This window comes from Notothenia rossii (assembly GCF_949606895.1).
Source record: "Notothenia rossii genome assembly, chromosome: 6".
Lineage (NCBI taxonomy): Eukaryota > Metazoa > Chordata > Actinopteri > Perciformes > Nototheniidae > Notothenia > Notothenia rossii.
The window spans coordinates 78,218,408-78,279,355 of record NC_136909.1 but is presented as its reverse complement, the minus strand read 5'-3'; the positions used below and the strand labels follow the sequence as shown (position 1 = coordinate 78,279,355).

General features: G+C 40.4%; 6 protein-coding genes across 11 annotated transcripts in view; 4 read left to right on the top strand and 2 right to left on the bottom strand.

Moving 5' to 3' along the window:
• The first annotated feature begins 435 nt into the window (after positions 1–435).
• On the top strand, positions 436–4,091 carry dnajc9 (DnaJ (Hsp40) homolog, subfamily C, member 9). The gene is made up of 5 exons (XM_079687986.1): positions 436–806; positions 2,665–2,805; positions 3,148–3,402; positions 3,553–3,639; positions 3,722–4,091. The coding sequence occupies exons 1-5, from the start codon at positions 633–635 to the stop codon at positions 3,827–3,829; spliced, it is 765 nt and encodes a 254-aa protein (XP_079544112.1). The 5' UTR covers positions 436–632; the 3' UTR covers positions 3,830–4,091.
• Positions 4,092–5,417: 1,326 nt separating this feature from the next.
• fam149b1 (family with sequence similarity 149 member B1) lies at positions 5,418–15,777 on the bottom strand. Of its 5 annotated transcripts, none has more exons than XM_079687980.1 (16): positions 15,275–15,777; positions 14,408–14,524; positions 13,698–13,842; positions 11,643–11,791; positions 11,383–11,526; positions 10,817–10,966; positions 10,559–10,740; positions 10,325–10,467; positions 9,296–9,364; positions 8,741–8,853; positions 8,242–8,466; positions 7,327–7,405; positions 7,023–7,148; positions 6,722–6,812; positions 5,863–6,000; positions 5,418–5,781 (listed from the first exon to the last, which is right to left on the bottom strand). In XM_079687980.1, the coding sequence occupies exons 1-16, from the start codon at positions 15,319–15,321 to the stop codon at positions 5,699–5,701; spliced, it is 2,001 nt and encodes a 666-aa protein (XP_079544106.1). In that variant the 5' UTR covers positions 15,322–15,777; the 3' UTR covers positions 5,418–5,698. The 5 variants fall into 5 exon arrangements, with proteins under 5 accessions (XP_079544106.1, XP_079544104.1, XP_079544105.1 ...); XM_079687978.1 differs by having other exon boundaries at positions 7,327–7,453; positions 15,275–15,776; XM_079687979.1 differs by having other exon boundaries at positions 6,731–6,812; positions 7,327–7,453; positions 15,275–15,774.
• A 110-nt stretch (positions 15,778–15,887) lies between these two features.
• Positions 15,888–26,427, top strand: ecd (ecdysoneless homolog). Its single transcript, XM_079687984.1, has 14 exons — positions 15,888–16,243; positions 16,371–16,600; positions 16,687–16,804; positions 16,942–17,029; positions 17,288–17,466; positions 17,860–18,052; positions 18,241–18,369; positions 18,495–18,620; positions 18,769–18,854; positions 18,967–19,070; positions 19,590–19,848; positions 20,095–20,162; positions 20,240–20,451; positions 25,427–26,427. The coding sequence occupies exons 2-14, from the start codon at positions 16,396–16,398 to the stop codon at positions 25,661–25,663; spliced, it is 2,004 nt and encodes a 667-aa protein (XP_079544110.1). The 5' UTR covers positions 15,888–16,243; positions 16,371–16,395; the 3' UTR covers positions 25,664–26,427.
• Positions 25,801–31,530, bottom strand: LOC307043496 (solute carrier family 35 member D3). The gene is made up of 4 exons (XM_079687985.1): positions 31,358–31,530; positions 29,991–30,192; positions 28,489–28,789; positions 25,801–28,415 (listed from the first exon to the last, which is right to left on the bottom strand). Exons 1-4 carry the CDS (start codon positions 31,387–31,389, stop codon positions 28,009–28,011), a joined length of 942 nt encoding a protein of 313 aa, XP_079544111.1. The 5' UTR covers positions 31,390–31,530; the 3' UTR covers positions 25,801–28,008.
• Positions 31,531–31,822: 292 nt separating this feature from the next.
• LOC307044653 (uncharacterized protein) lies at positions 31,823–49,087 on the top strand (the record flags this gene model as incomplete). Its single annotated transcript, XM_079689964.1, has 3 exons — positions 31,823–31,980; positions 45,079–45,249; positions 46,181–49,087. The coding sequence occupies 3 exons, from the start codon at positions 31,823–31,825 to the stop codon at positions 48,645–48,647; spliced, it is 2,796 nt and encodes a 931-aa protein (XP_079546090.1). The 3' UTR covers positions 48,648–49,087.
• A 7,682-nt stretch (positions 49,088–56,769) lies between these two features.
• The window catches only part of p4ha1b (prolyl 4-hydroxylase, alpha polypeptide I b), a 15,665-nt gene continuing 11,486 nt past the window's right edge, over positions 56,770–60,948 (top strand). Inside the window, exons 1-3 of one of the 2 annotated variants that reach the window (XR_013809297.1) lie at positions 56,770–57,024; positions 60,451–60,533; positions 60,706–60,802. Coding sequence is in view for 1 of the 2 variants with exons in the window: in XM_079687505.1 (XP_079543631.1) it covers positions 57,011–57,024; positions 60,451–60,533; positions 60,706–60,802 (194 nt within the window). In the remaining variant the exon portion in view is untranslated. The remainder of the gene's footprint in view (positions 57,025–60,450; positions 60,534–60,705; positions 60,803–60,948) is intronic. The other variant, XM_079687505.1, reaches the window with a different exon arrangement.

The following is a 60,948-nucleotide window of genomic DNA, read 5'->3' as shown; positions in this document are numbered from 1 at the left end:
ATCACAATAATTTAGAATTATTGATACTTCAAGTACATAATGTCAGTATGTCAGTAAATAGTCATGAGTGTAAATATATATTCAATTTAATTCAAATTAATTAATAATCAATATTGATGTTGTAGTGTCTACTCTAGAGGCTTGTATTCATGTCAGGTTTTGTTAAACTTGTTGACACCTGATAAATGGCAGATCATATTAATTTGTATATCTATTTATTTATACAAATAAATACTATCTTCAAGAACGTAAATCATTTTTTCCCAAAAGCCTACCTTCATCTGTTGTAAAGTCTCATCTCTTTCATATTTGAAGGAAAATCTGTGATACTGAATCCTTATTACATAGTCTGACGAGTCTGATCATGGGAACCAGAGCCATATAATAGATAATAATTCTCTCTATATGGCGCTGATGGGAACCAATGAGATGACGTCTGTGGTCGTTACGTAAGCACGTCGCTGTGCGTACGGCTGAATGTGACAGGCCAGCGCGCCAAATTGATATGCAAACAAAGGGAAGGCAGAAGAAAATACGACTCGTTTAACATAGAAATAAACTGTAAAACATCGTAGAGACCCTTTTAGAGTATATACTTTACCGGATTAACGTTCTCAGACCAAGCTGTCAGGATGGGTTTGCTCGAGCGGTGCGAGGAGCTGTTCAAGTCCTCCAACCTGTACGAGGTGCTGGGCATCAACAAGGAGGCAAGCGAGAAGGAGATTCGCAGGAGCTACTACAAAGTGTCGCTGAAAGTCCACCCGGACCGGGCTCCTGAAGACCCGCTGGCCACGGAGAAATTTCAGGTTAACTCTCCTGGATGTTGGCTATCAGCCACTATGAACACATGTTAGCGTCACTAGCGAGCTAACAGCTAATTTAACTTACTTTAGCTTCAATTACTAACTCCCTTTATGTACAATAACTAGCTTGATGCCGATCATAATATATAGACTTAGTCATGCGTTTGTGCTATTTGTAGAGAAGCATGGAGGTTTTGGAGATCGTATTCCGACTGATACATTGATTAAGTACGTTTTTGTAAGAGCTTTGGTTTACTTGTAGCTAGGTGCAAAATAGACTAGTCATGTATGGCTGTATATTATGAAGGACCTTCCGGTTTTCCAGCTGTCTACTCTTCGGTAAAAACACCACAATGGTCCTAAATCTGATTTCAACAATCGTTACATGACTGGATAGCGAATTGGATCAAATACTACATGTAATTTTACATCACAATCTCTTATAATATGCTGTAAAGTGTGGTATAACTTTTTCAAAACGCAGTTTAAAAGCTGTATGCATGAACAAAAATTCCAGTTAGAATTGCCTGTCTCATTAAATACATTTGTAATAACACTGGCAACAAATTGTATAAATAATTAAGCAAGAATACAAATTGTAAAATTAAAGTCACTTGGATAGAAAAAAAGATACCCAGTAGTTGATACCCAACCAATGATTAGGAACTTATGCAACAAATGAATAGGCACCTTATTAAAGCAAGAGTAAAAAGTTATGGTTTCTTTAAAAAATAAATTCCCTCAGATCCTCAAGCAGACTGTTCCAGGGACAAAGGGCCATAATGGCTAAACATACAACCTTAGAAATGAAAGAAATGTCTTCCACTGTATTACAGCTAAATCTTTATATTTGTAAAGGTCCCCTATTATACTGTTTTTCATTAATATATTATAGGTCTCAGTTATATACAAAACATGTCTCTGAAGTGTTTGGCTCGAAATACCAAACTGATCATTGCAGCATCCCATAATCCCCTCTGTTTCAAAAGTGCTGATTCTCTGTCTGTTACTTTAGATGAAAATAAGGAGCCACTCCCCACGCCCCTCTGAGAAATATTTGGTTACAACGAACACAATGGTGCTCTAGGACAGGGGTTCCCAAAGTGGGGGTCGCGAGATGATTACAAAATAAAAATGGAAAATTAAAAAATATATATATATTAAAAAAAATAGATTAATTATTTGTATAATTTGTAAAAAAAAAAATAGATTATTAATAATAACGTTTGCATAGACATTTTCAGGGGCGGACTAGCCATCTGTATAATTCCCCCGCAACGAGGCTCCCCCTTTGACAATCCACTAGCGCAGTGTTTCTCAAACTTTTTCATACCAATGACCACTTAACCAGTGGACCCCCCCCCCCGTCGACAGGGGGTCTCTGGCACTGTTATTTTGGGGGTTGCGGGCTGAAAAGTTTGGGAACCCCTGCTCTAGGAGGAGATTCAGGATATAAGGGGGGGGGGGGGCGCTACCTTGGTTGGTGATTGGCTAATGGTTACACAAGCCAAAAAACCGTTATGACATCATAAAGTGGCCAAAATCTGATCAGCTCATTTTCACACAGGTTTTTATATAAATGGATCAGGACAAAAAGTGTGCAAATCTTTTTTCCTGAAACTTTCAGAATCTCTTTACACAGAGGGGACACATGTTGATGTAGAAAGGACATGAAAAAGTGCATTTTGCATAATAGGTTTAACTTTGCCTTGTTGTATTGTCATATATACTAAACCTTACATATGGCTTTTTAAAGCTGATAATATCAATAGTTCACTTCAACCTCCCCATCCTATTTTATATTACTTGTAAAATCTATAGTACAGTGTTGTGTGTATGATCAAGGCTCATCTGACTGCAGGTGTTGGGGAAGCTGTACGCCGTGCTGAGCGATACGGAGCAGAGAGCTGTTTACGATGAGCAGGGGGTGGTCGATGAAGAGTCTGACGCCCTGAGTGAAGACCGCTGCTGGGGAGATTACTGGAGACTGCTCTTCCCCAAGGTACGGCATCACAGCTGGTGTTTTCTTTATTGGTATTAAAGTGACTTAATAATGAGTCACACACATTGCTTTGTGTTATACATGTTATGTGAGATCCGGAGTGATTCACGTCTATTACAGGAGTTTTATTTTAGTTGATAAACAGAAGGTGGGGATGTGTCACTGCACCTTCCATGGAACAACAAATTAAAAACCTACAACGTCATTGTACCCAGGGATAATGGTGGAATATTGCACACTTAATATGTTCTGCTAGTTTATTTTTAGCAGCTTTGCACATAATATAAATGTGTTGCCTTGTGAAGCAACCTGTCTTATGTGTTGTTTCTCTCCATCTCCTAGATTACCGTACAGGACATCCTCGAGTTTGAGAATAAATACAAGGGCTCTGATGAGGAGCGGAAGGATGTGATCCAGCTGTATGTGCAGCACCAGGGAAACATGGACGTCATCATAGCCTCGGCCATGTGCTGCTCTCAGGAGGATGAGCCCCGGCTCTGCGGCATCATCCAGGCGGCCATCGATAGCGAAGAAGTCCAATCGTTTCCAGCATTCACGAAGGAGAGTGATAAGAAGAAGAAGGCTCGTAGGAAGAGGGTGAGAAATGTGTTGGCGGTAGAGCCACTAAATCCTCACAGCTCATATTCTATTAATGTCTAGATTTGTTTAGTTAGTGTTGCAAACGGGAAGATGCTACCACATTTCCACTTATGACGTAAACTCAGTTTATTGCAATTGACCTTCCAGGCTAATAAAGAGCGACAGGAAGCAGAAGAAATGCAGAAAGAGATGGGCCTCGGCGATGAGGATGACAGTCTTGTGATGATGCTTAAGGTAATAGTTGCATGTATGAAATAGTTTTTTGCGGGTTGATTTTCTTTCTTTTAATAACCATCTTTTCATTATTTCTTTCCAGCAAAAACAGAAGTCCAGAGAGCAGAATTTCAACAGTTTCCTGTCTGACCTTGAAGCAAAACACTGCAAAAAAAGTGGGCCCCAAAAAGGAAAGAAATCAAAAAAGTGAAAAGCAGGCAGCTGTGGTTATTGGAGAAAGTATTAAGATAAAAAGCAGCACTCTAAAAGACACCCTTTTATATTAATAAATCATGTCTGATTGGCTGCAGTTGAGCGGTTCCCGTCTTGTCCTTTATCTAGCCTTTTTCTGTTGTAATTCAAATTTAAAGTAACCCTTATCAAAATGTAAATGCAACCTTAATTTCTTGTCATGTTTGTCTTTTATTGTTAAAGTCTTCATAAAACACAAATAAATTCATATTTTATATACATCGTTTGTACAGTTTTTTTTATTTGTGTATAAAATAGAATCAAAGAAAATGCATCCAAGAAAAGTTTTGATTTTCAAGTTTTGTCACTCGTGTTGCATGGCTGTCCGATACATTATTTTAATAACTAATGAAGGGGAGACTAACCTTTGTGCAGTAACCCTGACGATACCTGTCAAAGCGTCTCTTTGCTCAGGTGATGAAATGTACTTTAGACACACTGCAGTACAGACATGAATGAATCCTTTAGTTATTTACATAGTTCCTTATACCTGCCTCTTGTATTCCTACATTATATTGATGTGTAGTAGGTAGGGCTGCTCGATTATGGCAAAAATCATTATCTCGATTATTTGGGTCAATAATTGATATCACGATTATGCATTACATGTCACATGTTAGACGCTTTTATCCAAAGCCACTTACATACTCAATACTGTGGACAATCCCCACAGGAGCAATTTGGGGTGAAGTGTCTTGCCCGGGGACACAACGACATGTGACCCCCTGATCCGAAAACCAACGCACCACCCACTGCACCACACGCCTCATTATCCATTTACTTTGAAAACATCGATTTATTGGGAAAAAATTGAACAGTATATCGTTTTATTTTGATTACGTTGGTCGTAATCGTTGCAAGCCGAAATCGTAATTACGATTAAAATACGATTCATTGAGCAGCCCTAGTAGTAGGTAAAGCATGTGACCTGCAGAGATGTTCAACCACCCAAATCCCTCTTCTGATTTATGATGAAACCGCTTCAATGGAGGGAAAGGCAAAAAAAAGTCAAGATGGCATTTCTTTTTTGTGTACGCAAGTTTTTTTTTTTTGCACAAGGCGGTTGAAAATGTTGTCCTTATAAAAGATACAGTACTAAACTCTGATGTTGCATCAGAGAGAGAAAAAGTGCTTTTTAATTTGTATCCTAGAATCTAGAATCTCTAGAGTGCCACGCGTCCTAAAACCCGGAAGTAAGTTAGCATTTTACCACTTCCGGTTCCTTAGACAAAAACCAATGCAATTTCTCCATAGGATTTTGGAAAATAGCTCGAAATGAGGTCTGTGGTTAACCAAATTGAAGAGACAGATCACGTTTTGTTCAGCCGGATAATATCCACATGTCTACCCTACTTTTATAATTTTCTAATCATAAATCTAATCAATAGATTTATATCCTATGGAGAAATTGCATTGGTTTTTGTCGAAGGAACCGGAAGGAGTTTACGTCCGGGTTTTAGGACGCGTCACTGTGGCACTCTATATCCCTGTCTGCGTGAATGTGTTATTCCCTGCATAGTCATTTACCAGTAAAACAACACACCATGGAGGATTATTAACTTATCATTCACATTTAAATAAATATATACACATTCAGATCACACATACAAATATCCACGCATACGCCTCATACTGTACAATACGATGTTACTGTGTGTTTGGCAGCCACATAAGCTGATTCCTGAAATACAAAAATAGGCCTCTTAACAAAAACTTAATCAAGCAGCATTATGTGAAATAAAAATTCTGCTACTTCTGTAAAAAAAAAAAAGTTTAGTGGTCACAGAGTTTTGAGTAAAGGTCCATGGCTGAAGGGTCTGGAGGCGAACTACAAACCGGGTCTGCTGGCTCGGGATGAGACGCCCCCCCTGGTGTAAGACCGAGACGGGACGGACACAGGCATCAGAGGCGCTGCGGGGTAGAGGAAGGGAAAAATCTCAAGTTAAGAAAGATACTGAACTCTGGAAGGTTCCTCTGCTTTAATCTACCGACCTGGGACGGGGGCTTGTGGGTCTGGCTCCTCTTCGTCTTTGATGGGCAAGTGCCCCAAGGGGTGGTGGGAAAACGAGTCCAAGAAAGATGAGCTGCTGATGCCAAGACTGACGCCGGTCACGCCGATTCCAAGTGAGTCTGGTGGAATGAATGAATAATTGAATGCATAAGTTATCAATTGATTTAATCCAAAATACATATTTCTTACTACATAGGCACTGGCCATGTACAGTTAAAGTACAGGCAGAGCATTAAGAGTGACAAAACAGGTTGATGGAAGATCCAACTATTCATTATAAAACGGAGAAGTCAAATCAAGCAATCTGATTGGTTCTTAGCCGTGATATAAGGAGCGTATATCACGGGTAGAATTGTAGTTACTTTTCACAAGTCATGTATCCCTCCGCGTCTGAGAAAAGCTACAACTGTTACAGCTGTTACGAAACTAACTAACTAACAAAGCTTCGCGTTGGGCCGAGCCACGCCCCTTAGCTGTGATATAATGACCATATACCACGGCCTGTAGTGAGCTATTGCTTAAGTATAAGTGAAACTAGGGGATAAACATTCAAAATATGGATAAATAGTTGAAATGTTAAGCTATGGATAACAGTTGACACATTTAGCTTAAAGTAGTGCATACATAGTTGCAATAGGCTAAAAGCATTATAGATAAACACTTGAAGCTGATCGCTAGAATACAATTTTAACATGAACATTAGTTGTGGTGGCGGATAGTCAGATAAAAAGGGTTGGGAGCCACTGTAGCATACAACATTCACATTATTTTTTACCAGGAGCATTTTCTTGTTCTTATATACATATATACATATATATATATATGTACTATTCAAGTTACATTTCTGACCTGTGGCCACAGAAGCTCTGCCTGTCCGCCCCTGCCCGATATTGTCCAATACTGTGAAGGAACGCCGGTATGGAGTATCCGACTGAAAAAAAAGACATGGGTTAAAACTTAAAAGCACTATCTTTGATACTCAAAACACTAAAAATGACCCTTCTTTTGACAACCAAATACAGAACATAAATGTATTAAACACCCTCCTTCATAGGACACAATAAAAAAATGTTTCACTCTATAGAAAGAAACTAAATCATAGAGCATGGGCGTATGTTTTGCTAGAAAAAGAGCCTCTCACCCTGTAAGTGTGAGTGGTGTTGGGGCGAGAGAAGACGTCCAGCAGGTGGTGACGATCCCTCGGTATTGAACTGCCAGCTTCGTCATTTATAGCACTGTGGGCGCGGCTGGCTAGGCCTTTCTGACGCTGGTCAAATAAAGGATAAATATAGAGTCTTTAAAAAGTTGGTCACATATGGTGCACTGCTTTTGATAGATGCTACAATACGCTTGTTTTGCTGGTCGATTTATTCGAACCTAATCTGTGTTTCCATTCAGCGATTTAACACATTTTTCTTTGTGAGTGTAGGTGTTTCTGTCCTCACCTGTGCATGTTTGGACTGCTGCCCTGAGTGAGAAGACTCAGGCTCTCCAGTGCTGATGGGGGGAAGAAGTGTGTTCCTGCTGAGAGGGGTAAGCAGCGGGGAGGTCAGGCGGTCGCTGGCTGTGGGTCTGTGGACCAATGAAACACACTTAAAGACAATAACAATGGACAGATTGTTCTTCGCTGCATCTATGACACAAACATGTACTTCTTTGTGAAAAGGCCGTAGGAGTTGTTCATATTCACAGCTTAGGTGTCAGTATGAATGCTAAGTTAGAACTTTACTTGTTGTGATAGTGTTGATAGATAAAGAACACATGTGATTTTATAAATATAGATAATGTTTGTTCTTTAGTGCTGTAATGAATTATTTTGCCACAGTGCTGCAACATGTTGAACTCCCCCAGTTACAGATGCTACAGAAACAGAAATATGATACAAAAAGGAATAGTTTAGTATTTTGGAAATTCACTAATTTACGTTAGATGAGAAGATGCTACTTTCATACTTGTACAATTGAGTGTACTAGTAGGGGGGAATGTGATAAATGTGCTCACTGAGTTAACATTAGGTATTTAGGTAGGGTAGTTGCTGAATTTTGCAGAAGCAGTGACATTCTGTGTGAAAGGAAAAGTATGTGGCACAGTTAACACAAAAACACTTTCAGGTTCATAACAAGTTCAGCTGTGAAGTTAGCATCACACATAAAACTTCTGTCAGCCTATCTGCTTCCATCTACCTCCCTCCTATCCCATTATTCTCCTGCACAGAGCCATAAGGCTCAAGTTAAAAGGGAGTCTGTTTTCAAAGTAATCTGCCTCTGCACCCCTTCAGTTACCGTAGAGGAGAAAGAGACTCGAAAGCTAGATAGGAGTTTGGGTGGGGCTGGCGGGGTTCCCATGATGCCTCTACTCACAGTCGTGTCCCGCGGATGACCTCATCCATGGATCCCGCCGCGCACGACTGACTCAGGCTGGGAACCAGTGGCAGGAGGGTTCGGGGGGGAGGGTTTCTGCGCCGGGCAGACTGTGCCGGGCGGGAGAGCGAGGACGAGCTCTGCTCCAAGGCCCGGCGGAGGCGAGGTTTGCTGGAGGGGACCACGCTGGAGCCCGGTCTGTGAGGGGCCCGCTCCTCTGGCTCCCTGTGGGGGGGGAGGAGATACATCATGCTGCCAACTCACTGTGTAATCTTTCCAAACAACATGTTCAGAACAGGGACAAAAACATGGCTCAAGTGAGGCTATGTCCTTCTATTATGTGTATCGATCGACTATAAGACATAAATGCCACATTCAATTTCCAAATAAATATTAAAAGGTAGTATGAATTTAAAAATGTGAGAAGAATGTGTCATTGATTTTAGAAATAAATGTACATTTCGGTATCATTGATTAAAAGGGTAAAATGTGTGCATACTGGTTTCTCTCCAGCACACTGAGGTTCCTCTGCTGCAGTGGGATGCTGTGGATCACGATGAGGTCATTCAGGTTGTGCTGGGTCGCTGCTGCTGCTACCGCCACCCTCCCAGTCTGTGGAAACAGTGTGGGGGAGAGAGGGTGGCAGGACAGGGATAAAAGGAAAAAGTAAAGGAATCATTTAGAGAGAGGTAAGGACATCATATAGAAGAAAATGCAGGTCAAATACACTTCTTTTTTTTAAGCCAGTGGCTACATGGTTAGTTTTTTTTTTTATGTTCAATACAACATATTGTCAAAGAAAAGGTTATTTATCATGCAGTGATGTCAGGAGGGCCCCATATCTGCTAACAACCACAAATAACATTCACAACACCAAAAAAAAGCAATATCTAGCAAAACAAATATTCCAACACTCTCCTTGTGGAAGGAAATAAAAAACTTATGTTGCAGTTAATCAAGATAAACGGTGGTTAATCAACAGGCACAAGCACATTTCATCTAGAGATACAAATAACGAGCCACCAATCTGGCTGGAAGTGAGGGTGTTACATACAGCGGAGGGCCTTTTCTGCTTTTTGGATTTTCGTCTGGACATGTGCTTTGAGCCCCTTGACTTTGTGTTCTTAAAAAGGGAAAAAGTTGTGACCGAAGGAAGACAGTGGATATAGAAGGAACAAAGGTAGAAGAGTGGATACATAAAGACAGGAAGAAAAAGGAAAGGTGTATGACATAAGGAAAGGGAAACATAGAGGAAAGAATCAAAGGGTACACAAAGCACATAGGCAAGGTGAAGGGCAGAGAGTAAAGAGGGAAGGAGAGAAAACAGTGATACAGGTTAATGAACTGGAAGCATTGGAAGACTGCAACAGGCAGGAGTGAAAAGGATCTGAATCATTTGTGGACAGTCGAAACACGTAAAGCCTGCTAACACCTCACAGGTAGGAAAGATGAACATTTTTTTTATATAAGACATGTCTTTTACTACAAACAGCATTTTCTTTTCATGTTATATATTACAGGAATGGTAAATGGTAAATGGACTGTACTTATATAGCGCTTTATCCAGTCTTTAAGACCCCTCAAAGCACTTTACATACTACATGTCATTCACCCATTCACACCCATTCATACAGAGCAGTGTACCTTACTCTAGGACCTAACATTCACACACATTCACACACCGTTGGCCATGCCATCGGGAGCAACTCAGGGTTAAGTATCTTGACCAAGGATACATCGACATGTTGACTGCATGGGCTGGGATCGAACCCACAACCTTCTGGTTGAAAGACGACCGCACTCCCTCACAGCCACAGTCGCCCCCAGGAGTGAGCTCAAGATGAAATGCAAACTTTGGTTTGAACACACAATGTGAGTCCCATCTTATAAACCCATGTATATTTCCTGTTATCATTATTACATGTGTTTCATTGCATCTAATGGATGACATTTTAATACATTTGAATTGACCTCCTGAAAATGCAGACAGTGATGAAAGTGAAATGAATCTCCCTGTCTAACGCCCCAGACGCCCCCTGCTGCCTCTAACCCCCCCCCTCCCTCTCCCTTGTATATCACTAACCTGGTACTGCAGGCCAGCTGTGAGCGGGGGCACCCTGCTCTGACCCAGTTTGGGCAGCATCGTGGGCAGCATGGAGAGCAGCATGAAGGGATTCTGGGAGTCTGGCTGCACGGGGCTTAACCTCCCGGAAATCATTTCATCATCTGCCAATCACAAATAAAAAACACTTCCAAATACGGTAGGCAAGAACAGTTTAAGTTAACGCATGTGAAATATATAAACTTAGCGCCCTACTTGAAGTGCAGCATTCCCAGTGACGCTGAACCAGCGCTTTCATCCAGCCAACCAGCTCCTGCCACACATCGTCGAACAGCAGGTCGAGCACGGCCTGACGGCGACACCGGTAAGGAGAGACAGGTGGTAGAGTGTGGTGCCTTCGAGCTGACTCGGAAAAGTCCTTCTCCCACTCGTCCTCTCTGCAGTAGAAAGATAAAGTATTACTGTATGTGAACACCTGGGATTCATATTACTGGATAAAAGTGATCTACTCACAAGTCCCTGCTATCAAAAGCCAGATATTCCTCCATCAGACCCTCCACCTCAATCACTCTGGGCTTATCGTGACATCTGGAGGGGCCAGGAGGCTCGTCCAGATGTGCAGAGGACGCGACCAGCGCCGCTCTCCTGCCCTGCACATTCAACCTTTAGCCCAAGACAAGAAAACACATAGGTAAGTGCATATGTCCTATTCTGGACTTTCTCCCCATTCATTTGTTGGGGGTAAGCACCTCAATAGGGTAAGCGTACAGACAAAAGCCTACACATCCTGTATGTTCGCTATAAATAATAAATCAACTCTAACCTAGTTGACAACAGGCTTAACAGCAGAGAGACATTACACTAAAACACACTGAATGGAGACATAACACAAACTCCTTTATGTAATGGTTTTCTTAAGTGAAACTCAGCGATGCATCTTAACAACTTGCAACAGCCACTAGAGATAGTCACGCAAACATTTCTGACACGTTGTTTTAGGTAATGAAGCACAGAAAGTAGATCCTGACACCAAGGAGATGTTTCTAACACGTTTCAGTGTCAGTGCAGTTACAACTTACTCTGCGACACTCTTGTCTTTCTCCTGGGACTTCACAGCGCTCTCTTTGCCGACTGATGCGCTGCTGGCGGAGCTGCCTTTCCCTGAAACAGCGTACCACTGGAAGCCCTCGTCACTGGGACACATCAGCTGAGACCCCAGGATCCTGAGTGAAACACACACAATGAATATTTCAGTCAAACAATGATGCTTGGTCTCCGCTATCGACATTCATCTCTGATCACACTACCACTGCAAAGTAAAGGCTCAAGGATAGGATACCGAAGATGAGGGAACCGTGTGGCCCACTGCTGACATTCCTCCTGCAGCCCCTGGAGTATCCCCCCCCCGCTGCCTCTCCCCTCGTACAGCTCTTTGTCGATCTCCTCAAACATCTGCTGCACCTGCCGTGACGCCGCCTTGTCGAACTCCTATGGGACAGAAAAACAAAAAGGGAAGGAGACACAGGCAGACAGCAGAGCTAGTTATTCCTCTGTTCTCATACACTGTCTCTATGATTGACGGCTGCTTCTTTCAGTCTGCTCATCAGTTATTTGCATCACGTCGACATTCCTTCTGTTTTTCTATCTCATAGCAAGCTTCTAGGTTTTGAATGATTGGCCCCCTGTGGCCCTTTGTGAGGTGTGTATGCCTTTGTGGTCAAGCAGGAATGTTCTACTGTCTCAGAAGCAGCTTGAGGACCATAAACTAAATAAATCATTGAGTCCTAGAAAAAGTTTTGTAGAACTAGAAGAGGTTAGAAAGCACTGCATAATAACAAACAAATACCCAGTGGAATCGCGCTGTTGGAGCCATAATGCATGACATGTGTCTTTGTTTGTATTTTATCTGTTTAATTAATGATACAGTTCCAACTTTCTACACAAGATGGAGTATTCACTTGTGTGTGTGTATGTGTATGTGTGTGTGTGTGTGTGTGTGTGTGTGTGTGTGTGTGTGTGTGTGTGTGTGTGTGTGTGTGTGTGTGTGTGTGTGTGTGTGTGTGTGTGTGTGTGTGTGTGTGTGTGTGTGTGTGTGTGTGTGTGTGTGTATAAATGTAATCACTGGGTGATCAGGTGCAGGTGTTTTGGGACGGAAGCAAACAGTTTTCGACCGTGTCGGTAGAAGCCTTGTTAATATGAGCTGTATGTTAAACCTGTTTGTATTGACTGGCGTGCATATATTGGTATCTGAATGGTAACCGAAAGGCTATATGGACAACAAAATAAATGGATCGATGGATTGAAAGATATACACTCGTATGGACATTGTTTTGTCATCTGGACAACAACATTAAAACCACTGGAGTCATTGCACAAACAAACACTCAAAATACTGGACAAAAAATCTGTTTTTTCGCATCACTGCCCAATACTCAAAAAATACAACTTGCTAAGCCGGGAAAACCTCATTAAACATGCAAACGCTTGCCTTTTTTACAAGATTGCCAACGGCCTTACCTCACCTCCTCTTAGACAGTTTATTAACATACGCACAACTGCAACTATGGTAACAAGAGGTGCAGCGAGAGGAGATTGCATTATTCCACTCAGAAAAAGTTATTTCAGTCAGTCTTCATTTTCTGTTAAAGCTGCTCAGCAATGGAACTCAATCCCACCTCCAATCAGAGACCAGACCACATTCACTTTATTTAAATCAAAACTCAAAATATGGTTAGTGAGGAATCAGCTCTGCCAACACTGACCCAATCTTCTGCTCCTTGCAACCCACTGCCTGTGTTTTAACATGTTCTTTTGTTTTGTTTTATTTGTTTTGTTTTATGTTCTGTATTTTAAATTGTTTTATTTAAGTATCCCAGTAATGTCTGTTGCATGTTTTAAATGTATTGTATTTATTGTTTAAAAAGAAATGTGTTTTAGGTTGACTTTTAAAATCTGTCCAGGGACTACAGATGAAAAATAGCCTCTTGGCTAACTCTGGCACATTTACAGAAATGTTCATTAATGTGCACTGTCCCTGTTAAATAAATGAATAAATAAATAAAAATAAATGGAACACGCGTCCGAACTTAGTTCTCTGGTTCCCATCCCTCAGTGGCTTGTGTATGGATAAGGTTAAAAAGCTACTACACGCGCATTGCATATAGAAAGAAGTAGCCGACAATGAAGGCATGGACATTAGGATACAGTGAACGGTTCTACACGGTTGAGTCAATCAAAATCTGAAAATATGTGGATTGCTTTTGCATCTTTGCAATAGACGATGAAACAAGGCTAGAAGAACAAACAATGCTCTGTGTGCACGCTTGAGTATGTTTTCTGTGTGACAGTCACATTCATGCTGTCATCATCAGTGGGATCTGAGGTTCACACTTACATCGTAGCCCCAGGAGAAAACAGAGCTCCTCTCTGTGGAGATGCCAGTGCCTGTGGAGCTGTGGATGGCTGACCACGACTGGTTGGAGTCTACTGAGATGACGGTGGGACAGTCATAGTGTCCCGAGGCAGCCGACGTCTCTGAGCTGCGTATACATGACAAGAAGGTTGTGAGGTTTATGTCAAGTTTGAGAAGAAATGTTTGTTACATTTAGGGGTTTCTGATTCATAGTTCCAACCCTTCCTCTTTCTACATCAAACCTTTTTCTGTTCCACATATACCATATTCATTTAACAAGTATATTCAAACACCTGGATTCTCTATGTAACATATAAAGCAGGTCTATGTTATGTGGATGCCTGAATCTTACTTGATGACATAATCAAAAGGCAGGGTTTCAAAGTGGAAAATAAAGGGCAAATGTCAAAGTAATTGAATATTCTAACAGCCTGACTCATAATTTATTCTTTTAACCGCACATCTTAAGGAGGCAATGTGACATCAATTAATCCACTGCTTCTGGGTGTCTTGTTTCACATTGAGAGAGCTTTGAGAATCAGCTGTCCACTCAAGGTGGTGTGAGATTACAAAATGAGTTTAAAATAAAGAGTATGTTTGTTTTCTAGCTGCTAGTAGTTTCATCTTGTCGTTACCCTGAAGTTATCATTGTTTATTTTATGCAAAGACAAGCCCGGGTTGCCAGAAGTTACCTGTTGTGAGCGGAGACAGCTTCCTGGAGGTCATGGAGGTATCGCTGAGGCGTCTGGTTATCGTCTGCTTCCTCTGGGAGAGGGTGGTGGTCCAGGCTGCTGCGAGACAACCCGCGACTGCAAACATGACAGATTGAAACCATTATTCAAAATATTGTAATACAAAATTACATTTGTTATCACATATTGCAGAGGCCAACAGCGGTGTGTTTAGTGTCAGCGATGGGCTTACAGTAACCATTATAACATAGCGGCTGATTGTCTTCCAAGTGGTTGAGTCCAGTCAGGAGTAAAACAAAGTAAGATGTGCAAATAATATAAAGGATGTTGTTGAGGTTTTGCATGGGTTATCCCTTTAAATATAAATCAAGTCTTTCAGACATACCTCAAGATGTAAGAATACAGATTTACATTATAGTTTTAGTATTTACTTTGTTAATAGTTCACAATTGCATAATAACCCCAAAAGACATGTATGTCATTGAGACAATTCCTTGTCTCTTGGATGGGGTTTGGTTTTTGCAGGATTCCAAGAAATCGACATCTTCCTATACTTGTATATTTTTTAATGACACTGGTATTTATGTATGTTTATATTTCACATTCATTTCGGTGGGCTTTTGTTTTTAAGGGTTTCTAACTCATCCTAACACGTACTGTCCAAACCAGGCAACAGACCTTGGTGGAACATATAGACTTTCATGAACTAGATCAATACAAATATTATTTTACATTGTCATCTGATAGTCCTTTACTTTCCTCCAGTGTGTAATAAAAGCACTCAGCCTCTGACAGCTGGGAAAACGTGTTTACAGAGAACTGCTACAGTACATAATCCAGCTCAAACCCTTTATTTTCCATACTCACATCTCAAGTTTGTGGGATACAGGTTTTCTGTTGTATCGTGAAATCATCCTCCCTTGTCTCCGTTTTATAGGCTCAAGCCCTCGTCTCTCATCCTCACCTCCACGTCCTCGCCTCGCCAGGAACAGTTTAGAAGGGGATGTGACATCTCCTCTCGACGGCAGATAAACACCCTTAGTTAGTGAAGGAAAGCTGGAAGTGGCTAAGGATGCTAACGTTGTTTCTTCAACTAATAGGAGGAGGCTACGTCTAAAAACAAGCTAGCTAACGTTACATGAACGGACGAATACAACCCCAACAAGGCACGGGCAACATTGTGTAATTCCCCGAAAGGCATTTCCAGTTAGATAAAACTTGTTACAATAAATTGGCCAATTAAAAAATAATAGGTTTACATCTTCAGTATAATGTTAGTGGAGCTAGCTATCTCCACCTCAAAGGATTGTCTTGCTAATGTTAGCACCACCAACAACAATAATACGGCTGTCATGGATACGCAGTTCCGTAAGCCCGCTGCCTCATGGGAAATGGATTTTGGACTACCACTAATAGGCGTTAGGTCATTGGCACTTTCACTGCAATTCCCAGCATTCATGTCGACAACGTAAATGCGTTCCTGAAATGTAACTGCTTGTCGTTGGTTTATTATGGTATCTCGACTAACTTCAGAACCTGCATTATATGTATTCTTCATGTTTTATTAATTTGTTAGGAATCGGTTTTATTGTTGTTGTACATTTTGTTTGATGTATATTTATTTTTGTTTCTCTAGTACAACGACTTTTGGTCATATGTAAGGTAGGAACTATTATGTTGCACACGATTTGTTGTAGTCGAGTAGAATTTGCGGTGGGACCTAAACAGTGGCAGAAGGCGTGCTAGCAACGTACGTAGAAATGACACAAGTTTAATACGTTTTCCACATAGAAATCTATCCGGACCTCATCTACATATATCTCTCATAAAAACAAGGTAAGGTTGACATACATCTTCAAGAAATTGTCCTGAATATCAACAGGAATACATTGTGTTTAACGTAGCTGTTATTTAGCCGTTAATAATTAATAATATTTCATGCTTACTTTTTATTGAAATCTAGACACAGTCTTTGAAAAACGAATACAATGGAAGCCCTTCAGAGAGGAGGGATTCAGGAGGATATGGTTCAGTACAAACTCTTTCTGGTCCAGCCACAAGGTTCAACTTTACAGCAGACCGAAGAGCATCTCACACAGCTAGTAGAGGAGATTTTAGCAAAGGTTGCCCCACTTCTGATACAATACATCTGGCAGCATCAGTCATTCAACCTCAAGTATCATCCTGAGAAAGGTAACGTTTTGGTCAACATTAGAAAGGAACTGAGGCAAATAAAAATACCTACACTAAAGACTAATATATTTTCTTTCTATTGACAGGTGGTGTCCCTGCTCACATTGGAGGTAGCATTCAGTTTGGGGACAATGTGGAGGACGAGTGGTTTATTGTTTATCTCCTGCAGCAAATCACAGAGGCCTTCCCAGATCTTGCAGCCAGGTGTGATTTAAAAAGTGGTCTTTGTTTTTAAAATTTAAATAAAAAGAACCAAATCTTTGGATTGCCATATTACAGTATTTCAACCTAAATTAATTGATATTGTTATTTTCTTGTCTTTTTTACGTTTTTTTGTGAAGAGTTGAAGACAATGATGGAGAATTTCTCCTCATTGAAGCAGCAGATTATCTTCCGAAGTGGCTGAATCCAGACACCAGTGAAAACAGAGTGAGTCAACTAGACGAGATGGAAATACATTTATTATGTGACAAATCCTGTATACATTAAGCACAAAAAGCAATACAATTGAATTGTTTACATTGGATTATAGCAGTAAACAAGCTCTTAAGCAAACAAACAATTATGATACTTAAATGTTTTGTTTAGCAGGATTATAAATGAACAACCCCTGTGATTTTTGAGACTTAAATTAAGTAGCCAGAAGTAAAAGGTAAAAGCCTTCATTGTTACTAATCTCTCTTGCAGGTGTTCCTCTATAGGGGAGGGTTGCATATTCTGCCTTCTCCCTCCAAATCCAGTCCAGTGGGGGTCTCCAGAGATAAAGTACCAACGGTGGCAGAAGCTATGACGCTGCTCACCGCACATCGAGAGGTCTGTCAGGCAAGCCCCAAGATCTGTTCAGCCCTGAGGAAGCGATTAGAGGGGTGAGAGTCTTAAAAGTTGATTTTTATTACGCAAATGTGTTTCAAATTCATTGTCATTTACAGTTCGCCTAAATCTTTCCACTAAGATGCTCTGATCTAATTCTTAGTATCCATGTCTGTATGAGACGAGCCATATATGATAAAATTATAAAAATAATATAAGGTACGACCTGTGGTCATATCATATTAGCTCAGATTTTTTTATATGTTTCAATTATATCAGTTTTGCATACGTTTTTTCCTACACATTTGATAAAACATTTGGAGAAGCATAAGAATAGCTTGTTAACGTCCTCATAAATATTGTATGTAGGTGGATAAAAATAACATATCAGCACGTACTGGTAATGTATCGAAAACGATAAAGTAAACCAACCTCTACTCTTCCCTTAGGTACCCAGAGAAGATTAAAGGTAGCCTCCATCGTGCCCACTGTTTCATACCTTCAGGTATCGCCATGGTGTTAGCGCAGCGACCAGACCTCATTGCTCCTGCAGTGTTGGCGTTTTACCTCCGGGATCCAATAGATCTGCAGGCGTGTCGAAGCTTCAAGACCTTTCCTCCTCACACAAGAGTCCTCACCTCGGTAAACACACTTTATGATAGTGGCACTCGAGTCAAAAGAAAGAAAAATACGTTGAAATATTGCCTCTATGTTGTGTACTATAGTGACTGTTTGAGTTTTTCATCTGTATGTTTCAGCTTTTGTGGAATACCTTAGAAAACCTTTCACCCGAAGTTTAACCTTGTACTTCACTGAATATGTATTTTCAGGTAACATTCACCCGCTGCCTGTACGCCCAGCTGCAGCAGCAACAGTTCACCCCCGACCGGAGGAGCGGCTTCACCCTGACTCCTCCCTCTGACCCCCATTACAAAGCACATGAGCTCGGCATGAAACTGGTGAGCCATGACATTTGTTTCCTCTTTATTCCAAGCTGTTTTTGGATAAATAAAACTAGGCCTTTGGTAGAATGCAACAAGGACTGTGTGTTCTATTTTCTAATCTTTCTGATTATTTCTCCCAGGCCCATGGCTTTGAGATCCTATGCTCTAAGTGCAGGCTGCCATCGTCTGAGCCTGATGCTCCTGTCAGCTGTAACCCTCAGTGGAAAGGCTTCATGGAGAGTCTGAAAAAAAATGGCTTCTTCCGGGTAAGTCACACCGTTTTTATGTTGAGGGCAGAAAAAGAGTAGCAACTGAACCACACCTGGAGTATTAAGTTAGAAAAAATCACAGATATGCAATCTACTCCGCATGTATCTAACTGTTGACGTTCACTTTCATTGTTGTGAAATGCAGGAAGAGATAGACGGTTCGGCTCATTACAGAGAACTGACTAGATCTGCGGAAAACTTCTTCAAACAGTCTGTCGCGTCTAAATCAAGGTAACGACTGTGGCTCTGCATCCATATTTATGAACACTGTGTGGATATGCCTGCCTGCAACACTGAATGATATCTGTCTGAGTGTACATATTGTGTGTGTGTGTTGTCTCAGCACTTTGTCCCCGGGTGAGGAGGTTCTCCAGCTGCTGAACACCGGCAGTCCTTTAAACCTGGAGGAGATGAAGAAACAAGAGTCACAGCTCCCCCCAGAGGACAGTGAGTGAACAATCTATCTTAACAACAAGGTCATATTGTCCTTTCAGTTTGTTTGTTTGTAAGTAGGGAGGGTGTAGTTAAAGCCAATTAAAAAGCCATACCATTTTTAGGATGATCAAAGTCATCTTGGTGCTTTCAAGCTTCATGTCTTTCACTTTAGTTTACATTGTGGGACAGGGCACTCTTTTAATAGCACACCAACTTGAATCTATCTTAAGCTTGAGCCCTGACAGCAGAAGTCAAGTATCAAAATGTCTGAACATAGAAATATAAAGCCTTATTGGTATGCCTGTGGAAATGTTCCTTTTTTCAACTGTACTTGCTCACTAAATATAAAGAGAGGCTTATAAAAAGTAATACATTGCAAGAAAATAGATATTGTCTCTACCACCTGGGATTGTTCTGCGTCCTGCCAGTTACCTTTTTAGTTTCTGTTCTTTTGGTATGCATCCTCCATTCTCTAGCAGTTCTCCCTTTCAAGTAATTCCCATCATTATTTCTGTTTGCGTCTATCTACAGGTGACAGCTGGCTGGATATCACAACTCAGGATTTAGAGCGCATGTTGGAGGAGAGGAGTGGCGGCAGGGCTGATGTTGGCAGCCAAAAATCTATTTCAAGCAAACAGACACAGCATGTCGGGGGGGCAGAGGAGAGGAGAAAGGAAGCGGAGGATGACAAGGAGAAAGAGGAGGCCGGGTACAGCCTGGTCGCAGTCAGTCAGGGGATGAAGAACTTCCTCAACGCCATGTCGTCGCATGAGGGGGCTGAACTGCCCTGGTGAGGAAGAATCTGTCTGGAACACCTGATTGATTTTGACAATATTGAATATTAATTTGGAGAGAAACACAGCCTACACATGTTGAAGTACAGCTAATCTAACCAAGGTATACATTATAGTAGGATGTAACGCGTGCATCATTTTATTTTCAAGGTTTGTGCATTCACACTAAATATCTCCAAGCTCAATGTCCCACCAAAAGTCTTACATTAAAGGTTCTACATTGTTTTTATTTTGTATCACAGGAGCAGTTCCACGCAGCCTTTTAGTTTTGAGCCTGACTCCATGGCCAGTGCACTGGACAGATTACTAGGTATGTAGTTCTGTAACAGTAAAAAGAATGAGCAGCGACATGCCACATCTTTCTCTGACTCTTTGTAATCTTTATAGGAACCACAGATGAGTTAGATTCAGATGATCTAGATGATGATGATGATGATGATGACGACGACGATGATGATGATGATGAAGAAGATGAAGTCGGGTCGTCTGGTCACGCACAGATGAACGGGACAGATAGTTTGGACGGTCTCAGAAAATACATGGACCAAATGGATCAGGAACTAATGGGAACTAATATAGGACAAAGCTTCAATGTGACGGTAAATCATATAAAACCTATCCCCATAAGTATCCTTCTAAATAGTTATGGGTATTGTTGGGGAAACAATTACTATTGCCTTTACAGAAAGTATAGTCTGTAACATATTCCAGGTATAGCAATTTTAAAGTAACATGACTTATTTACATCCAACACGGAAAACAAATGTGTATTTCAGAATCAGAATATCTTTATTAGTCCCACGGAGGGGAAACGTGCGTAGTAACAGCAGGAAAAAGAGCCACAGACAGCTTAATGTTACATGTGTTAAATATGTGGCAAGTTATGATATATTAAAAACAATAATACAAAATAAAAAGTTACATAATTAAAAAAAGATACACATCCTGTAACAGTTCTTAGGATTTAGCAGCCAGGTGTATATTACACAGTTATTAACGGCATCTATATATATTGCACATCTAGCACATATGGCACATAGGTGGTTGGTATTTAACAGCAGCAAATTTAAAGCAAGAACATCACAGAACAGCTTACAAGAGAATGGCACATTTTAAACCGTGAAAGCATTGAGGCCATTGTGTGAGACTTTTTAAATGTAAATTGTGTATGGTAGTATATTGTCCTTTATTTAAATGTGATATTTATTAACTGTATTGGTTATGTCATGGCCTGGCTCTTAGCCATAACAAACGTGTGGAAAGGACAATAATATATATATATGAAAGATTTTTATTTTATTTATTTATTATTTTCAAAACTCAATGGACCAAACCCAAACAAAAAGGCAAGACAAAATAATTAGCGACGTGGCTGCTCTCCCAGAACAGGTCCTCTGCGGAGAGAGAGATCGAATCTCTGGCTCAGGCCTTTCAATCCTCCGGTGCCAGCAGCCAGAGGCCTGTACTACGAAGCTGGTTCAACCTAACCTGGATATGTTTGAGTTAGCCGGTTGGCCTAATCCAAAACATACGCGCTCTCGCTGAACGGTACTACGACGCGGGTTATCAAGTGGATCGCTCTAGCCAGCCGTGCCCTATGTAGTTCGGTGCGCGTTCACATGAAAGGGAGCATTCGACCAATCACAAACATGGAGAAGCGTACTGACAGCGCAGCGTCATATTTCCTGAATGAAAAGTCATCTATAATATTAGACATATGAAGAAGTTAAACTTTAAACATCCACGACTTAAACACTTTATCCAGGATAAAAGCCACATAGCTGCACCTGCAAGGTGAATACAGCTGGTAAAAGAAAAAGTGTTTGAATGCGTAGATTAACAGGTTTATGATATCACTGCCCCGTCTAAGACACGAGTGGATCTGACTTTAATTACATTTGTCTCGAGTGTTCCTTCAACTTAATGTGTTGCTTAAAATAATACTTCTGCATACAGTATGTGACACTGTGAGTGTTGCACGGCCAGATACGGCTCAAGAAGCTGGCTCAGATAAGGAAATATATGATACATTATGATGTGATATGTCGCGGACTGTACTTAATGTTACTCTGATCCGGTTACTTATGTTGTGGCAGATATTTAAGTAGTAGTAATAGTCAGATGCTCTGAAGATGGGAGGTGATATTCTATTAATGTTCACGTTCACACAGTCAGTGATTTTTGCCGGCCGTCTTTCCTGCAACGGCAGCTTTTCTGTATTTCCTTTCTCCTGTAATATGACTTGATCACTTTAAACTCAGCACACTGAGCTCTGATTGGTCAGCAGGCAGTGCTTTCACTGAGTTGAGCTCTTATGCACAGCATAAGTTACCATGGAGATCTAGCCTGCTAAAAAGAGAACCAGCTCCGTAGGACCGGAAACCCAGAGTTTTCCCTGAAGTTAGCCGGCTAAGCGAAAATCCTGCTTCATAGTATACCCCCAGGTGTCCTCAATCAGTACTGACACAAACAGAGAGAACATTAAAGGGCCATACCCACACCACAGGAGACAGTAAAGCAGGGGTCGTCACACCCCCCCCCCCCCTTAAAGTCGGTGTCCCTAGGACCATCGGCATAACAAACCAACCCCATCCCAAAAAATAAAATAAAAACAGTAATAGAAAACAAAAAATATATATATGGCACCCTATCTTAAAGAACCATAATTGTGATATATGACCTTCATACAGCAATCCTCGAATTCAATAACCAGCCACATCTTTAGTAACCCAGGTACCTGAGAAGCACACTTTAAAAAGATGGGCAGAGCGAGAAAGATTTAATAAGACAGTATGAAAGTCAATATATTAAAGTCACAATAGTTCCAGTCCAGCTTTTACCAATCACATACAGCCAGAAATCTTCCAACGTTCAAACGGCTGACCCTACTCCGGCTCATGCCGAGCATCTGCCCCAGGCAACACAACCTCGACTCGACACGACACCTACTCAGGTGGTGAAGACCTTCACACACAACCCGGTTCACATGGCAGGTCCCAGCAGAATGGGAAACAGCAGTACTCTTCAACTCGGCAACAGGCAAAACATGTTCAAAACCCCTGTGCAAAGAATGGTCACAGCAATGACCCTGGAAAATCCCACTGCGAGACAGAGACAGGGAAGGCTCTGACAGAGATGGGACCCCCATGGCCCTGGCAGAGCCGCTGTCCAGAGACAACTCATGAACTGATTCGGCCACAACACATGCGCTCTTGCAGTACGAAGTGACCTCTGGACCCACCTTGGAGCTCTTCACAGATACAGAACCAGCCAAACCACAAGTGACGAAAGGTACAGGAGAAGTGCCATTCCAAACTCTGCAAGCCATTACCCAACACAAAATGTACCCCTATGAAAGGCAAAGCTGGACTCACCACGACAGCTACTTCAATCAAGGTCACAGTCAAGATAAACCCTGTGAACAGGAACGGGTTGAACCTTCAATCCTATCCCACGACTCCGAGCACAGTCACCAGTGTCAGTCTCATCAGACAAAGGCAAGACAGATTTTACGACGAAGGAATCATAGGATCCGGTGTCCCTCAAGATTTTTATTGGAACTTTCACATCACCATTGACCAATGAAACAAATCCATCTCTAATGAAAGGTGCAAACGATGCCAAAACATTGGGGTTACAGAAGTGAAATGTAGGCACCTCAGAACCAAAACAGCGTTTTACAGCGTTTGCCTTCCAATGTCCTTCCTCATGACAATAGTTACAGTGATTCACATTTCCAAAGTCAGAGTTCAAGAAACCTGCTGGCTTTGAATGTGTCTCAGACGAAACAGCAGCAGAACCATTACCCCAGAACGCTCTCTGAAATTACTCTTATGGAGCAACTCAAACTCATCGGTTGCCTCAGCAGCAGAAGTGACCTTTCGTTCAGTGACATATGTTGCAATGCGATCAGGAAGAACATTTCTGAACTGCTCCAAAATCATGAGGTCACATGAATTATCAAAATAAACAATATCAAGAGAGATCAACCAACGCCAAAATGAGTGGACAAATCCCTCGCTATCTCCACGTACGTTTGGCTATGTTTTCCCTCACAGGACCTGAAACGCTGACGATAGGCCTCTGGCACTAGTTCATATGCTTTAAGAACAGCAGCTTTTATTTTAACCTAGCTAAAGCTATGTTCCAGACTCAAGGAGGAATATGCGGACTGCTTCTTTCTGCTGCTCAAACGAAAGTGCACTAGCCTGAAAAAGAGGTTTTAACAAAACCTCCTCTTTCTTTGCAGAAAACACTCCTGTCTCCCTTAATGTCAACACTATAGTCTTTTATGTTCTCTTTCATCCTCTTATCACCGACAATAGACACAGAGAAATGCTCAGCAATCAAAGACAGCTGCTCTTTTGAAAAAGTGCCAAGAGACTCCTGAGACGGAGCTTTAATGAATGCCTCTACGTCAGCCATATTATATTACAACGACCCCTCACCGGAACACAACACCGGACCTTTAAGCAGAGAGAAGGAAAACAAAAACAAACCGGACCGACACCACAGCGTTTATTATACGTACAAAGTGGTACAATACTAACTTTTTGATTGGAGTTTCCCCACTAACTATTGACCATCCCACTGACTAATCTCCTCCCTAGCCTTCATGCAGTTACTTGTGGTGGGTATTTATGCACTGGAGACCGCTGGCCCAGCAAAGCGACTAGCAGGCTAGCAACACTACTGAAACCACGGCCATGCTCCCAAGCCGAAGCTTCAACCACTTTCTCTGCAACACTACACACCCAGCTCAACAAACCCAAGGGAACCGCCGCTAAAACCTAAAAGGGAAAGCTCCGCACTGCTCCGCATACAACGCACCAACAAACCCACACGTGTCAACGAGAGAGAGAGGAAAAAAACAAAAAACAAACGGCTGACCACGGCTAAGAACAACGGGCAAACACTCTCCCGAAATATAATACAAAACAAATATAACCTCACAAAGTAATTTAATCAATCCTCAAACAATGATCTGAAATATAAATGTCCTTCCCACACGCGGTCTAATGAGCTGAAACAAAGAAACCGGCCGAACTGCATGCGCAAACAAACTTTACACACCCGCACCAACTCCTAACACAAATCTTACCTATCCGTTGCTGTAGTAGTACAGATAAAGGAAGCGGACGAGCCCCCAGCTATCATGGCCTGGCTCTTAGCCATAACAAACGCGTGGAAAGGACAATAATATATATATGAAAGATGTTTATTTTATTTATTTATTATTTTCAAAACTCAACGTGACCAAAGCCAAACAAAAAGGCAAGACAAAAGAATTAGCGACGTGGCTGCTCTCCCAGAACAGGTCCTCTGCGGAGAGAGAGATCGAAACTCTGGCTCAGGCCTTTCAATCCTCCGGTGCCAGCAGCCACGTGTCCTCAATCAGTACTGACACAAACAGAGAGAACATTAAAGGGCCATACCCACACCACAGGAGACAGTAAAGCAGGGGTCGTCACAGTTATTACATTACGTATTTTTGGGTAATTGTAACAGTTGCCTTTTTGTGTATCCCTTTTATGTACGTCTTTCCATGTGTTACTGTTTTTGTCCTTTCTGCAGAATCACAACAAGGAAGAATTGGGCAATGGCGGCCCTCATCCCTCTGCCACGGACAGTTTCCCAACACATGAAGGTATGGAAGAGACTGAGGAGGAGATCCAGCCCCTGGATGTGGATCTGAACCTGGTCGCCAACCTGCTGGAGTCCCTCAGCTGCCAGGCCGGGCTCGCCGGGCCGGCCTCCAACCTGCTGCAGAGTCTGGGGATCCACCTGCCCTCCAACTCTGACCCCTCGTAGAGGAAAGACTCAGGTACTTAAACATGGAAAAAGGATCAGCATTCACAGTTTACCAGGCTTCCCCTAAAGCTGTTAGCTAAAACCTTTATTCACATTGATTACACATCTGTTGGCAAAGTACTCATGGAAGTCGAAGATGTCCTGTAAAGCTTTTATTGTAAACAACAGACTTCTGTTTACATTTGGTATTTCTCACTGAAATGATTGTGTACACTGTGAAACTGTATACTTTAGAAATCATAAATGGGTTGGGTTAATTTCCTTTATTATGAAACATTAACAAAAACATTTGGATTGGATTGTTTGTAGCTTACAGTTGGTATAAAATGTTCACAAAAATATCATACATGTGCACAATACATAAATAAAAAACAGACATAGACAGAACATTTGCATAATGCAATTTTGGTCAGGCTAATACAATATTGTTTTTTTGGTTTGGTCCATATTGGTGTGCAAGTCATGCTATAAATATGCATACACATTTTGTATAGCATGCCGCCATCGATCATGTATGATTGGAAGATGTTTATGGTAGTGTCAAAAGGAATGCATCTAGTATTTAGTTACAAAATAATTTTTACTGTCGTATACATAATATAAAAAATGTTGTGTCAGCAAGTTATAATGAACCGTTTTCATGTTAACACAGGATTTATAATACATGCTGCTCTGTGTAATGTTCGAATGTGTGTATCGTTGGTGTTTTTTTAAGAACTTACATTTGGTTGTTAAAAATAAGAATAAATATTTTTGGAAATAAAGTCTTATTTCAGTTTATTAAATGTATACAGATTCTCTCTGGAGTTTCAACAAAGTCCTTATTTAGTTTCTGGTAATAAGTTAAAGAGTAAACTAGACTAGATTGTTATCTCGATCCCTTTTCATCTGACTGACCTTAGCAGTCAGATTCATTCAAGGGCAACTTCTTCAAACAAACCTCTGGTTAAAAATTATTTCAGCTAAGGATTTGAGTTAAAAAAAAGTTATAGCATATTCAACTGTCTGTGTCCACGTTCCTTATCGTGGCCCCTTCTCAGAATCATTCAAGGACAAACATGGCAAATAAATATTTTCATCTGAAATACCGTTTTATAAATTATTTCACATATACAGTACGGTCAAAAAGTCTGTTCGCTATCAAGAACTTGGTGTTGTTGTTTATCAGCGTTCACACGGGCAAAACTCAAACGGACTATACACTTTGAACACAAGTCATGTGCTCGGAAATGCTGATCAACCATTGGTCAGACATTAAGGGGGTAAAAAACGCAAATCCCGACAATTTCTACCGGAGCCTCCGCCATGGAGCATCGGCACTTTCGGCAGGTTATTTTCATGCTGCTGTTAATCTGGAGATCAACAGACTCTAGCGGCCCGCGCATATGATTATATAATCAGACAATGTCCGTTAAAAAAAATGATAACACATAATAAGAGACGTTCTGCAGTCAGGAGGAGGTTTCACAGACGACAGGTGGCTCTGACTTTTATGTATAGTTGACGGAGCATTTGTACTGTTACGACACTGTTCAACACTTCATTCTGCTTCACTCTTTAGCCAAACAACCGTGGATGTCTTCAAAATCTTTAGCGTAGACATCCGCGTTCTTGTGACGCGTAAATACTACACTTCCTATGTAGGCGGACCAGAGTCCGGTTGTTTAGTTCACTTCAGAGGTCTCGGACTGAGTTCACACCAACCCAAACGAACCGCACCAAGCGGCTAAACGCACCAGGGTTCGATTCAACTGGACTATACAAGGCTGGTGTGAATGCGACCTATACTGCTGATAATGACTTTTCATTGCTTTTAAAAAGTTCTTCTTTACCTAACTGGAACAGGGACGTCTTTTTTTTTTTAATGTTGTTTGTACTGCTTCCTGTCCTCTACACGTGCTCACTTTGCCTCAGTTGCTTCAGACATTGTCTCATCCTGGCAAATATTTTAAAACAAAGTTCCCCCAAGTTAATGAGCATCGAGTGCAGTATTCTAGAAATAGACATGTGTTGAGGGCATATGGAGTACATGTTAGTAAAACAAATATGTAATCTAATAGAAACAGCACTCTTTTGGTTACCTCATTTTGAAATTATGTAATCTTGACCCTACAACTAAGGACTGGGTAATAAAAGAAAAAAAACATGTCAATTGTGTTGGAGCCAACTGTAAATCATTAACTTGTTGCAATATACTTCTGTATTTTATCTCAGGGGCTACTGTGAATGGGAAAAAGGTGGTGATGTATCCCGTTAAACTTCAAGTAAAATGACACTGAGGCCATTAATGTGGATTACATAACAATGTGTGTGCGTCCAATTAATACAGTATAAGAGCCAATGGACTACATCAGCTGGAGGAACGGCTGCGACACCTGCCTCGCCGAGTGTAGCAGTGCAGCAGCAAGCGGGGACACACACAGAGCCGACATACCGACCAGGAAGTTGAGCGCCATGCCCAGCAGCAGGATGGCGTGCAGATACCCATGGAAGAGCAGGCTTTGCCAGCTGCTGTGAGTCAACACCTGCCAGGGACTGTGTGGGTGCAGCAACCACAGCAGGCCCAGGAGCCAGCTCTGGTTCACCAGCTGAGTGTAGTAGATGTCAAAAATGGAGGCTTGGGCATCGGGGGAGTGGTGGCGCTCAGCCTCGGACACTTTAGCCAGCCACGTCAGAGACAGACTGTGGAGAATTATATCCAGAGGTGCATACATGTACTCCAGCAGATCCACACTTGGCAGTCCCTGTGAGGCTGCAGAAAGAAAGAGGAAGCTGATTAAAGGTATTGTATTTGGAATCGTTTCAACTCTGAATAACAATTTTACCTGTGATGACGAAAGAAGTCCCACCCAGGATGGACATAAGTACAGAGATTTCCATAGATGGAGAAGATGACAGCTTCTGAGAGAAACTGAAGCCCATAGTTACCATGGGGAGCAGAGGCAGCATGAGGGGGAAGAGGCCGGCATAGGAGCTGCCTGCTTTGGCCCACATTGAGAGCACAGCATGGGTGCTGCTGCAGATAGAGGGCACCAGCACCCTCTCACCCATCGACTTGGAGTAAGGCTTCAGAGGCACCAGACCCAGGACATGGAGGAGATTTAGGAATAAGATAGAGATCAGAACCTGGGGAAGATAATGTGAATATAAAGAGTTAAAGTTTATATTAAAAAAAAATACATTAAACACTCAAATATATGGGGTGGAAGTATTTTAGTAACACTGACATAAGGCTGCTGATTTAGGATTTTGAACAACAAACTCAACCAGTTGCTACAAGTCATTTACAAAATCATTGTTGAATGCATAAACAAATTGTTATGTCTATGTTTAGCTTTTATGTTGATAGAATGCTGGAAAATTAATTGCAATCATATTAGATAAATATTTCTGTTTTGTTTCCATAATTTACCTATAGCTTGTTTTATCACCAAAATAAACACACAAATGAAGGACGAAGGGCTAGGATGTGCGGACACGAAATAGAACATTCTTATAAAACTCTGTCACTGACATAGCTACACGCATAAGTACGCAATTAATCTTTAACCTTAATCACAGCTTTGTGCACTATGAACAGTGTTAACTTGTGTCATTCAGCCTTTACAGCCGTCCCCCACGCAGGTCTTTACTTCAGTTCTTGTAAATCACTTGCACATGTGACATAGTAAATCAAACCACTTCATTTTTGTTAACCTAGTTTGATTTACAAACCTTGTCATATATATAATTAAAGGCAATACCCACATGACTTATTGACAGTCACTGGCAACAGTTTCAACCTTTGTATGCGGTGACATTGAAATCTCTGTCCTTTCTGGTCAGCCATTTGGTTGAACATCTATTAGGCCGGGTGATAATCAGCACTAAAGACCTCCTGTCACAACCATAGAGGTCACAACCCACCAGTAACACTATCACACGCCCTCCTGTCCTCCAAACAAAACAAAAACCACACAGTCACCCACACACACTCATAGCAAAGACAAAATTACATTGCCAACACCCTGCACTTCATTGTACAGTTGTACAAATCTTAATGATGAACAATTTTAGAGAATTATTAATGAATTACACAATTGATTTATAATTGTTTTATGATCATTTTGATAAAAAATTATGATTTTTTGTAAATCAGCTTTTTCTTTCATAGATGTGCATACTTTACGTGCAAGTTTTAAATATATAAACATATAAGGTAACATTGATGTATTTTTTAATAATGAATTAAATACACAGGTAGTCAATGGCAAACAAAGATGCGTGCATATTTGATTGATTCAGATTAAAATGTGAATCATCATTAGAATGGAGCCAGGCAGCCTACCTGGGCGAGGGAGAGAGCCACTGCATAGGGGTAATGGTACTGAGGGACGAAGATGTCAAGCACAAAGTTTCGGAGCTTGTCTCCCAGGCCGTATATCACCAAGACCAGCAGGAAAAGTGTGGGAACCAAGGGCTTCAGAGTATGATTGGACAAAAGACTCTTCTTTGCAGAGGCACACCATCCCCTTCTCCACCTTCCTAAACTAACAAAAGGATATTATAGTATGAATCATGCAATTACAAATACACAGTTGTGAATGTGTTTGGTAAGAATGGTATTTTCAGTTAAAATAACACAACCTTAAAAACTAAGCCATCTGTGGCAGTAGCTTATGTATGTGCCACTGCTCCTAATACTAGGATGGGTTAAATGAGTCTACATTTCACTGTGTGCTGTGTAAAGGTGTTCAAATGAAAACGCTTATTCAGGAAATCCTCCATTCACATTTACATAAAACCAAATTATGCTCAGATAATAAGTAAAGTTCCTTAAACACCTGGAGGAGGATGCTTTGTTTGACTAAATAATGATAAAGTGTCATGCAAATAAAGTTCGGCTACATACACTGTTGGCTTTCTCATTTGCCTGATTCCCAGAATAACAGATGTAATCTTAACTTTTACCTAAATTACATGATGTCATTTTGTGCAAAGGTCACTTGCTGCTGGGATCTGAAGCCAGTGTGGGAAAAAGAGAAATTGACATAAATCCATCACTACAGACCAGAAAGGAAATCCATTTGGACTTCAAGCATTCTCAACTGTTATTGCTGTGCTGTTTACAGAGGAACTATTTTACATTATGTGTCTTAAATTCAAGACTGCCAGCAAAACAGCCCCTGACCTGTCTCTTATCTTGTTTGATATGTTAACTGCAAGTGTGTTTTTCCATTCAATGTTTTTATTGCTTGTATTACTTAATAACATGTTTGTTTGTATTGATATGCGTTTCATTTTACTTCGCCAAACTGCGACACAATCTTCCATAAACTAAAGTTCATTATGAGTCAGGAAAATAAATAATAAAACCAGGTCCATATAATAAACAGAATTCTATAATTAAAGTGTTTAATTTCATAACAGAATATTTGAGGTTTATATCGATATTTACAATAATTCAAGAGCGTTAATATCTTGTTTTTGGTGTTATAAATCTGAATACATGGTTTTGTACTTTTTTATGTTACAGACCCACATATGGACATTTTCTTTGGCTATAATTATACCTTCGTAAAAATCATACAGCTATAATAGAATATTAGCTTAGCATTTAGAGGGCAAAATACACTTTTAACATTGTGGACCTGTTTCGTAATGACGCAAAAAAAAAGACAAAAGCGCGACAGTATACAAATAAACTTTACTTACCATGTGAAATTCCTCTTAAAGCCGTATTCCATCTTTACAATACACACATTTCCCCTCGGTGGCTAATCCTAGGCTATCACCAAATGATAATAACACCGTTTTAGTGTAACAGAAGTCTTTACGGATGTGTCTCCTGCTGCTGAATGATGCGTCTCTCTGATGTGCAGCGGACATTCACCTCTTCTCTGTCTTGGAGAATGGACTTTGGTCCTCATTTTTTTATTTTCCCATAATGAAATCTTGAAGCAATCCTCCGTGGCCACTTTTTTTTATAATTAAAACTCCGTTTCACCCAAGGAACACAGCAAAACTGTATGATCTTTGTTTGCTGACACATTTTATTACTAAATGTTTGATAGTGAGTCAGCAGCCTCCTGAGAGGAATGCGACCCACAAATGCACCTCAAATTGATAATACAATACATGTTTAAATATATTGATGCACGTTCTGCTAATGAGAGAACCATGGCTCTCTGTTTCTTTCCAGCTTTGACACCTGTTTGTGACATTCCTGACACTTTTCCTCCCAGCTTTGTTCCCTCCCCCTCCTCTGTGTGGATCCATGAAGCTGCACAGATCATTATGGAGACCATGAGCCACATGGCGGTAGGACTGGAGCTAAGGTCAGCTTAAGTAAACAGAGTCCTGATGGTGGAGGTGCACTCTGGAGCAGTGAGCCAGCCTCTGATTGATCCAGAATACTATAGCAACAAACCTAGAACCCGCTTGACTCAAAGGCTCTGGGTGCCATTAGGTCTGGTTCAGTATTTTAAAACACTAACAATACCATGGAGAAAGTCACTGATCATATGTTTACATTTTACAAGTGAAATGGCATGCCACTAGTATGAGCTACATGTGTTTATTTATATTTTTCACCTTGGTTGTTAGCAATACACTCTCTCAGGCATAGCCGTGGGAACATGTTTCAAATGGGGGGTGCTGTGGGGATGACACCAGGGCCGGTTTTCACCAATTTGCTGCCCTAGGCAAGATTTTAGCTGGCAAGGAAAAACCTCTACAAAAGACCAATACACTACAAACAGAGAAACGTATTGATATGGTGGACAGCTTATATAAAAAGGATTCAAATGTATTTAGTATTGCCTGAACATGTTTTAATTGGGGGGTGGACTTCACATCCTCTAGGGGGGTCCGGGGGTGCCCCCCCGGGAAGATTTTTTTTAACATTTTAAAGTAAAATGCTTCAATCTGGTGCACTTTGAGCACCCAAACTAGAGACTGATCTAGGGAATACAACTCTAAAACACCCATATGAAAAAGATCGGTTTGCATTTTAATAATCAAATAAGTATCTGAACATATCCAATAACCCATAGCCAATAACAAATAAATGTAGGCTAACTTTTATTTTTGTGGTTCATTTATATCTTATTTTATCAGTTAACATTAATTTATTTATGCATATTGTTAAATATCTCCAGTTTTAAACAATATTTTTGGTTTACTGTCCTACAGTATACATTGGAATGATTTCAAACCTGTTTTTATTTATCCTAATAATTATAGAGGAGTGCCTTGGAAATATTTGTTTACATAAATTGTGATCAAAACGTTTGAGACCCACTGAGATAACTTAGACTAAAGTGAACTATCTATCTAGGAGTCCTTTACCTCACTGAGCCTCTCAGTCTGACAGGAGAGCTCTCCCTCCACATTATTGTAGAAACAGCTTCTTATATCCGTTAGCGCAGCAGAAGCTAACAACATTCCCCGCCGGTACCGGTGCACCCCCTCTCTCTATCTCTCTCTCTCACGCTGGCTGTGAGCTGCGGGCGCCTGATAAGCCAACATCCCCCACTTTCATCACTTACAGCGGCCATCGTACAGGGCAAATGGAAAATGTAACCGGGGTGAAAATGGTATTATCTTTACTTAATTATGAATGTTGTAACATCAAGGCTGAAAATTCTTTTTTTTGGGATTATATTTGTATTTAATCTTGTGGAAGTGTAGTTCCCCTGTCCTCCACCAGGGGGTGCTGCAGCACCCTCAGCACCCCTACTTCCCACGGCCCTGCTCTCAGGAGGGGGTAGTCATACTCTGTTTTACAGTTTTTTTCAATTGCTAAAACACGTTTTTTGAAAGACACAATTCACAAAACCACACACACAAAGTGCAAAACACCTCATATAGGCCTACTGCAAAATGAAGCACTGCACTCAGAACTACATAAATACTTACCAAAACCAAACTTTTGCACCAAATGGCACACACTTCATTTATAGTAAAATACTCTTTGTCCAACCAACTACACACTGTGGTGCTCAATCTAAAGCACACACATTTGTTATGGTGTTCTGTATGTAGAGAATTCTGCATATAAAGATTGTTCAAGTCTACAAAAATATGTGCAGGAACACAAATATACTGTTGTCATCTATTTTTCTCCAAAACAAATTGGTGCAACATTCATGCACAACCCATAGTTACAGCTGTGTAAACAAAAATGATGCCTCTGTCAAACACAGGAAATGGAAAGGAAAACTTTGAGGAAAAAGAAATACAAAAAATATGTTTACAAAAAACAGAGGAAAGAAAAGTGCTGAGGCTGTATCTCGCCACCTAGCTGGGTCTGGCCCCTGCGCCTCATCCACATGCAGAAGAAGCATGCGCATCCATTGGCCTGACGGTCACAGTTTCAACCGTTATGCTGCAAGTAACTTTATTGCATTTGCTTAATTTTATTGAATATTCTTTAAGAAACTGTTTATTTTTTTAATTATTTTTTATGGCCAGACAGATTTTTTTAATATAGGCCTACAGCCCAAAATGTTCTACCAGGCTGAGGATTTTAACCCACATCTCATACAATTCTAGATATGGACTAGCTACTTTGAACTATACAGCAGCTTAGGGACGATTGATTTGAAATCATTAGAACACATGACCTTTTTTTTTGTCCCTCCGCTCCGAGGTAGGGGGTGTCCCCTTTCAACACATCCTCACTCCCAGGTCGGCCTATGTTGACGTTATGTCAAGTCCCCTGTGTCGGCTTTTTCCAACGCAAGGGGGCGGCCCTTAGCGTACATTTTCAACTTTGTCTATAGGCTTCTATATAGCTCCCTAAACGTATGTTGTAGATGACTTGAGATCGCGATCTGCGGGTAGCATTCGCTCGCCCGGCAGCCACTCCCCCCTCAACAACGGGAGGCGTGTGGAGCATAGACTGTATGGTGTGGAGCCAGCGTTGTGCCGTAGATTGAAGGCTTGTAATAGTGGGGGTTCCAAATCCGGCAGCACCAACACCTGGTCTGCCACATGTGGAAGCCCCTCTTTAGTTTTTCACCTGCTGAACCCAGAGTAAAACGCTTTTGTGTGAACAAACTACAGGTGAACAGCAAACACCAGTGTGATTTTGGTGACAGTACGACAATCTAGGCCAAAGTTATAGTGAGGGTTCCGAATCCGGCAGCACCAACACCTGGTCTGCTGAGCATGGGCTCTAGAGCAGGGGTTCCCAACCTTTTTCACCTAGGGCCCCCCCCAAAATGACTCCTGTTGGAATTTGCGACCCCCCAAAACTTTGAAAGTTTAATTATCGCTGTTGCCGATCTGCCCCCCTGCCCGATCTGTACTGTGCATGTGCGAGATGGTCTGCCATACTGGACAACTCCGTACGGCAACCCAACTAAGACACTTGACACAGTGGCGTTTGGCAAAGCACAAAAAGAAAATGGATTTAACTTCTGTTTGGCAGTTATCATACTGAATAAATATTTACTGTGAATGTATGCAAAAATGTATGGCATATAGCTGTCTAACAGAAGTTAAATCTATGTCTCACTTATTCTGACAATGTACTTAACCCCAAATAAAATAACCCAATAAAAAGAGTTGTTAAATAATAGTGAAGTCACGTTGTCATAACAATAACTCATCTCTCCCGGTTTTTTTGTGTTCTTTTTCTGCTTTGCCAAACGCCACTGTGTGCAGTGTCCTATTACAGTTGCCGTATGTAGTTGTCCAGTATGGCGGACCATCTCGCACATGCGCAGTACAGATCGGGCAGGGGGGCAGATCGGCAACAGCGATAATTATCGGGTAGTGACAGCCGTGCCTGGTAACAGCGGTTACAACCCCCCCCCCCCCCCCCCCCCCACACACACACACACACACACACGGCAACAGCAGTAATTAAAGTTTAAAGTCTCAAAAATGCTACAACTACTGTCACAAACTGGATGAATGTGAAGTATTTCCTTAAAGGAGGATGAAAGCGTAATTAAGGAGCACTATTGGAGTGACTTTGTTGGTTATTGGACTCAGGATTAATGAATTTGGATGCCCGCTGTATCAAGAAATTAGAGGACGGCGCAAGTGGAAACAATTCACAAAGGGATTCAACTGTTAAAACACATGCTCAAAGTAAGCCTGATTTTGGCGATGTGTTTATGTGGATTAAAAAATCGTAAATAATCTACAAAATGGAGGAGACCGATCTGATCGGAGCAACTGTGACAAATAATCCAATTGAGACCGACACTTTACGCGCAGAAGAAACATTTATATTAAAGAAAAAATGATACATTTCTGTCTTTGTATGCTTTTATTAGCTACTAACTTGCAAATGTATGCATCATATTTATTTGAAATGTCGAAGAACAGGACACTTCAAAAGAATATACTATGTCTAATAAATAAATGGTAATATGGTTGCATAGGCCTGTATAAAACAAAAATGAAAACTGGCATATTAAGCAGGTAAATCAAATGCTTGTCTGCCATGGAACAGGTAGCAAAGAGAAGACGAGGTTCAAGTAGGTTCATTAATGTGAACCTTGGGCTTGCACGCCCGCAGCCAGGGATGGAATGTCCGGTGTAATGTGAGTGACAGCCAGTCTAAAGTCGTTGTGAACGTCCAGTGTGTTGCGTGCTTTTGTTTTGATGGCAACAAGTGCGCTGAAGGCTGTTTCTGATAGATATGTCGTACTGAATGGGAGTATAATCCTGGTCGTGGCATGCAGTGTGATCTTTGGAGCGAGGCTTGGTCCTTTGAGAATCCAAAACTTTTTAAATCCTTTTTCCTGGAAGTATTTCTTTGACAGCGAGTCAGCTTGGATGTCGGTGAGCTCATCTTCGTAATCCAGGTATTCCACATCCTCAACTTTGGCAATAAAGGGATCTAAAACCCACAATTCCTTGGAGACATACTCGTCTATGTCAGCGAACCGTGATTGCATTTCCGTTTGCAGTGCGTTCATATGGCGGATGAACTCGCGACGTACAGGCACCGTTTCAGGATTGTTTTGGGATTGTTTCAGCAGTAGTGGAAACTGTTGCAGCTCCCCCTTCTCCATTTTCTCGACCCTGTACTCCAGTTTGCGCACAAATGCATCATTGGAGAATGTTGGACTCCACGCCTTGCAGACGCTTGTTTGTTTCATTGTAGAGACCAGAGGCGCGGGAAGGTATTTTGAGTGGGGGTGCTGAGGTGCTGGACTCCAGTGAACACTATTACGGGCACTATAGAGCACGCACAAAAAAACTCCCCACACGCAAACACACAGTAAACCCGCGACTGTTACAATGAAGGCTCGATAATCAGCTCACGGCATATAGGCAGGGGTAAAGTGCTATTTTTTACGAGTGGGGAATGGACCTCACCTCCTCTAGGGGGGTCCGGGGGGATGCTCCCCCGGGAAGATTTTTTTTAAATGTTGAAGTTAAAAGCATCAATCTGGTGCACTTTGAGAGCAACATTAAGAGATCTATGGATACATCTCTCAACACCCAGATGAAACACAACTGTAAGCAGATGTTCTTTTTCTTTATGGATATTTTACAAATCACTCCCCTTTCAAACTGTATTCTTGTTTTACTGCCATATAGTATTTCATAACTGTTTTTCCTTTATTCTCTTATTTTTTTTATAACTATAATGATCATATGAAGGTGTGCCGCGGAAATAATCTTTTGAATAATTGTTGAGCAAACCGTTTGAGACCCACTGAGATAACTTAGACTAAAGTTAACTATCTAAACACTTAGAATCCTTTAGCTCACCTGAGCCTCTCAGTCTGAGAGGAGAGCTCTCCTCCAGCTTGTTGTGGAACAAACAGCTCCGTATGTCCGTTAGTGCAGCTAGCTAACCAGATGCTAACAACACGGTCCCTGCTGCTGGCACCGGTCCCTCCCTCTCCCCCTCTCTCACACACACTAAATGCGCTATTTCCGCACACACACAGAGCCGCGAGCTTGAATGACACAAGCACACTTTTATTTCCATGCAACTCTCTGATTGGTCTGGTGTCTTGCCTCTGTTGCATTCACTGAACACGGGAAATTACAGTCCTGCCGTCCTTTCTAGTGTCTTGATGAGGTTCACGTAAAGCACGGTTAATGTATTATATTATTGAGGTAGAATTGTCCGGGGCTACAGAAAAAACATTTGGGGCAGGCCAAAATATTATTTTACCAACAATGTGGAATTTATTGGCTACATATTACACAGATTATGCACAGCGGGAGCAGCAATAACCGTCAAATAATAATTCAGACAGGGGAGCTCCGCACCCCCTGCCTGCCGCTAGGGGGTGCTGCAGCGCCCTCAGCACCCCCCTTCCCGCGCCCATGGTAGAGACTGAAGATGTCGGCCAGCCAGGTATGCTGTTTTAATCCAGAATGACTCAGTCACTTGCTCTGACAGTGCGCGGTTACGAGTTTGTAGAAACTCTTCAATTTTTTCCTTCAGTTCTACAAAGCGTGCCAGCACTCGGCCGCGTGAGAGCCAGCGCACCTCGGTGTGCAGGAGGAGGGTTTGGCGCGCTTCATCCTCGCACAAGTCTGCGAATAGACGCTTGTTGGTGGGGTGACCTTTGATGAAATTGACTATTTTAATAACAGTTGAGAGTGTTTCGCTGAAGTCTTCTGACAGTTTCTTGCTGGCCAGGTCCTGGCGATGTATCACAAAGTGAAATATTGTGCAGTGTGGGGCCTTTTCTTTCAAGCGACTGTTAAATCCCTTGTTTTTCCCCATCATTGAGGCAGCTCCGTCTGTGCAACATGCAACTAAATTCTCATAGGAAAGCTTGTGGGATGAGAGGTAAGAATCCACTGCAGTAAAAATGTCCTCACCCCGGGTGGTAGTGGTAAGGTTGACTGACATAAGAATGTCCTGCTTCAAATCTTCCCAATCTATATATTGCACATAAACGATCAGCACAGCCTCGTCTGCTACAGTTGTGGTTTCATCAAGTTGTATGGCAAATGGCCCCTTTCCAAGCTTTTCGAGCAGCTGCAGCTCGCAGTTACTTGCCATCTTCTCAATTCTGTCTTTCACCGTATTGTTTGACAGTGGTACAGTTTTTAGCTTCTCTGCGACCTGCGGGCCGCAGAGTTTCTCAGCCATCTTAATGCAAGCTGGCTTAATGAGCTGCTCGCCAATGTTGTGCGGTTTCTTTGCCTTTGCTATTAAAAGTGCACATTCAAAAGAGGCCTCGCTGCCAGCCCTAACAAACGCTGTTCTAATATCCATTGGCTTGTTTGCCTTTGCAAGGTGTTGTTTCGAAATGAAAAAGTCCCGATCACGCCCGACTGTTTCTGGGTGCATGGTCTGTTGGTGTCTCTTCATTTTGCTGGGTTTCATGCTTTCGTTGGCTAGCTTCTCTCTGTATACCACACACTCTGGGCGGGTTTTGTCCGTTCCCTCCATGAAACTGAAGTTAAGATAGCTCTCTAGGTAGGTCCTCATTTTCTTTTTGATTGCAGATGAGCTGTCATTTCCTTTACGTTTTTCAGACATTTTTAGACACAAATATTCACCTTATGACAGTTTGCTGCGCTAGCTAGCAAGCGCAGCAAACTGTTATTATTATGAAAGTTGACACAGTAACGTCAATGTTGGCGCCAATCGGAGGAGTATCAGATGAATTTTTTTAATTTTAATTTTAGTTAATCAATTAATTTCTATATTTTATTGTAATATAGACAAAGCTTTTAGCGCCAATCATGTATTGCGTTACAATATGTAAAAAAAATGATACGTAAAAAAAAAATTGTATGTACATTTTTTTTTTTTTTAAATTCTAAATATGATATTAGGCCTCAAATCATCTGAGGTCTGGCGCCCCCCCTGCGATCTTTGGCGACCCCCCAGGGGGGTCGCGACCCCCAGGTTGGGAACCACTGCGTCTAGAGAAACCGTGCAGATCTCGCCTATTGACAACCGGGATTAGCCTTGTCGGAAAAAAATAACATTAACAGCGTGAGAGAGGCACAGGTACAATAGCAATAATACATTTTATTTGAGGGCAGCTTTCAAAACATTCAATGTCACCTTACAATACACAAATAAATAAAATACGAGTGGCATTACAATACAAAAATGTGTTGCATATAAAACCACAGAGGAAAATTACATTCTAAGGAGCAATTCAAGTGAGTAAAGCCAGTTTTGAACTAATTATTCATTAGGCTATATTTGAAATAACAGTGTCTGACTATATCATAATACAGTATGTGATATCATTACTTGTCATTTTTGAAAAATAAGCAATGCAAGTTTATTTATATTGCACTGAACAACAAAGCAAGTCAATGTGTTTTACCAAAGCAGTTAAAACATTGAGACATGGTGCAAACAAATTATCAAATATCTTTTCAAATGTAACAATTTCAAAAACATTCATTTAAAAAGCCAAGAGTTACAAATTAGGATGGTTTAAAAATAACTACAGTGTGGCACATCTAAATCTTCATAGAATAACTAAATCAGAATAGAGAACCAGATCATTTAAAACAACATGAGGTATGCATTGCGCAGTTTAATGCACCACATGACACACATGAAATCCTGTTGTAGCTGGAGGGGCGAAGAGGCTGTGACTAAAGGAAAGTGAAGAATAAGTGATGTGTGTTTTGTTTGTTGGTCTATTAATGAACTGACTCTTGCTCCATGCTTAAGTGTTAGCCAAGTCTTTAATGAAGCTCTTGTTCCGGTCCCTTACCGTACATCTGTATTCAAACATAGGTCACAACTATGTGGCGACACCTTGTGGTAGGAGTGTGTATCTATCTAATCAACACATCCCCCTTTCTTTGAGGTAATATAAACAAATAGTGCAACATACATTTTAACCAAACATTTTGATTTCTCTACCATTCCATAAGAAATAAACATCTGGTCTAATGTACTCAGACTGCTAACTAGCACAAACTTGAAAATTGTCTAAACATTTACACCATTTTAACATCCATTAAACCAGTCTCTCAATTACAGATTCAGTTTATCTGGTTTTCTGATTTCCCTTGTAGATCTTCTGACCACATGTTCACTTGGAGTGTTAGTATCACAGTCTGTCTGTGGTGAAGGTGTGGACTCAGACTCAATGATGGATTCACTGAGCTGTTGACCAGCCTCTTTTGTTTTCATAAGACTGCGACGATTGCGTCTGAAGATTTGTCCTTCCTCTGTCCTCACAGTGAAGGATCGCGGTGCTACTTCCTGAAGAACAGTGGCTTTAGTTCTCCATCCATCAGGACCCTCAATCCTGACTGTGTCATTACTTGATGGTAATGGAAGCTGCTTAGCTGTTCTGTCATAGCATGTTTTCTGCTTCATCTTTTGTTGTTGTAGTTGGTGTTGCAGCTTTGGGTGTCTCTTTTGCTTTGAATAGCTTGGCAGTGTGGTGCGTAACTTAGGATTCATCAGAAGTTCAGCAGGTGACAGTCCACACTCCAGAGGTGAGGCTCTGTAGCTGAGTAAAGCGAGGTATGGGTCTGAGCCACTCTCATCAGCTTTCTTTAGAAGTTGCTTGAGAATGTGAACTCCCTTTTCAGCTTTCCCATTTGACTGTGGATAATGAGGAATTGAGGTCACATGCTTAAAGTCGTACTGTTCAGCAAATTCTTGCCACTCTCTGCTATTGAAACACGGCCCGTTGTCACTCACTACTGTGGTAGGTATGCCATGTCTGGCAAAAATTGATTTTGAAGGTGTTATGACACATGTTGATGATGAGTTTGATAGTAGTTCCATTTCAGGAAAGTTTGAGTAATAGTCAATGACCACTAAATAGTCTTTACCTTTGAGATGAAACAAATCCATTCCAACTTTATCCCATGGTGCTGTTGGCACATCAGTCACCATCATGGGCTCTTTAGTCTGTTTGTTTCTGTGTGTCTGGTATGTGTCACACGTACCAATCAGTCTCTCGATGTCTTTATTTATTCCCGGCCAGAAAACACTGTCTCTCGCCCGTCTTTTGCATTTTTCAACACCCAGATGACCTTCATGTATTCTTTGTAGTACTTCCTGTCTCAATGCGCGTGGAATGACAATCCTGTGTTGTTTCAGTAATAATCCATCAACGACACTCAGTTCACCTCTGATGTGGTAGAAGAGCGGACAGGAACCTACAGGCCATCCATTTAGCATGTTTGCAATGACACACTGCAGCTCTGTGTCTTTTGCTGTTTCTTCAGCTATCTGTCTGGACTTTGTGTCTGATACAGGAAGAGCAGCAGACACCATGTTCACATGACTTTTCACATCCTCTTCAGTTGTACTCACATAATCCACTGTAGGTGCTCGTGAGAGAACGTCAGCAAGTATCAGGTGCTTTCCAGGTGTGTAGATCAGCTCAAAGTCATATCTCTGCATCTTCATCATGAGACGCTGTATCCTTGGTGTCATTTCACTTAAATTCTTTTTAATGATGGATACAAGTGGACGATGATCTGTCTCTACTGTGAATTAAGGTAGGCCATAAACGTAGGTGTGGAACTTCTCCATGCCATAAACCAGTCCCAGACATTCTTTTTCTATTTGAGCATATCTGCACTCAGTCTGTGTCATTGACCTGGAAGCATAGGCCTCTGGTTTTCCAATGCTCACCTTCAACTTGTAGGAGCACTGCGCGTATTCCATCCTTTGAAGCATCTGTTGAAACTTTAATCTTCTTTGTTGGGTCAAAGAATGTCAATACAGGTGCAGTTGTGAGCGTCTGTCCGAGTGTTTTCCACTTTTGCTCATGTTTGACTGTCCATTTAAACTCATTTTCTTTGTGCAGGAGCTCACGGATGCAAGATGTCTTTGCAGATAGGTTTGGAATAAATGTACCTATGAAGTTGACCATCCCCATAATTAGGGATGTCTCGATCACCTTTTTTTGCTCCCGATCCGATTCCGATCATTTGATTTTGACAATTTGCCGATACCGATTTCTCCCGATCCGATCTTTATGCAATGCATTAAGAGAAAAAAAAGCATTCAAGTTGTCCCTTAAGGTTATTTTTTTATTTAAATTTGATATTCTGGTGAATATTTCTAATGTAAAATCTTCAATAGACATAGCATCATCTTCAATAACGTTACTATTATACAGTATAAATATTCACCAAAAATTATTCCAAACCATATTCTTCCAAACTCTCTGCTGTAGTATGACCAACAGGAGACTATTGATGTGTGTGGTGAGTTTGGTAGAAATATAATAGTAACGTTATTGAAGATTATACCATATTTATTGAAGATTTTACATTAGAAATATTCCCCAAAATTATTCAAAAGCACATTCTTCCAAACTCTCTGCTGTAGTATGACCAACAGGAGACTATTGATGTGTGTAGTGAGTTTGGTAGTAATATACTGTATAATAGTGAAGTGATTGAATATTATTGTGTTCTCTTTTTTCGGTGTTACACTTTGCAGACGTTCCCTGAGCACTCGTTTCTTCTCCGGCTGCGGAAGGACACCAATTTAATGTGTCCAGTTTGGAGGACAGCACGTATTGGCTTTTTTTGATCAACATGTGATTGTAGTTCGTTGTCAACCTTACCACGGTACTTAGGAGACGTAATTTGTGTCTCAATAACGTTTTGTTCATGAGTTATTGGGAGCCTGAAGAGGCTTCAACAACGGCCACAGCCGCCGGCGTAGTGACACCGTTTGTAGTAGTAGCAGAGTGATTTTATAGCAATTGATCGAATCCGCGCTGCTGCGCGAGTCAACAGAGCGTGCGTGTGATATATTTAGTAGCAGGATGTGCACTGAAAAATAGGGCTCCCCCGAAAGCAAATGGGTAATTCGAACACTGGCTACGAGCGAAACAATCTTAAGGCCGTTAGTACAGAACTCTAGCTAAACTGATCGATGTACTTATTGGATCTGCACAAACAAGCTTAGATAACATCCTGAGAGTCCACAGATGATAAAAATATAAGGATCATCACTGAGCGATCAGAACTCGTGACAGCGGAAGCAAATACAGACAACACACGAGTAGCTTTAGGTAGCAAAACACGGAGATATGCTCACTTTAGCTGTTATTCTGATCAAAAGTCGTGTTCAATGGCATTACAACGAGAAAAAACTTGGCTGAAGGTTAATCCATAGGTTATAGCAATGTGTCTGTCACTTTGAATTTTTTTTTGATAATCCATAATTCAATTTTTATGCAAAAATCGGAGAAGAAAAATGTGCTGCTAATGGTAGCCACCAGAGGTTAGCGCAGCTTCCGGTTTTTCTACGCGTCTCTCTCACTCCTTATTTGGTAACCTGTGTGTGTATGGGGAACTTTCCCTCGATTCCATTGGCTCTGACGGTTAGAAAGAGATGGCAATCAGCAAAATCGACCTAGGTGGTCCAGAGGTATGGAAAATCCACCCAAAGGACCCCAGAAGTGGGTTTTGTTTTGCTAAACCTCTCTAAAAAGGTCAAATGTCAATTGTTTTTGCATCAATCTTGATACAGAGTACTTATTGTATGTTGTACTTTGGATTCCTAAAGCTTTTAGTCTACCTTACAATCATCCAAGGGTAGTTTTCACTATAAGTAAAACATATTTTTGGGACGGACACTATAATTTACAGTTTTTTACTATGTTCAATCTGAATTTTCTTTAAAATAAAAAACATCTATATTGATTCTTACTTTTTTTTTTTTACAAGTCTTTTTATTTCATTATAGTGTACAATAATCGATGCCATTTCATATATTGTAATATCACAGTACACTCCTTCTGACTTTTCTAAATCCAACTCACAGGTTTATCATTACTCTGAGAAAAAAGATTATTAATTTAACCCTTTTAGAAGGGAAGATATGGTCATTTGTTCTGGGAATGTCATTTTCGAGCCTGAGACCTGAAAAACAGGCTCAGTGCTTAAGGGGCCCTTCTACCAAAAACAAACAATTACTAATGCTAGCTAATGTTTGTTCATACTCTTTCTTAAAAGTGTCTCTTTGTTTTAATATCTAGAGTTCCATCCTGTCATCCTGTCTGGTCAGGTATACCTTTGCAATGTATGTACACCACTAAGCATAATCCTGTAGTGTAATGCAATATAGGATATTATATTGAAATATAAATTCAGCACACATTTGTCCTTGCTTACCCTCTCAGTGCATCTGTTACCGTATGATATGTCAATGCTGCACTATCAATATGTTTGGTGTCCCCTAATGTTGCTGCATTACTGTTGAGAATGCACTGCACTATGCGCACGTGTCTCTGTGTTCCTGTCAGAGTGAATTCCAGTTGTAGATCGGCCTCCAGAGAGCCTGTCAACACATCCCAAACGGTGAGCTGCATCTGTGACAGAGCGCTCAACGGTACTGACAGCGACCTCTCCTCCATCACACCTATTCAGAACAAAGGTAAAGGGAGTCTTTTTTTACATCCAACTCTCTGTCTTTATTCGCACACATGCATGCAGATGTTGTACTCTTTGTATTTCTTCTATTTCTTCCATGTAAGTAGTGAGCAGCCCAGAGGAGGTGCTGCTTCCCGCTCTTCCAGTAACAGCTTTTGTAGAGAAGGGTACATCACCCCACAACAAGTGTACAACCTGCTGAGTGCAGAGGAAGGCCAGCCTGCTTTGTATGATCCTTACTATATTCTCATCATGGACTGTGGCAGCACAGAGAGGTGAGTGCTCTATCATATACTATACTGATTTTAAAACAGAGTAGACTGGCCTCAAAAGTTACCAGCTTTTTATAAACCCATCCATTTCAACTTCACAAAGAGAGCATTGATTTTAGGACTGTGGGAGTGTATTTGTTTGGACTGTAACCCATTGAAGATAATTAATAAATTTCTATCATAATCCATTCCATACATATATCATCTGAAGACATGTATATCTATTTGTTGTGTGTAAATTCATATCTACAAAAAAGTAATAGACCTCTGAACCACCAATGTGTTTTTAAAACAATGAATGCCCAACTATAGGTCATGCTGTGAGGTGATTTTGAGTGAATTTGTATCGAGCACACAGGACATGACATAAGTAAAAAGTAAATAAATGCAGCATAAATACAGGAATAAATACAGTAATACAAAAATAAAAGAATAAATAAATGTGGCAAAAAAACTGAAATAAAGAAATTACATTACACTTGTTAGCGATTTACATACTCAATACTGTGGGAAATCCCCACAGGAGTAATTTGGGGTGAAGTGTCTTGCCCATGGACACAACAGCATGCTGACTTCAGTGGGGTTTGAACCTGTGCTCCCCTGATCCGAACATCAACGCACTAGCCCACTGCGCCACGCGCCTCCCAGGAATAAATAAATCTATGAGAATAAAACAGAACACACATTATTATACATATTTAATGTATGTAACATGTATTTCTAATGTAAAGTAATAGTAAGATGTTAATGGACCTGTGTGTGATTTTGGCTCAATGGGGTAAATGGATGTCTTCCAACCAGAGGGCCAGTGGTTCAACTCCCAGCATGCTCTGTTGTTTTGTTATTTTCCCTGACTGAGCTGCCGGGGAGGAACTATTGCAAGTTCTTTAAAAAACAATAACTCTCGCAAACTCTCGTAAAAACGTTTTGTCAGTTTGTCTGAGTATGATGACTCCGATCCTGACCCTCGTGTGGGGGAGGAGCAGTATGACACGGGTCAGCCAGATGAAAATGATGATTTCCAGGATGAAGAGAGCCAAGGAAAACCTGTGGAGAAGGATAATAAAAAGAGTTTCATAGACTTCAATTCTATGAACTCAAGTCATGCAGCCCCTAGTGGACATGTTCAAGTATTACAACCAGGGCCCCCAACAAGGACAGCAGCATCAGCACAGCAGCATCACTCCATCCAAGTCAGACAAAGCTCTCGGACAGAAAGCAATGACTTTATTCAAGTAATTCAGCGACAAAACGAAATCACTGAAATGCTAATGAAGGAGCAATGCTTAACATTACTCCCATCCAGAGAAATACCCATCTTTAAAGGAGAGCCATTACAGTACCTTTCATTCATCAGAATGTTCGAACATACAATAGAAGATAAAACTGACAATTACAAAGACAGGCTGTTCTTTCTAGAGCAGTATACTGAAGGCCAAGCTAAAGACTTGGTCAAAAGTTGCCAATACATGGATTCTAAAAAGGGCTTTTTGGAAGCCAAAAGACTGCTCCAAGAGAACTATGGACATCAACTCTTAATCGCAGCAGCTTGTTTGGACAAAATGTTGAATTGGAATGCCATCAAGAGTGAAGATAGAAAAGCATTGCATTCTTATGCTATCTTTCTTCGTGGATGTTGCAACACAATGGAAGATGTTGAGTTTTTGGATGAAATGAATAGCACATCAAACATGAGAAATGTAATCATGAAACTCCCATTTAAACTTAGGGAAAAGTGGAGAACAACTGCATATGCATATTATGAACACAATAAGACAAGAGCAAAGTTTCCAATATTGGTCGACTTCATTGAAAAGCATGCACGCATTGTATCAGACCCCATGTTTAGAGACATACAGGATGTCATGCCAAAAAGGGATATTAAAGTGTACAAATCACCCAGCAATAAGCCTGCTCATGGTTATAAGGGAAGTAGTTTTGTTACTGTGACAAGCCCAGGAGTCAATGAAGAGCAAAAACCTTTCCAAAACATCAAATCAGACCATAAAGGCATTACTGTTCAGAAGCGCTGTGTATTTTGTGCAGGAGAACACACCTCTGAAACATGTAAGATGAACAACAAATCTCACAAGGAAAAGATTGACTGCTTAAAGGCACAAGGAATTTGCTTTGGCTGTCTAACAAAAGGACATCTGAGCAAAGACTGTCAGAAAAGAATGAAATGTGAAGTTTGTTCAATGAAACATCCAACAATATTGCACATCTACAAGAAAAGGATTGAACAAAAGGACAACTCTGATAAATACACCCAAGCAGCTTCTGTAAGCAGTGCATTAGTCTTTTTAAATGGCAGAAACCACACTGGGGCCGGTGGTCAACAAACCCTACCAATTATCTCAGTTCAAATAAAGTTGTCAAACTCGAACCAGACTGTGCAGACTTACGCATTTATGGATCAGGGAAGCACTGCAAGTTTTTGTACTGAAACCCTTCAACAAGATTTGCATGCCAAAGCCAAGAGAACAAAAATCCTCTTAAAAACAATGGGTCAGGAGAAAATGATTGACACTTCCTATGTCCAAGGTCTTGAAGTGAGTTGCATTGAAGGCAATGATTTTTATCAGCTGCCTAAAGTATACACACAAGAGGACATTCCTGCTGGAAAAGAGCACATTCCCACTCAAGAGACCATAAATAAATGGAAATATCTAAGAGAGATTAAGTTGCCTGAATTGGATTGTCAAATCGGGTTGCTTATAGGAACAAATGCACCCAAGCTAATGGAGCCGTGGAAAATAATAAACAGTAAAAATGGAGGACCCTTTGCCGTTAAGACAGTCCTAGGTTGGGTTGTGAATGGACTGAATCAGGAAACCACTGAATCTGAGAATACTTCATATGCTGTTGTTAATCGGATATCAGTGACAGATTTAGGTGAGCTGCTGGTGCAGCAATACAACCATGACTTTCCAGAGAAAGGTTGTGATGAGAAGAAAGAGATGTCAGTTGAAGACAAACAATTTTTAAAGATCATGTCAGATTCAGCTCAAATCAAAGATGGAGATTATCAGCTTGAACTTCCATTTAAACAGAAGAATATCATGATGCCAAACAATCGCAAACTTGCAGAGCAGAGAGCAGAATCATTTAAAAGGACATTCAAAAGGAACAAAGTTTTCCATGATGAATATAAAACATTCTTGGAGGCTGTGATAGCAAAAGGTCACGCTCAGCCACTGCCCCAAGAACAGCTCAAACCTGAGAGTGGAAGGGTGTGGTACATACCACATCATGGGGTTCATCACCCAAAGAAGGGCAAGATTCGTGTAGTGTTCGATTGTTCCGCATCTTATCAAGGATATTCATTAAATGACAAGCTTATTCAGGGTCCCAATCTTACCAACACGCTACTTGGTGTGCTCATTCGATTCAGACAATAACAGATAGCTTTCATTGCTGATGTCGAGGGGATGTATCATCAGGTCAAGGTAGCTCCTGCCGATCAAGATTATCTTCGCTTTCTTTGGTGGCCAGGAGGAGATGTCAGTTTACCTCTCGCTGAGTACAGGATGACGGTACATCTATTTGGTGCCGCTTCATCAGCAAGTTGTGCAACCTATGCTCTCACTAAAAACACTGAAGACAACAAAGATGATTTCTCTGCAGAAGCTGTTGACACTGTCGGAAAAAATGTCTATGTTGACGACTGCTTAAAATCTGTCGCTTCTGCTGATCAAGCTGTGAAGTTATGTGAAGAACTCAAGGACCTTTTTGCAAAGGGAGGTTTCAATCTGACAAAGTGGACAAGCAACAGTAAAACTGTGCTGGCATCCATCCTAAAGAGTGAAAAGCCCAAAGAGGTAGAAAACCTTGACTTAGAGACCCAAGACAATCTTCCAATAGAAAGAGCCCTAGGGATACAGTGGCATGTGGAGGAAGATGTTTTCTAGTTTCAAGTCTTCTTAAAATCTCAACCAGCCACAAGGAGAGGCATCCTTTCAACAGTCTGCTCTGTGTATTACCCACTTGGATTTCTTTCACCATTTATCTTCACTGAAAAGCATGTCCTACAAGAGTTGTGCAAACTCAATTGTGGGTGGGACGAAGAAATCCCGGAGGCTCTCAAGAAACAGTGGCAAAGATGGCTCATGGGATTAAAGCAGATAGAAAGCTTCAAGATTGATCGATGTATCAAACCAAAGAATTATGGACAAATTAAATCTGCACAATTGCACCATTTCAGTGATGCAAGCGAGATTGGATACGGTGTTGTCACCTACCTTAAGATGATAAATGAAGATGAAGACGTTCACATATCCTTCATGTCAGGAAAGTCACGTGTCGTGCCAATGAAAATGGTCACTGTCCCAAGATTGGAGCTCACAGCAGCAGTACTGGCAGTACGCATGGACAAGATGATCAGAACCGAGCTGCAAATCCCATTATGCAAATCTGTTTTCTGGACTGACAGTACATCTGTTCTGAGATACATCATGAATGAAACGCTAAGGTTTCAGACATTTGTAGCCAACAGCATAAGTCTGATCAGAGAAGCAACAGCAACATCACAGTGGAAATACATCAACACTAAACTGAATCCAGCAGATTATGCATCTTGGCAGCAGAATGGTTCCTGAAATGTGAGACTTGGATAAATGGTCCATTGTTTCTGAAAAAACCTGAGGACAAATGGCCGGAGTTTCCGGACGCACTTAAAATGGTCAATGACAGCTATCCTGATGATCCAGAGGTGAAGAAGGAAAAATTCAACGTGAACCCAACCATTGCAACTGACCTAAATGCCACAAGCAAGCTAGTGCATCACTACTCTGATTGGAGGAAACTGAAAAGAGCAGTTGCATGGTTCCTTGAAGTAAAACATCTCTTGCTGCTTTTAAGTAAGAAGAGGAAGGAAGTTACTTCTACTCAAGCAAAAATAACCAAATCGAATAAAGCTAATTGAGAAGGAGATGAGAGTGTTTAAAGACTCTATGAGAGGTCTCACACTCTCTAAGGACAACTTGGATAAGGCTGAAGCAGCAGTGTTGTGTTTCTGTCAAAAACAGTCTTTTCCAGAGGAAGTGGAAACTTTGAAAAGGGGAAAACCTATCAAAGGAAGTAGCACACTGTATAAATTGGATCCAGTGTACGAGAATGAACTGGTAAAGGTTGGAGGAAGGCTAAATAAAATGGCAATGCCTGAGGAAGCAAAGCACCCAACCATTCTTGGGAAACACCACCATGTCTCTCAAACCATACTTCGAGATATTCATCAACAAGTTGGCCACAGTGGAAAGAATCATATGTTATCCAGGTTAAGACAAAAATACTGGATACCATGTGCCAATGCATTAGCCAGAAAAATAATATCTGAATGTACTGTGTGCAGACGCATGCATGGAAATGCAGGAGAACAAAAAATGTCAGATCTGCCAAAAGACAGAATTACACCAGACCTACCACCATTCACATATGTTGGAGTGGATTACTTTGGCCCACTGGAAGTGAAAAGAGGACGAGGCATTGTGAAACGATATGGAGTTATCTTTACCTGTCTAACAACCAGAGCGGTGCACTTGGAAGTAGCTCATTCGTTAGATACAGATTCATGCATTAATGCCTGCAGACGTTTCATCAGCAGAAGAGGACAAGTATTGGAGATGAGGTCAGACAATGGGACTACTTTTGTTGCCACTGAAATAGAGCTGAAGGAATCTATAAAAGAGTGGAATCTGAGCTAAATAGAACAAGCCCTCCAGCAAAAGGATGTGAAATGGACCTTCAATCCTCCTTACGGAGCACATCATGGCGGAGTATGGGAAAGACTAATCCAGCTTGTAAAGAAAATTCTGCTATCCATCACAAAACAACAAACACTTGGTGACGAAAGCCTTTCAACAGTTCTGTGTGAAGTTCTAGGAATAACTACAGTATCAAATGATCCAAATGACTTGGAACCTCTCACACCCAACCATTTGCTGCAGCTCAAGGGCAAACCTTCGTTGCCCCCAGGCTTATTCCATCAGCTATATACATACCCAAGACGCCGCTGGCGACAAGTGCAGTACATAGCAAATTTGTTTTGGACCAGATGGATCAAAGAATATCTACGTTTGCAAGAAAGACAGCAATGGAATCGCATTAAAAAGAACTTCATACCTGGAGACATCGTAATAATCATGGATTCAAATGCACCTCGTGGATCCTGGTTAATGGCAAGAGTTATGGAGACGCGTCCTGGATCTGGAGGACTGATTCGGAGTGTTCTTCTTAAGACAAAAACCAACATGCTGGAAAGACCAATAAGCATAATATGCCTACTGGTGCCTGCCTTAGAATAAGGAAATAACTGAAGATGGACAATTAAGACACCCTGTCTATCTCAAATAGAAAATGAAGACTGACTTTTTCTGGATCTTTTAGAATTTTTGTTTATTATTATTAAAGATGCCCATAACAATAGGGGCCGGTATGTTAGAGCCAGTATTTTGATTTGATAAGAAAGGCCACCTAATTGTGACGTCTGTAGTCAACGCACTATAAAAGGACTACAATTCCCACGGCGCCGGTGCTAAAACCACAGTGATGGGCAACCTGTTGAGAGACGCCGTCGAGGAACAGTTTTTAAACGTACTTATCTTATCTTACCGTAACGTACTCTTACCGTACAAGTACCCTTTAAGTTATAAGCATTATCAAGACAGAAAGAATACCTAAGTTGTTTTGTTATTTTACTTTGAGTTTTGCCTATTTCTTTTGAATATTGTAAAGGCCTATATTCTTTGTTGCATGTGCAAATGTTTGTTATGTTATTTTGAGCAAACAAATCGCAACATCTTCTAAACCATCGGAGGCCAAGCAACACTTCAAACTGTGAGTAATTTAAGGAAAGAAACGAGTTAGAACTGTCTGTTTAAGGCGTCTTGTGGCTTGATGGAAATACAAGGAAGGAAGCCACGACAATATATTTGTGTCGCCTTGTAACCCTAATAAACGTAGAACCCAATCCTGTAAAATGTAACTGAAATGGTACAGAGTACAGAAAAAATAAAATACATTAAAAAAATAACGACATAAAAATAACAAAAATAGAAAAAATACTTGAAAAATAAGATATTTAACATGAAAAAAAAGTTAAACTAAACAAATTTAAGTGATAAATATAAGAATTAAATACATTACTTTTTTAAAACATTTTTATATAAAACTTGAAAAAGATATTGAATATAAATAAATGTGCAACACATTTTTAATACATATTTACAATTCAGCTCAGTAAATCCGGACAAAGATTTCTGTTTGCTGCTTTAAGAAACAAACATACACAAAGGTACAGGACTTTTTATGTTTTAATTTCCTTTATTATTTTTGTGAGTTTTGAAAAATATAGCGTCCTTGCCAGCCTAAAGGGGACACTCCCCACCGAAGAAGGAAGAAAAAATAATAATTTGAAGTGTCAAGTCATTTCAAATCAATTCTGCCAGCTCAAGCCACTGTATAGCTCAGTGGTTAATGCAGGCAGCCCATATCTGGATCTCTGTGGGACGTGGGTTGTCTGAATAAATATAATGTAATAAATACTTAATAATAAGGACCTGTGCTTTCTATCTGAAGGAGGAACAAATGGGCTTGGGCCTACAGAATATGAAATAAATAAATAAATAAAGTTGCAGGTATATTTTTGTACACACTACACTCACAGAAATATTTAACCCTAACTTTTAAGATTTATCTAAAATAATTACATGACAGTTCTATTTAATTTTTTTAATATTTTGAACATAAACCTACCTAATAAACTTTACATGATGCATATGCATCAATGTAATAAAGCCTATTCATTTGAAATGCATATTCACCAGGTTTATGTATTCAGTATTAATATAATTTATTGAATTTAAATGCATATTAATCAGATTATGTATTCAGAATACATTAAGTATATTTGTTTGAATTACACAGTAATTAGGTTACCTATTCAAGATGAATAATGTGTATGTGTTTGAAATACATAACAATTAAGCTTAAATTCAATCAAAATGCATTAGATTTATGTATTTTTGTGATTAATATCCAATTAATTTTTCTATTTTCCATTCAACAATATCTCAATGATTCGTACAATCAGACCACCTTGTTGATTCAACAAATATATTAACATTAAAGCAATCCTCTTCTCTTCACACAGACACAGTACTCAGCAGGTAGTGTAGCTCTTCAACCAAGTCATCTACTGCTGTAGATGGAACATGTAAAAGGTTTTCTAACTTTAATAGAACAGAGGCAAGTTAGGAAGGTTAAACAAAGTGTTGACTGGGCACCTGCTGTTTCTAGCTTTCTGTGTGTTCGATATGTGTGAATCACCTGAGCAATTTGAGTTTCAGTGCTTGTACTTTGAGGGAAAGCTTGGACGATTCCAGTTCCATCAGGATCTTCTGGTAAACTTCGAATGTATTCTTCAAGCTTTTTGGATAGCTTAGATTAAGTGCGTAGATCAACCCATAAAGCATCACACATGCATGGTTGATACTCTGGAGGTTGTGGAGAACTTCGACCCCTTCCAGGACCACACCGACATCTGTAAAGCGTCCACCAGGACCATCAGGATCATCACTCTCAGCTCGAACGGTGTAGATTACCATGGTCGTCCCTGCGACGTCTGCCTCGGCCTCACGGCATTCAATGTCCTGAAAGATGGAGGGAACAGAGAACAATGAGCTGTGTCACTCTAACCTTGACCACCAAATTCTAAGCAAGGACAGTCTACATATGGACATGGATATCGGCATGTCATTGTCATTGTCATATCATGTCATTGTGTTGCCATGGTGGAAATGTCTCAGCCTAAAATGTTTTATCAACTCATACCTTGAATACAGCGAACTGTCACACAATTTGCATGGCCACATTCACATAGTACCTGTGAATGAATACAAAGAACAATAAGTCAGTTATGTTATTAACACACAAACAACAAGCTCACCCCTGGCTACAAAAACATCAGTTTTCAAAGTGCATATATAATCTGCAACACTACTGAAAAACCCACACATCCAACCTTCTGCAAGATCAGACATTTTAGGCCATTTGAATTTTCTCTTATCAATTAAATTATCCTATTGACTCAAAATCGTATTTGTCAGTCGCAGTGTTTTATTTTGAAAATTGACCGGATTCTCCCGTTGTTTTATGTTTGACTTCCTGCCCGGTTTGACACGATCGCTCGCGGCTTGCGCACACAATAGACCAGACGCCGAAACGAACGACATAATCGGTCAACATGGGCGCCAAAAAAAAAAAAAGGCCACTTCAACTGATGCAACGGGATTACAAACTGAAAAAGTGCATTCCAGAAGTTTAAAAAAATAAATGTATATATAGAAAATGTATGCACTGACACAAGTTAGATTCAAACATTTCCATGTAAACAAACGGACAAATACAAAAACATCTCTCTATAATAAACCGTTTCGGAGATATTCAAAGATATGTAAAACTTTAGACTTTTTGTCTAAATCTAAAAAAGTGTCTAAAAAAAATGCACCCCTACCCGAAAAGCTTTGAATGAAATGCATTTCAATTCGCCAACCATTGATTATTTTCCTACTCAGCATAGAGCACCAAGTTTAGTGAAATGCTAGCTAACGTTAGCTAGCGAGCGCCGGTACACAACACGTAGTAGGACTAAAGATAAAACTGCTTACAATCATCATAAACTACGTAGATTTGATCATCAATGAATTGATATTAATGTAATATGATAAAAACTGCACGAATAAAACACAGATGGATGTAAGTAGACAAAGGATGACTCGGATTACTCACTAAACGTGAGGTACCACATGTGGTCCAACGGAAAATAAGGATGTCATTTCCTGTTTCCCGATTTCACTTCCCCCAAGTTGTATGTAAACCAATCACATACATTTTAAATACAATAATCTTGTTTGTTTCACAGCTTTGATTATTTAAACCATGTTAATATGTATTAAGTAATTACATTTAATATATTTTAGAATTGACAGAATTATACAGATTATAATTAATTTCAATACATACATTTAAAAAATATGAGTATTTAAATAAAATAAAATAGATTTAAATGCTTAAAAATAAACTCTACCATGATTCATTTCTGTGAGTGTATAATTAAATGTGTTTGTTAGGTATGAAGACAGCCACGTGGTGACCGCGAGGGCCGCTGTGACGGTGATCCACTGTGCTCGGCTGTCTCATCAGCTGTATCGAGCTGCAGAAGTATTCTGTAATCCTGCTGTATGCAGAGGATGGGTGCAGCCCAGGTCAATTTACCATTCAATGTTTCCAATGCTTTCTTTCATTCCAAATAACTGTAAAACTATTATTATTCTTGTCAGCTTTGTCCTAATGAGCTAATGTTACTATGATAACACCATTAATCGTACATGGGGATCATAGTAAACATTGTTTCTGCTAAATGTTAGCATTGCCATTTGAACTGCAAGATGCTCTTCAAGCCTGGATAGGAGTATTTCCCATAGACTGTATATATAAAGGTATTTCCCCCACAAGTTTAAAAATAACCTTGCTTCTCCATCAAACCCCCACACTGTGCTATGCTTCGAATAAAACAATAATAACATGTTTCATTTGATGACCTATGAATGACTCATTCTAATATATTTCCTGTTATGACATTTTGCTTTGATTCCAGGTTTCCTTATTTAAATTGAAAAGTTCTGATACTCTGAGGAATGCAGTCTGTTCAACAGTATGCACGTGGAAAGGTTGCCAAAAATAAATGGACATCCTAATGGATACACAAAAAAAACCTAATGTTGAGCCTGTTTGTCATTTTGTTGGTCTTTATTTCACAGCGCAGGGTAAATTCTAGGGAGGGACAGCAGCAGTTTAGCAGGAGAATTGAGTGTATAATATAGTTACGTTTTTATTTGTTCCATTTTAACATAACTGCTTGGTTTAAAAGCCCCTTTGCAATGTCATTGAGTTTTAGCTTGCTGAGATGTTGTTCTCTCTCACTCTCTCTCCCTCCCTCCCTCCCTCTCTCTCACTCACACACACACACACACACACACACACACACACACACACACACACACACACACACACACACACACACACACACACACACACACACACACACACACACACACACACACACACACACACACAGCTCCTCCCTGTTGAACAGGAATTCTCTCCCTCCAGTCATACTGTTTTTTTTTGGTCGGTCGGAAGACATATTCTGGAATGTTGAGAAAGAGGCAGAGACTGCAGGTGAAAATGCTGAAAAGGAGCTTTAGCCAAGTACAAAAATGCCAAATTAAATATAACATCAGTTTGAATGGGGTACTGAACCTAGGCTACACATGCTTAGTCAAATATTTATGTCAATCAAACTACAATTGTACATTCTTTATTGATGGACAATATAGCATGGACCACACAACAACAACAAAATCACATAGGCTATCATTGATGCGGCACAATTTCAACATCTGGCAGAGGTGTGACGTTTGCTAGTACACATTCTCTCTTCTTTTTTTACATTTATACCCCAAATACTCATCCATGACTGTCTCACCACGGGCTAAGACACCTCCCATAGCAACGCCAGCCCCCAAAGTCTGGTCGTAGGAGACTTTATGCATGTGAGAATCTGCACGTAGCATTCAGACTTCTAGGAATCCCTTCCTTACACACCAGCAGATGTTCATTTTGTCCCCGTTACCTGCACCGTGACCGGTTGGAGTCGAGACTTCATACGACACAAGATCAGGATTACACATATTTCTGCTACAGGATGCTCTCGTTTAGGTAAATATTGACTTCTGAATCAGATAAGATAGCAAGAGCAATTCACATACAGAGCGTTTTTAGGTAACGTTAGCTGTCATATCACCCTGCAGATTTGAACTGTCCGTTTCCTATTGTTTTTAACTTGGGACCGTTGAACATTCTAGAACGTTAAAGTTAGGTTAGCTTGCCTAGCTAGCTAAAAAACTAGCTAACCTGGACGAAACTTTAATATGTGTAATGGTTCTCGACAGCGGTGGATACTATACAAAAACTGCATTGGGTTGAAGGGGGTCATATTTGCAAAATTCAGTTGAAATGGTTAATGTTAACAAATAGCCAGTTAAGTAAACGGTGCCTGAATTTTCCTATGAAACTCAGTCAATGTTATGGCATTCCAGTGCAATGCAGCGTGGGATGCTGCTTCCTAGGCTCTGCTCTATATTATACGTATTTCCATACATCAGCAGCATATTATACAAGGATTTATTTGTTTATGCATTCTACATGGTCTGCCATGTTGCACACTTCAGTGAGCCTATGGTATTAGGCTATTTGGGGACACGAACGAACGTTCACTGCAAACTGTTTTGACGTCACATTCGTGTGGGAACCGTTAACGTTAACTATCTTAATTAGTTTAGGAGTCAAAAAATGGCATCTGCGGTCCTTAAGAAATGAAAAGACCCCCTGCTGTCAGCAACTTTATAGGGGTGACTGAGGGGTTATTCCTGGTGAAACCAGTCAGACTCCATTGAGAAGTGTTGGGTCCACTCATGAGTTTCCCTCGGCGGGGAGGGGCGAAGACGTGGCAGTCCTCTTCCATCCACATCCTGTGTTATCTGACTCCCCTGCCTTACTCCCAGCTAAACTTCGAAAAGATACTTAAGCTAAAGGAAATGTAACTGCGAGAAAGATATTAAAATACAGTGCAGATCAAGAGAACAAGATTACTTTTGTTAAGAAATGTAGTGACTGCACTGAGGCACAATTATATATATATATATAAAAAATGTGGGGATTAACACTTTTTCTGCGATTTATTATTACTTTATTGTAAAATATTGTCTTGATAGACCATACATGAAACATTTTATGGAAATGGGTATTTTTGTGGTATTTACTTTGTTAAAAGTAATTCTTAGCGAAGTTGGAAGTTACTAAAGAGACAGGAAAATTAGTCAATTGAAAACTCCACGAATGCAATAAAACTAGTCATGTATCTGTGTTTTCTGAGTGTAGATGCTTCCTTGCAAGTGAGAGCACTGGTAAACATCCACCTTCTCCACAATTAGCACAAGGTTGGTAAAGAAAAGCATCTTCTAACAAACATGTCTGAACAGAATGCAGCCCAATTTACAGGTCAGAAGTCAGAAAACTAAAACTTTAAAGCAAATGTCATGCAAAGTAGTTTTCTCAAACAGGTTTGAAGAAATGGCCTCACGTGTTTCTGGCAGGTTAAATGTTAAATTGCCATCAGGAATGTTTTGGTGTTCTGGCATTTCACGTACAAGCATGTTTGCATACGAAAACTCTCACTACCACTTACTCTGGTGTGTGGCATGCTGCGTGGATCTAAATGATAACTGTTATACTTGGAGCTTTAATCTTGACTTTACACTTCTACAATATTATAACAGTAGAGACACAAGAGCTGTGAGCCTGTCATTACAATAATTATATTCTTTAGAGTTTGTATCCTGTCAGAGGCACACTAATGGTATCTTGGACTGAGTGGGGCCAAATATTCTTGAATTACAGTAGGAGCATTTAGAGATAATGATAACTTTTATTTTACCTTGAAGTTTCTAAATATTCTTTGGTTTAAACAAATGTAACTCTGCTTGAATATATTGAATATGCAGAGCTCTGACACGTATATGTCTGCCTCTCTGCTGCCTGCTGCTGACCTTAATTTAAATGTCATATGAAGTCATTATTTTAATTCCACTGAAGACTTGTCCATGTGGCAAAGTCAGAACCTGCCTGAGCCTGTTGTCTGCCTCCAGCGAAGGGCTTTAGAAATCAGCATACACGCACGACCAATTTCATGCATGACCTTTACTTTCCCACCAGGCGAACAGTTTCTAAATGTGTGGGCATGAAGATACATGTGAGGGTTTGTTTTTGAGCAAGTGTGTTTGTAAAGAATATAGACAGATGGGTGCTATTATTTTACCTTTTTATATTTCAGCTTTTTTGTTTATCCTTCCTTTAAAACATCTATTTCATCGTGCCATTTTCAGCTATTATTAGTCAAGAAATATTGTGGAAATTAAACTAGTGTAATGTCCAGCAATACTTTTTACCTATCAAAGTTTCATAGACGTATTTAACATGAGCAACTGACTAAACATGTACCAACAACATTATGTTTTAGGAAGAGTAAGTTCATTGGCTAATAATCAAGGATACAGTTGTGTGAATCCAAGGATTTGTTCAAAGTGAAATTCTCATACATGTATCCCATGATGTCTAGAAATCCAGATGGAAGTTTAAAGAAAGTAAATAATGTATTTAAGTACAGTAAATAAAGATGACATTGCCCTAGCAGTAGCAGCTCCTCTGCTGCTGCCAAGTTTTCACTTCATCATGTAAACAATTGCATACTGAGGATGCAGTGTGTACACATTGACACCTGCCTGCTAATTTATTCCTGTCAGTCAGCCTGTGTTCTCTTCTCATTTCTGTCTGTATGGATAGAGAGATCCCAGCAACACTCTTCAAAGGCCAGCATCCCAGTTAGTTATGGCTATGTCATCACCACAGACAAACCGGACACAGTGACACCAACCACAGACTTATATTTGGCTTTGTGTGTTGGTTGGGAGGCTGCACTTCTAAACAGATATACTTCTTTAATTCAGGAGATTCTTCAAGTTTTCTTCACTTGTTTTCTCTCTTAACATATATCAATTGTACACCCAATTCACAAATAACATTTCAAATACTCTCCCAACTTACCCACTAATACTTGCACATAGTTTTTCACAGGTTTTGAGATAGCTGCTGCTGCTGAGACTTCTACTCGCTCAACAGCTTGCCAGAAATAATACCCAGTTACTATGGACAATCCCCAGACCTTGATGTCATCAGTTTCCGTTGGGAACATTTATGAAAAGTGTCTGTGAATTGTCCGCTCTTAAATGGCGCGAACAACAAGGTTTTCAATTCAGTAGGAGCAGCACTGGAGGGAGTGAAGGGAAGCATCAATATGATATATGATCGTGGAGGTTGAAAATAGTTTCTCTGGTACTGATGGTGACTAATTTATTTCTGGTATTGTGACATCCCTAGTATGTGGTACTTGGGTAATTTGGTTTGGTACATTAATAATACAGTCCATTCTGCCATTCAGCTTTTTGTTATTATTCTTTTAATATGCATGATTCAATATTTAAGTTAATCTATTTAACAATGTATCTCATTCTCTCATTGCTTCTCCAGGATGGAGCTGCCATGTTTGTGTCTATTGTTGCTAAACTGTCTGCAGTCGCTCTCAGCCGGCAATGACTTCTACACCTCAATAGGTAAAAACATTAAGCAATATATGTTCCTTTTTTAAGAAAAGTACACCTTTTGCTGACTTTAGTTGCATCTCACATGACAAGAGATGTCACGACATTGGGATGAGATGAGTGATGACCTTTGTTATGAATCATTGCAGTAATGATGGTGAAGTATCTCATTTGTTTTCTTCAGGCCAGATGACAGATCTGTTAAACACAGAAAAAGACCTCGTCACCTCCCTAAAGGACTACATCAGAGCAGAGGATACCAAGCTTGAGAAGATTAAAGTGTTAGTTTTTGGAAACTTGTCTCAGTGTTTCGGAATATTAAAGGTCCCGTGTCATGCTTTTCCGGTTATTACCCGTCCCCTTGTTTGTTATGAAGGTTTTTATGCATGTAAACGGTCTGCAGAGTCAAAACCCTCAAAGTACACCC

Coding starts and splice junctions, on each gene's coding strand:
- dnajc9 (XM_079687986.1), top strand. CDS start 633: ATGGGTTTGCTCGAGCGGTGCGAGGAGCTGTTCAAGTCCTCCAACCTG. Junction 3,403..3,552: donor AGAAGGCTCGTAGGAAGAGG/GTGAGAAATGTG, acceptor TTGACCTTCCAG/GCTAATAAAGAGCGACAGGA. Junction 3,640..3,721: donor GTCTTGTGATGATGCTTAAG/GTAATAGTTGCA, acceptor ATTTCTTTCCAG/CAAAAACAGAAGTCCAGAGA.
- fam149b1 (XM_079687978.1), bottom strand. CDS start 15,321: ATGATTTCACGATACAACAGAAAACCTGTATCCCACAAACTTGAGAT. Junction 10,468..10,558: donor CTGGGAATGCTGCACTTCAA/GTAGGGCGCTAA, acceptor TGTGATTGGCAG/ATGATGAAATGATTTCCGGG. Junction 9,365..10,324: donor CAGCTGGCCTGCAGTACCAG/GTTAGTGATATA, acceptor TCCCTTTTTAAG/AACACAAAGTCAAGGGGCTC.
- ecd (XM_079687984.1), top strand. CDS start 16,396: ATGGAAGCCCTTCAGAGAGGAGGGATTCAGGAGGATATGGTTCAGTAC. Junction 16,805..16,941: donor TTCCCAGATCTTGCAGCCAG/GTGTGATTTAAA, acceptor TTTTTTGTGAAG/AGTTGAAGACAATGATGGAG. Junction 18,053..18,240: donor ACACAAGAGTCCTCACCTCG/GTAAACACACTT, acceptor ATGTATTTTCAG/GTAACATTCACCCGCTGCCT.
- LOC307043496 (XM_079687985.1), bottom strand. CDS start 31,389: ATGGAATACGGCTTTAAGAGGAATTTCACATG. Junction 30,193..31,357: donor TTTAAGAGGAATTTCACATG/GTAAGTAAAGTT, acceptor TCCTTTTGTTAG/TTTAGGAAGGTGGAGAAGGG. Junction 28,790..29,990: donor TGGCTCTCTCCCTCGCCCAG/GTAGGCTGCCTG, acceptor TATCTTCCCCAG/GTTCTGATCTCTATCTTATT.